The 72089-nt window shown below is 39.5% G+C and overlaps 1 protein-coding gene across 1 annotated transcript; it reads left to right on the top strand.

Moving 5' to 3' along the window:
* Window positions 1-17970: 17970 nt before the first annotated feature.
* Window positions 17971-61641, top strand: mpped2a (metallophosphoesterase domain containing 2a). Its single transcript, XM_027011169.3, has 7 exons — window positions 17971-18142; window positions 20283-20517; window positions 29505-29686; window positions 37352-37577; window positions 58071-58186; window positions 58393-58506; window positions 60413-61641. The coding sequence occupies exons 2-7, from the start codon at window positions 20390-20392 to the stop codon at window positions 60529-60531; spliced, it is 885 nt and encodes a 294-aa protein (XP_026866970.1). The 5' UTR covers window positions 17971-18142; window positions 20283-20389; the 3' UTR covers window positions 60532-61641.
* Window positions 61642-72089: the final 10448 nt, after the last annotated feature.

Here is a 72089-nt window from a genome sequence, read left to right as displayed (position 1 = left end):
TTAGTGCTGTTTAATCGTTAGTCTTGTTGGTGTTTGACTCTATACTGTGTATCAGCTGTTTTTTGTGTTTTAGACCATCAGTTACGTTCTGAGTATTGCTTATTGTTCTTCGTGTTTTGGTTCATTTTGTTCTATGTGCAATAAACATCTATTTGTGAAGTGTCATCTTATTTCTGCATCCTGCCTCACTTCCTCATATCAAATCAAACCAAATTTATTTATATAGTGTTTTTTAGAACAGCTGTTGTAACAAAGCAGCTTTACAAATGTTCAAGTCCAAGCCCTAGAGCATGAGGAAGAAACCTTCAGAGGAACCAAGACTCAAAGGGGGAGCCCATCCTCCTCTGACTGACCACAATAGTAACAATTTTAAAATAAAAATAAATTAATAATAATAAAATTTAAAAATAAGCAATTAATGTGTAGTCCAGTTTTCTAGAAGTCCTTGTCTTCTCCCGTGTCTGAAACTCATCCTGCAAGAGAATGTCCATCGAAGACAACAGAGAAGTAGTTGGCTGGGTTGGAGGTGTGGTGTGCTACAGCAGGTGATATGAGGGCAAGGTTGGAGTAACCATGGCAGCTGAGACAGGCTGAGGCTCAGTAACATCATGACATCAGAAAGAGAGAATAGATCATTAGGCATGTCCAGGTACGAGGGTGTGTAAATTAGGGAACTATAATGTGCAAAAATGGACTCCGGAAGATCTAGTTACGGCAGCACAGCTAAAAGGATAGAGCCAGAAGGAACCACAGGCATGAGGGCACCCTGGAACATCAGAACTCCACCTTTCTCAGTCAACAAACTTAAGTGACAAATGACAGGTGAAGTGACAGGATAATAACATCCCAGTTTACCATAACTGTCAATCTACGCCTTTACCTAAGATGGGAAATAGTTAATAAAATGCCTGACTGTTATTCCATAGTGTGGGAGCTTTATAGAAAAAGGCTCTGCCCACTGTGGTAATTTTCTTATTCTTGGTACTAGTGAAGAGCCTGCACTTTTTGATCTAAGCAGATGTGGTGGATCGTAATGCACTAGGAGTTCCCTAAGGTACTGTGGAGCAAGGCCATTCGTTAGAAGTATTTTATAAAGATGAAATTTTACTGGGAACCAATGTAAAGTAGCTAAGATAGGAACAATGTGATCAAATTTTCTAGTTCTAGAAAGAACTCTCACTGTCGCCTTTTGAACTAGCTGGAGCTTGTTTAGGCACAGCCAGACAGCAAGGAATTACAGTAGTCCAATCTTGAAGTGATAAATGCATGGACTAGCCTTTCTGCATAATCTGAGGAAAGTATGTTCCTAATCTTTGAAAAGTTCCTGAGGTGGAGAAAGGCAGTCTTAGAAATATTATTTACATGAGCTTCGAGTGAGAGACTGGGATCCATAATAACTCCAAGATCTTTAACTGTTAGAGAACATGTGACTGGGAGACCACTGAAGTTCATTGAGTAATTAGAGCTAGTTGGACCTCGCTGTTTTGTCAGGATTAAGTGAGAGAAAGTTCCTCAACATCCAGTGTTTGACGCCCTTTATGCATTCCTCAATAATACTAAGATGATATATGTCCTGAGACATATAAACTGAGTATCATCAGTTTAGCGGTGAAAACTAGCACAGTGTTTATGTATAGTGTCACCTAGAGGTAGCAATATATAAAGAAAAAAAGCAAAGGCCCTAGAACAGATCCATGTGAGACACCATAGCTAACCTTGTATGCTGAGAAGTCTCCATTTACAGTGGTGTGAAAAAGTGTTTGCCCCCTTACTGATATCTTTTTTTTTTTTGCATGTCTGTCACACAAACAAATTTGAATATTAGACAAAGATAACACAAGTAAACACAAAATGCAGTTTTTAAATGAAGGTTTTTATTATTAAGGGGAAAAAAATCCAAACCTACATGGCCCTGTGTGAAAAAGTGATTGCCCTCCCCCCTGTTAAAACATAAATTAACTGTGGTTTATCACATCTTTGGAAAGCTGAGTTCAATTTCTCTAGCCACACCCAGGCCTGATTACTGCCACACCTGTTCTCAATCAAGAAATCACTTAAATAGGACCTACCTAAAAGTGAAGTAGACCAAAAGATCCTCAAAAGCTAGGCATCATGCTATGAGCCAAAGAAATTCAGCAACAAATGAGATACAAAGTAATTGAGATCTATCAGTCTGGAAAAGGTTAGAAAGCCATTTCTAAAGCTTTGAAACTCCAGCGAACCACAGTGAGAGCCATTATCCACAAATGGCAAAAACATGGAACTTCTGTGATCCTTCCCAGGAGTGGCCGGCCGACCAAAATTACCCCAAGAGCGCAGCGATGACTCATCCAAGAGGTCACAAAAGACCCCACAACATCATCCAAAGAACTGCAGGCCTCATTTGCCTCAGTTAAGGCTAGTGTTCATGACTACACCATAAGAAAGAGACTGGGCAAAAATGGTCTGCATGGCAGAGTTCCAGGACAAAAACAACTGCTGAGCAAAAAGAACATAAAAACTTATCTCAGTTTTGCCAGAAGACATCTTGATGATCCACAAGACTTTTGGGAAAATACTCTGTGGACTGACAAGACAAAAGTTTTTGTAAGATGTATGTCCCATTACATCTGGCATAAAAGTAACCCAGCATTTCAGAAAAAGAACATCATACCAACAGTAAAATATGGTGGTGGTAGTGTGATGGTCTGGAGCTGTTTTACTGCTTCAGGACCTGGAAGACTTGCTGTGCTAAATGGAACCATGAATTCTGCTGTCCTGAAGGAGCATATCCGGCCATCTGTTCGTGACCTCAAGCTGAAGCGCACTTGGGTTCTGCAGCAGGACAATGATCCAAAACACACCAGTAAGTCCACCCCTGAATGGCTTAAGAAAAACAAAATGAAGACTTTGGAGTGGCCTAGTCAAAGTCCCGACCTGAATCCAATTGAGATGCTGTGGCATGACCTTAAAAATGCAGTTCATGCTGGAAAGCCCTCCAATGTGGCCGAATTACAACAATTCTGCAAAGATGAGTGGGACAAAATGCCTCCACAGTGCTGTAAAAGACTCATTGCCAGTTATTGCAAACGCTTGATTGCAGTCGTTGCTGCTAAGGGTGGCCCAACAAGTTATTAGGTTTACGGGGCAATCACTTTTTTAAACAGGGCCATGTAGGTTTGGGTTTTTTTCCCTTAACAATAAAAACCTTCATTTAAAAGCTGCATTTTGTGTTTACTTGTGTTATCTTTGTCTAATATTTAAATTAGTTTGATGATCTGAAACATTTAAGTGTGACAAACTTGCAAAAAAATAAGATATCAGGAAAGAAGCAAACACTTTTTCACACCACTGTATGTTAACGGCCTATAGTTTGACAGCTGACATGGGTCATTGTTGGATTTTTTTTTTTTTAATGATCAGATTACTCCTAATTTATTTGATTTATGAACATAGCCAATGTTCATGGAGGAGTTTATTACATTTAGTAAAGGTTCAATTACTTCAGGTAGGATTTCCTAAGAATGCGTGACTCTAGAATGGGCAGTGACTCTAGGAAGCAAGTGGAGGATTTTGAGTGTGGATAAGAGATGTATGTTCTGGCTCTTGGATAGGTGTAAAGGATTCTAAAGTCCTTTTTGGCTTGGCTACCCAATGTCATCTTAATACCCTTAACGTTATCTCTAATGTGCTTAATTTTCTCATTAAAGAAATTTATGAACTCATTACTACTGTGCTGTACAACTGCTGTTGTAATATGAGCACTGCTCATATTAGATGTGCAATTGTACTAAATAGAAATCTAGGATTATTTTTTTTAATTTTCTATTAGGGTCAAGAGATAAGCTGTTCGAGCTGTAATAAGTGCCTTTCTATACTTGAGAAGGCTCTCCTTTCACGCAAGCTGGAAGACTACAAGTTTAGTGTGGTGCCATTTTTCATTTTTCAAGTGTTTTGTTTTAAATTGCGAATTGTATAGTTCAAATTAAATGAGGGAATGGTCACCATATGTCAGTACTAAATTTACATTTACCTGACACATATCCAAAGCAACTTACAATTATGACTGAGCACGACTTGAGGGCCTTGCTCATGGGCCCAGGGAATGCCGCGTCGTTGGTCATTGTTACCGTAACGTGTCAGTGTGGTGTGTAAATGTTCAACGTTTATGTTAAATGTTATGTTCGTTCTTGTTAAATGTATACGTGTTTATTATTCCTATTTAATGCTGATCTTTTCTCGTTTGTATTTATCGTGTGTGATTCTTGTGAGTGCCGTTAGTGTTCTATGTTAAATGTTAATAAATGTACGTGCCAGACGTTGGAGTCTGTGCGTCCTGCCCCTCGCCCTGTGGCACTCAGGATAGGTGGGAGGATAGGTGGGATTCTTATTGCTGACTACATCATTTATGCTAGTAAAAATAATTTCAAATCAGGCGAAATCATAACCAGCTTTCTGGTTTATACCTAATGTGTCAGTATAAATAACTCCGATGCCGCCTCCCTGGCCAGTTAGACAAGGGCGGTGTACATAGCTGTAGCCAGAAGGATACACTTTATTTAAAGGTATGCACTCATTTGGCTTGATCCAGGTTTCTGTTAGACAAAGTACATTAAATCTATGATCTGTTAAGATTTCAATTATCATTAGCACATTAATTTACTTTAGTATTTAGTAAACCCAACTTTAGATGAAAGGTGCAGGCACTGTTCTGTTACTTTAATACTAATTAGGATACTAAGACATGTTTTCCTTTGTTTTCTGTATTTCTGCTTAGCTTGAGGAACAGACACAATGTCAATATGATGAACCTTAGGTGACATCACGTAGCGACCAGCAATCAGTTGGTTTAGCCTCCTTGTCTGCTGCCTGGCCTCCACTCTGGATTGTAATATATTAACTAGGTCTGCCATAAAACTATGGCTTATGTTACAGGCGTTGTTAGAGCAGCGCCCTCCCTGGTAGGACTGGTACCATCCCATCCTAAAAGGCCAGACTTGCCCTCGAATGTGTTCCAATTATCTATAAATGCTACATCATTTTGTGAGCACCACTTGGACATCCTGCAGTTAACCGGTTACATTATATCGCTGTGCCGCATTGGGATGGGACCAGAGCATACTACAGCATCTGACATCGCCTTCGCTAATTGACAAACCTCTTCAATATTATTTTTAATAATCTCTGACTGGCAAAGGCATATATCATTAGCACAAACGTAAATAAGCATAAGAGAATCTATTCTTGCCTAAGACCTTAAGATTACCTGCAATGTCTGGCACTCTGGCTCTTGGTATACAGCTGGTATACAGCTTCTGCTGCTGGTGTCCTCAAAGGCCTAGCTAATTCCATGTGTCACAAAATAAGAGTCCCCTATAAGCATAGCTCTTTCAACAGGCTTCTCAGTGGGTGCCTTGCTAAGTGGGACAAACCTGTTGAACACGCGAATTGTGATGTGTGGTGCTCCCATGAGTGAGCCATAGCACGGCTATTTCGCCGTAACATCACCAATTCTGCAGTCCTGGAACTGAGGGTTTGCTAATTTCGCCTAAGGCATCCAGAGCTTGTACTTGTAGTTCCTCAAAAGGTCTAACACTTTCTAAGGTCTGGATGCGCATCACTAGCACTAGAACTTTCTCTGTCAAACTAGCAATTAATCTTAATGAAGAATAGCTAAACATGTACCTAAACACACTCTGCACACTGAAGGAGAACAGAAGCAGCCATGATAGAAAAAGAAAAATGTTAACATTACTTATGTTTTAGGTAGTTCTTTGGATGCATTTTTTGATGATAAAGTAGTTTTCAATGTCTAGTGGAAGTTGCCGGTTTCTAGGTTAAATGCACTTAAGTCCAAGGACAAAATTGATAAACAGAAAGCAGTAAAGGTTAGTATACCTAAGTATGCACGAAACAGTTTCCTCACCGTCATAGTTTCTCAACTGGCCTCAGTGTTTATGGATATATTTAACATTTCTCTGAGGCACTGTGTTGTGCCACAAGGTTTTAAAGAATCAATTGTTGTCCCTATCATGCCTAAAGCTGCCAAAAGCACTTCACTGAATAATTGTATACCCACAGCACTTACTTGCAATGAAGGTATTATGCTTATTTATCTTAAGCCACATACAGTCTCAGTACTGGATTTATATCAAATCATTTATGGAGCCAATCTATCAGCATTAATCTGGCTCTTTATTTGTCATTCTTCTTGAGACAAAAAATATACTTTTTTTTCATTTAATAAATGAACTGTGTGAGAAAAGTAAGTTTTATTATAGGTTTACTCATACCTTTTATAAGTTTTATAGTTAGTACACATAAAGCTAAAAATACAAAGTCAATTTTAATCTTAAAATAGAGCATGTTTGAATCTGTGCATGCACCTTTGGAAAAGACAATCTTCCGGCTATTTTTGAACAGAGATGTTAGGAGCAGAAGGCAGCTACAAGGGACAGATGTTTGTGTTTGTTATGGAGGTGCTACTTCTAGTACTGTTTTAAGGGGAACACAAGGTGCGTTCCCCTTTTCTGCTGCCCACTGTTTAAATATTTACATTTCATGAACATTTGTCAATGTTTACATTTTTTTCTTAATGTGGAGACTTCTGCCTAAGTACTTTAGTACTTTAAGACAAGAACATTGGGTAGAGGTGGAAGTGGGTGGGTGAGATATTATTATGGAGTTGACCGAGCAGTTAAGAGGCACTGATTGTTAATGTTGCTAATTCTAAAATATAGTTTGTATCTTATATTATCTTATAATCTTATATTTTCAAATTCAAATTTAATGTAAGTACAATTTTTAAGTCATTTTGGCAAGTAAGTTGTACCTTGATATAACAACAAAATGTCTTAAAAGGTAATAGTGCAAATTGGTACCAGGATTTTTTTCAAGTAAATCCTACAAGTTATTATTATTATTTGTATTATTTTTATTATTATTATTATTATTTGGTGATAAGGAAATACAGATATGCCAGACATGTAATAAATCGCAAGGTATAGTTCGTAAATAATGCAACGGTATCCTCCCCTTCCCACTTATCACATGGTACGGCCCACCACGTGCAGTGGGAGTTTACTGTTGACTGTGTTCACTGTGACTGCCTTGTTTGTTGCCACACCCCCTTGTTAGCACACACCTGCAACTTGTTATTCGTTTCACATATGTATGTGTATAAACCCGTGTTTGGTACCACATTGTTGGTCATTGTCAGATGTATCATGTCATGTAAGTGTTGATGTCAGTGTTCTTGTACCTATTATCGTTCATCATTTAAATCACACTGCACTAGCTTTTTATGTGTACCATATTGTTTATTGTTCATGTCTTGTGTAAATAAATGTCTGTCTTCGTCAAGAGAGATCTGAGGATTTCATCACCTTCTTTGAGGAGTAAGTTGCAACAATCCACCAACACTTTTCCTCTGTTCCCACTCTACCAACCAATGTTCATTCCCCTACATCCAACTCTCTGGCTTCTTTTTCTCATCTCTCCTCAGACAAAATTCTTCAACTCCTGACTTCCAGTAATCCAACTACATGTCCACATGTACCAACTGCATTCAAAACAGCCAGGGTGGTAACAGTCCTCAAAAAAGCCACACTTGATGGCTCCAACATAACCAATTACAGACCAGTATCACTTCTCTCTGTTCTCTCAAAAGCCCTTGAATGAGCAGTTCACAATCAATTATCTCTTTTCCTCACCCAGAACCAGCTGCATGATCCCTATCAGTCTGGCTACAAACCGGCACATTCAACAGAAACAGCCCTCATAACAGTAATGAAGAAACTGGTCTTCAATCTTCTGAAGTTCTCATATGTCACTCCACTGCTACACTCCCTTCATGGGCTTCCAGTAGCTGCCTGCATCAGATTTAAAACCTTGATGCTTGCCTACAAAGCCAAAAATGGACAAGCCCCTCCATACATGATGTCAATGGTCAAAGCAAAATCCATACCTCGAGTGCTTCAAACCTCAAGCACAGCACAGCTCTGCTTGAAATGCCATGCTTCAAGTCTCATGGAAGACGAGCAGCGAGACTATTCTCTGTCCTGGCACCTAGCTGGTGGAACAAACTTCCGCTTACTGTCTGGAGTCCCTTGCAGACTTCAAACGCAGACTGAAGACCCATCTATTTGTGGAATATTTAAATGACAAACTGACCATGCTCCTATGTTGGCTAACTGAAACTGTAGTACCTAATGTACAGCAGAGTACTGTTTATTGTGGTGATGCTGACTGCTCTTTTGTTGACTAACTGAAGCTCTAGCACTTATTGCTTATTGCACTGATTGTTGTATTTTGCACTTCTAGGCATCAGCATTGATATTTGTATTTCAACAGAATTCTAATTCATTGGTATCTTGGATACTAACCTACTCTACTGGCTAGGATGTATTCTATAAGTAAATGACAAAGCACTTTTGTAAGTCGCTCTGGATAAGAGCATCTGCCAAATGCCATAAAAGTAAATGTAAGAACAGTTTTTAGCCTGTGATAAGGTTACTAATCTCTTCTGAGAATTCTACATCATTAGTCTGTCTAAGATTTCTAGCATTTGGAAGAATCACAGATGAAAATACTGTGGAATTTTCTATTATTCTCCTTTACTAAATGTTGTACAATGTGTATTGTATTGTATATCATTTTACTGTATATGTATAACCTTGTATCTTATTTCACAGGATACAATTACCACCGACATGTCATATGGCGATAAGAAGAATCAATGTCAACATGAAAAGAGAGCCAAATCTCATACAGGAAAGATACCTACCACTCCATCATTTTAGGCTACTGTTAGCATTTAAGATCACTTCAGCATCAGATATATTCTTTTTATAGGGCATGAATTGTTCCAGCTATAGCAAGATGAACTATGCTGAATTATACTAAACTCTGCTGAATTATACTGATCTATGCTGATCAATGCTGAAATACATGATTGATGCTGAATTACACTGATCGATGCTGAACTGTGCCAAACTGAAACCTCCTGTGCTTTGGATTTATTTTTTGATGCCAAGAAAATAAACCAAAGAAATCCATAGCACAGGAACCAAGAGGACTATAGAAGGATGCTTCCTTCCCCTGTAACTAGCAAATAACATAAAAATCATGGAATGGTTAAGATATAGGTTTGAGAAAATATAAACTCTGAAAATACAGCATGGTAGCACATGCTCCCCCTCCCCCACCCCATCTCTCCCCTCACTCTCTCTCTGTCTCACAAACACACATTATCCAGCCAAAGATAAGCAATTAAATAACAATACTGATTATGAGGGAGAAGAATGTCTCATAGACAAAAGGAAAGAAAAACAGTGACACAGAGACAGTATTCCATTTCCTCCTTGCACCAGACAACACACACACAGATACACACAATGTATTAATGTAATATAAATACAACTGCATTCAGTATAATGATCTTTTACCTATACACTCACCCTGATGCCAGTACATGGTCCCATAATATTGCTTTGGTTTCTTACAACACAGACTCATATACATGCAGTCCTGCTTGTGTTGCAAAAACAAACAGCTCCCAATAGTGGCTTAGAATAATGGCTTCATTTTTCCCTCCTTCTTTCGTCTCTCTGAGACGGGTCATTCTTTATGTCCTATGAATACTGCATAAAGGCAGCCGTGTGCGCGTCCTAAGGGGCTTTTCCCCATGGCATTGCATTGCAAAGCAGACTAGGCCCCATTCAAAGAGCTCCCAGCCCTTTATTTGTGTACACACACAAATACACACAAATTTAAACACTAAAGTAAAAACATAAACTCTAGCTACATAAATATTGTACTCATATGAATTAAATGGCATCACACATTTATAGCCACAGAAAGATTAAAAATGCTGTAAAAATGTTCCTGCCCTGTAGTCTGTAGCCATTTACAGCACAGAGCTGGTGGTCACAGCTTTCTCATAAGCCTGGTCAGTTTAAGTCAGATCTTGCAATGAAATCCTGTGCTAAACATGTGCTAACATTATGAGGACAAGGCTTTTGTGGAGTTATAGTTCATTCTGATGCTTCAGAATGGCCATGTACCTGGAGCAAGCCACACCGAGCTCAGTCCACTAGAGCTTATACTTGGAATACAGTTAATAAGCTTCATTTATTGAGTTTTAGTTTCAAACGTATAGAGCACTGTGCCAAAGTAAATTAGCTGGTTGTTAAAAGTCACAAATATATGGCTTCTATGCCAGTCTATGGCAGAGATGCTCACTTTGTATGAGTCCGAGGATAAGTCCCGAATGCCTGGGGTGTGAATCTGAGTCAAGTCTCAAATATTCTGGAGTCCAAGAGTCCAACTCGAGTCGCAAGTCACATGAACAACAAAAATTTATGAGGTTGCTGGTCACATAAATGAACATAAATTCTCAGTCGTAAAGACTGAAAAGAATTTTAAAATGACACTGGTTTGCAAAATAACATTAGCTAATATAGATATGGCAGTAGGACAATGGAGCATGTACAAAAGCTAGAAATTCATTACTGTTTAAAATGATGTGGAGCTGACTAGAAAAGGTATGTATTACATATTGATCTAGCTGGGTAGCATACATTTTATCCAAACAACAGGTTAACTAGCTAGATTCTTGCTGTCCATACCATTTGGTGTGTTCAGATTTTGAGAATTTTTAGAAAGGAGAACTGCCACTCTGTAATGTCTTCTGCATTTGTAAGATTCCAAAACATATGGAAAATAAATGGTAGTGAATGGAACTAAAAGGCTAAAAATGAAAAATTCAGCAAGCAGTTTTTACATCCTACTGCCCCGAACCTGTCTGCTGTAGAAAAAAAAGAAACACAGATGTTTTCTTTGTTATTTTTAGTGTAATACATCTACTTCCAAAATTAAAGGAAAACCCTGGCCAAATAGAGAGAAACTATTTTAATTTGTCGTTTTTAGCTATTTACGCCATTCATTGAGGACTTTGTCAATACTCTCTAGGGTTTTGCAGTCAATTTTTGATATAACAGGAGGAATAGGAATTTGCCAGTGCTGCATGTAAGTTCATATAACTAGAACTTCGATGTCCGTCTGACTCAATTTTTGTATCCGAAGATGCTGACTAAAGGCTGTAATCTTTAAAAAAAAATATTTTATTTGAATGGTGGTCATACTACAAGGCAGGATTTGCTGGTAAAATTAAAGTCACAAGGACACCAATGGATATTCTGGTTGTATGTGAACAGGCTTGTACAAATATTTGTATTTTAATACAACTTTTATTTGGAAAACTGTATGTTTTTTCAGACCTAGTTCAGTAATGGTAGTTAGTTATCTACTGTATATGTTTGTGCAGGTAAAACAACTTTTACTGCAATGTTACTATTAAATCTAACATATAAAATAAAAACATTGTGTGGTCATTATGAGCTTTAATGTTTGTCCATTCCAAGCATAGCTTCCAAAACTCTAAATTTAAATGTCTAAAGTTGGTTTGCCTTGATAGTGAACATGGTCTTCTCTTTTCTATATCTTTTGGTGGTCTGTAAAAATATTCTAGCAATGCAGCTTTTCATATTTTAGTTGTACTTGTGTTTCTACAGTATTCAAACAATTGCTAATACTATCAATATGTCAATGGCTGCCACTCAGTGGACATAACCACAGAGATTCTCACTATCTGTGATGCCACGTGCATACCCTCTATTGTGGTGGTAATGTAGCTCCATTAAATAAAAAATAAAACTAATAAAAGCTAAAATTGATATAATTATAATGAACTAAATTGTACTGAACTACAGTAACTGAAATAAGCAAAGTAAGTAAAAATGAAAACTAAACTTACTTTTGCGGTCACTTCAGAGCTATGATACAGACTGCATGATTGTCAGTTAACTAGTGCAGTATTTCCTAATAATCTAATTCCTTTCATCTCTCTAAAAGTTTCTGTTTCACTTCGATTCTCCACTCATGTGTTCAGAATGAGGCTTGATTGGTGGTTGAGAAAGAGCGACTTGACATATTTGGCCATAAAAAAAAAATCTGGCCCAAAGCCCCTTCCTCCAGAGCAATAAACACTTATTGCTTAACCTCCCCTTCTATCCTTCTGTGTACACATTTAAATCCTCACTGTAGTTTACTGATTGGTTAATACAGCTGGTTGAAATTTAAGTGGTTGATTACAGAGCCCAGGGCAGTTACCAAGACCTTCCTTTAATAATAGCTGTCAGGATATAAAGAGAGTTTAGCCAAAGGGTTCTTAAAATAAATTGCTTACATCAGCTTTAAGCAATGTTGTATTCATAAAACTACTAATAGAGATTAGTGGCTAGTTTAGTTTTTCTGCCCTTCAAACCTATCAATACTGCACGGTCCCTGTTTGTGATGTTTTAATAATACTATATGATGATAGGGTTTTTTGCTGTTTTATATCTATGTGAAATGTATAAAATGAGTCAATAGTCATTCATAAAATGACTGTACATACATTTATGTTTTTTGGTATGAGAATAGTCAGCTAATTACAGAGTGTGTGTTTTATGTGGCACTGTTTTCTTACATGGCCATCTTGCTATACTCCAACCATTCTAGGATATACATTTGAAGTTACAGATATCCAGCTGCACTGTATCTTTGTGTGTGTACATAATAAACTACTCATAATCATAATCTGTTTTCACAAATACATAAATAAAATATTCAGTTAATTTTTCTTAAGTAGTACTGCTGCTAAGGAGACTTGACACTGTACAGATGACATTAAAACTTTGTTAAAGGGATATTGTTTTACAAAGGATATTTAAATATACTATGAGAATTGTATTTATTTGTTTAAATGAAAGAATCATGACAAGTTAGACTTGTAGCACATTTCACATACCCAAGGTTGCTTTACAATTTAAAAGAAACATAAACCAAACAACAACAAAAAAAAAAACTAACCAGAAGTAATTAAGAGGGATTGAAAGTGTTCCGAGACAAGGTTTTAAGCAGGCCTTTGTGATTTCATAGTGAAGTCAGATCTGGGGTTACACTACGTGAAAAACCTGTGTGACGGATACATCAAATCTGTTAGATGGACAACCTTTATTATACCCCAAACCACAAACACATACTCATACACCTTAAAGCTCACTCGTTCATCTCTTTGCCTCCTCCTTGTGTTTAGAGAAAAAAAACAAACTACTATTTCTTGATCTTTCTAACATAAATCACTTATTCAGTCAGAGTTGGAGCAGGGTCGCACACCTGATTTAGTTAAACCAGAGGAGGCAGGTTCTAGGGGCACAGCTAGGAATGTGATAAATTCAAAGGTAGACAAAGTAGAGAAATCGACAGCAGAGTGAGACAGGCATGAGGAGGCACTGAGAGGTTGTATTATTAAAAAAAAACCTGTGTACTGTTGCAGTTCCCTACTCAGCAGAACACACACACACACTTTCACTGCTTTCACCCTTTTGAGCTTAATGAAAAGACTGTCTACCAGAAAAACAAAAGTCAGAGGGAGAGGTAAAGGGAGAAGATTGAGAGAAAACAATTGGGAGCAGAACAATAGTGATGAATAGTTACATTCAGTCCTTACATGCTATACATTTTATATGTGTACAAAATGTTAAAACACTCCCATGTCTCATCAACCTGTTTTGATTAACTTATTGGGAGGCATAAAATCACAATAACACAGAAACTATGCAAGTGCAGTGTCTTCCAGTAATGGATAAGAGAATTAGGCCTTTCCATAAATAACCTGATAAAATTTTTCTGAAGACTATTAAAATTTAATTCAGTAAATTCTAAACCAGATGACATTCCATATTTACACTGGCCCATTTCTCCGTATATCATGTACAATCACAAACTCTATTTCTCCTGTTTGCTGTAATTTATTTGGTATTAGAGGAGGGATTGTGCATCAGTGCTCAGCACAGCATTTCCATTTTCCAATTAGCCTTGCTAAGCTAAAAGATGGGGAGGTAAAGGATGTGTGTCTGGAGAAATGAAAGACCCTTTTTGACGTTTCCCGAATCCTTCATGGCTGCCATTAATGATTTTATTTAGTATATTAGTTTATTTACAACTCCACCTTTTTGTATTTAAGCTCTTGTTACTTATGCCATAACATTTTTCGTATATTGTACTGGTGACTATGTTACACTGAAAGCTTCTATTGAAAGGCACACAGTGTGCTCTCTCTCTCTCTCTCTCCATTTCTCTTTATTACACACACACACAAATACATTTGCAGAGCAAAACACCATGACCAAGCATCATCAAACAGCACAGCAGGAAAGAAAGTGATGAGATTTTTATACCACCCAAAAACCACACACACACAGACATTTGATCTTTAATGGTCACACTACTGCCTCGCTTAGTAGAGGTTCAGAAACAAGCAATTATAGCACAGAATCACTAAATCCCTTCAGATACTCAACCCTAAAGATAAAATAGCATTTGGGCATGCCTGTTGTTTATATGATCAACAGGAGCAAGTAAAACTGATGAAATGCTTAATTTTTACCAGTTTCTTATTTTATTAGTCATTGATTAATATTCATGAATAGCACTTACAAAGCTCTTTGTAAAAGTTTACCCTTTATTCTTTTACTGTGCCATAAGCCTTGCTAAAATTCTAATCTCCACCACTACATGACAAGCAGCAAAACTGCTTTAGATCAGTGTAAACATGTCCACATGGGGCAGTGTCTGACCTTTAACTTCTCTGCACTTTCACCTCACTTTCTCAGCCAAGGGGGAAAAGGGATGGAAGGCCAGACACAAGAAAGAATGATAAAGTGCTTGATCCGTCTTTCAAGACTCGCTTTTAGCCACAGAGAGAGGATAGTCTGAGAGGGTGCCATGCTCAACTCTGTTTAGCCTTTGGCTCCACAAGGCTAAAGATATTACCAGAGTTAAGAGGGAAGATGTGTGGGAGGAGAATATAAACAACCTTGCTGCTTTGCTGTCTTTGTTTTCTCTCACTTTCTCCTTCATTCTCTCATTAAAATATAAAGTTCAGAACATGAAAGAAGTGGGGAAAATCATGGATGAAATAAGAAACACTATGAGAAAATTATGAGAAACATTACAAAGTGAAATAGTCATTACTCACTGATGAACAATTTGAGATCTCTGCATGTAAACACACCACTCAGCAACAGAGTAAGACCCATGAAACTTAACCCATCACCTAATCCAGTACTTGGCCTAGCACATAACACATACCTAATCCAATACCAACCCAGCACATAACCCAGTCTTACCTGCTGAAGGCACTGCCAAGTAAGGAATTTAGCTGATAATCAATACAGAGCCTGTGGAAACTACATGGAAAATTAGTAATACAGAACTAAACTAGACTGCTCATTTAGATCAAAGGAGATGTGAATTTATCATATAATATTATGACTTTTTGTTCATAAAATGTCATCATACTGTACTATCTCAGTCCATGCCCTGAAACAGTGTAATTGGCATGGCCAATGATTTACCCTCTCAATAGTTTCAATTCACTTTGATGAAAGATAGAATTACTAGCAGGACTATAACTGTCACGTTAGTCCCTCCCAGCTTCCGTGTTCCACAGTTTCCCTGTCATGTGTGTTTTCGTTCCAGTCCTTAGTTTCGTTTTCTCCATCCCTCGTTTGGTTTTCCATGCCTGTCATTACTTTCACCTGTTCCTCATTTCTTGTCTTGTTAAGTTAATGTATTTAAACCCTGTCTTGTTGCCTGTGCCTTGGCTGTTCATTGTATGTTTGAATGAATGGTTATTTGAATGTTTGGATGTGTTAGAAAGCCTGTGTGTGTTAGCCCATGTGATTCTAGCCCTTTGTTTTTCCTTACCTCCATGTGTTTTTTCCTAGCCTTCGTGTTTCTTAGTCTCAGAGTTTATCCTAGCCTTTATTATAGCCTGCTTCCCTTGTTTGCCTTTGTGTGTTTTTTGGTTCATAATGTATCCCCGTAATCTCCGCATTGGCTCAATGACCCTGGACTACTCCAATGACTACGACTCTGGATTTGCCCCTAATAAATCTCGCTCTTCCCCGCACTTGCATCCACCTGCTTACCGCTCAGCGTTACAATAACAAACACAGCATTGCCAAAGCCTATATGATACCCTTCATAATTGAAGACAAAAATAACAAAAAGTAACATTATTGACAGAAAAAACATTCATTTTAGAAATTATAAAAACAATCCATTATCAAATGGCACTGCTGTAATCAGTGCTCTCTCAGATGGTGTAATGATATATTGATGGCAATAGTGGCTGTGTCCCTCTCTCAGTTTTTCATATTCTGTCATAAGAACCTGAATATGACTTTTGAGTTTGTCATAGTTTCTCTTGATCATTTAAATTTGATTTTCACGTCCACCTCTCATGTGACTACATATTCTTTTTTTGACAACCAAACCTTTTCACGTAATTCACTCACTCATGGTGATTCTCCCTCCTACAGAAAAGTAAGATATATCATCAGTGTAAAGTGTCTGTGTGTAGATATGTGCTTGTGCGAGATACATCACTAAACCTCCATTGCCCTGACTGCCAGATCTGGGTTAAGTGAATATCACCCACTGCACTCCACACACCAGAGCCCTCTCTTGAGCTTTCTTTTTCTTTTTTGGGGGGAGGGGGGGTTCTTTTCTATTTTCATGGGAAGTCGTTTTAGTCCTTTTATAGAAGGTCATAAAATATATAGTGGATTTTTTAGCCTTTTGCATAACATTTACATTTTCTATTGTATAGCTGTGATGAGGGAGAAGTGTGAATAAAACATTCATAGCAGAAGCCATTTCTCCCGTGACATTTGGAGCAGTATCTATCATCATGCTTCTCTCTCTTTCTCTCCGTCTCTCTTTCAAACATAGCCAGGGGAGCAAATGATGGCACGTTGTTAAAATGTGGCCTCCACAAATAAAATTTTAGCTGTTTCTACATTCATGCCTGTTGGCTAGTCGATGAAGATAACAGAAAAGTCAAATGGAAATTATGCTTGTGTGTGTGTGTGTGTGTGTGTGTGTGTGTGTGTGTGTGTGTGTGTGCACGTGAGGGGACCATATAAACATACCACAGACTCTTTCACATATTTTCTTAAGTGTCAGATGTCTAATTACAATATTGCAGTGTTTCAATAAGTCAGAAAGTAAATGTGCAAAACACTTGATAAAACAGTTTTGGTGTGACAAATTTTGACTTCAGTGTAACTTGTTTAGGGGAAAATAAATAAGATATGCACTGTGTTACCTGATGTCTATTACTAAGGTATTACCACCACGCCAAAAAACTAATTGATGAAATGTATTTATTTTGCCCAATAACCAATTTTTTATCAGGCATTTAAATGCTAACCCATGCCAACACTGCCACTTAAAAATTAATTTTCTTGTCACAGTAAGCTTAAAAAAGGAACCTCACATACAGTGCAAACGACCTGACTTTACGCCTGTATGTTTAAATTACAGGTACAGTAAATAAAATATGACAACTGTCTCACAGACATAAAGACATGGGTCATATGTCTACTCGCGCGAGCGTACACACACACACACAGAGAGAGAGAGAGAGAGAGAGAGAGAGAGAGAGAGAGAGAGAGAGAGAGAGAGAGAGAGAGAGAGAGAGAGAGAGAGAGAGAGAGAGAGAGAGAGAGAGAGAGAGAGAGAGACTTGGCGAAGGGCACAAATTCTAGCCGAACAACAAAGGGCAGTGGCAAATAATTCCGCCTGTCGGAAAGGAAAAGTACACTCCACGTGCGGACGCCTCCGCTGCACGCGGGCTATCATGGCACCGGCGGCTTCTTTTTACGGGTCGCGTTCAGACGGGGAGGGGTGAGCGCACTCTCACGCACACTCTCCGCCATGCTTGTACGAGGAGGCTATGCTCTCGCTAATGCTCTCTGACCCCCGTGGCAGTTCCTTCTCCCTACACTGCGGTTGAAACTCCCCCTCTGCCAGATCGAGGCTTGCCTGCACTCCCTCTCTCCCCCCCCCCCCCCCCACCCCCCCACCAACCCCTTCACCGTTTCTGCCCGTCTCGCCAGAGCCACAGCTAGCCGAAGGTCTCGCAGGGTCGAGGGTCCTGCCCCGCTCGCTCCGTGTTCCACGCCTCGGCTACTGAGATCTACGCTCGCTTGCTTTGTGGTCCAGCATCGTTATCAGTGAAGAGCGTGACCCCGGACTTATCCGCGGAAAGGTATTCACCTTTTGTTGTAGATTTTTAAATTCACTAAGGAAAAAAAAAAAAGACACAAAAGCCGCGGGTTAGAGGTCCCTTGCCATTTGTCAGGGGGGATCAAGATTACAGCAGTTTCTTGCCGCTGAATGAACCTCTTTACGGTGTTCTACTTGGTACCAAACCACAAGAGTTCAATGTTTCATTCAAATATTGTGCATTTCTATATCGGCAGCGGCGCTGAAAGCGACGCGGTTATCTGGTAGTACGCGGTGTCACAGGTTCAATTTCATGCCTTTTCCTTTCTATGAGGCAAGTAATTTGACCGAAAGAATATTATATACTTGTAATATATGTGCTCCAGACTTAATTAATCGAATTTTCTCCCTTTCGAACCATTGAAGAGTTGAGAGCAAAAGGCTCAGGAAAGCAATGGTTTGTCTGTAGCTAAACCGTGCGTTTTAAATGCAGTGGCAGGTTCTAGCCAGCTAAGCTAGTTGCTAGCTAGCTAAGGTAAGGTAAACGATGGGTTTTGCAGAATACGCTACGCAAAGTAAGTGGGGTGAACATTTGTTTTATTACAGCTAGTTTTACGTGTCCGAGTGCGCCTACCAAGTTTATTGCAATCAAAGTTAGTTTATTGTTTTATATACACATCAAGCATGCATGCCTCATGTGTATAGTTTAAATATATTTATACTCTTTGGATATTTTGGTACTGAATTTGTTTTCAGAGGCCTGGGCAGAGAGGAAGGGATTTGTATAACTAACAAAGCTAGCATAGCGTAATTGATAGATTTTTATGCCTCACAGGGAAAGCACGAGATCTGTTCGTAAGGTAAAATTATAGAACAGTAATGAAACACTTAAAAAGTTACAGTGTCCCCCCACGGCCGACAACGTCCAGCTGTTGGAAACATTATTATTTATGTGTAAATACTTTGGATTTAACTAGTTTGGTTACTCACCTCCGAATCGTTCCGAAAGTGAACCAGTAGATCTGCAGTTGGTGTTGCATGAGTGACGGCATGTCTTGTATAAATGCTCGAGGCTGAGATGTCAACCCCGTACTGGCTACTGACAAGACCAACCTCGAGGATCCGCTGTCGGAACAGCGGTCTGAGAGTGACGGGGCAGAAGTCCCGGTTAGTTGCCCTCCAGGACTGCATGAGTGTGAACGATTTGCTGGTAACTCGTTTTGCTGTCCACTCGGTTTACATTTTTATCTGCTTTTCCACAGGAGCCTCCGCATTTTATGCATGATTGTATCGTATAACTTTGATAAGAACCAGTTTCGTGCATGCATGGTGCCACAAATATGTGATTTTTTCATTGTTTGAAACGTGTTTGTTTCATTTTCAACAGAGCGTTCAATAAACTGTAACTGAACGTTTGGCTGCTTAGTGAAGCTTAGACTTTTCATACTGTTGATTTGTGCTGCAAGTTTTTACTGATAAACTGTATTGACTCTAATTATATTTATTATATGTATTTCTATTTATATGTAGTTAATTATATATTTGTAAAGTACTTGAATTTGCATTTGTAGCATCGTTTTTTAAAAAGTAAATGGTTTGTACTTGGAAATCATTTAGATATTTCAGTATAAAATAAAACATAAGCAACTTGTACAAAAGATCTTTCTTATGTGAAAGCAATGATAATACAGTAAAATCAGTTAAAGATTTAAATGAGGCAAATGGGCTCTGATTCATCAGCAAAATAAGTAGATACATCAATGCATAAATGTCAGATTTTACATAAATAACTGAGATAATAAGATAATTAAAGTTTGGTTTTCCAAAGTGACAGAATTGGCATTGCTTTGTGAGGGGAAAGATGTTTACTTTATGATATAATGATTTTTTAAAAATATGACTTTCTTTTTATGATGAATGATCAGACATTAGTACTTAGCTTGTGGACAACACTTTAATTTATTAGGGAACCAATTTAATTTTTTTTCTAGGTTTAACGGATCTTATGGTTGTTTACATAGTCAGTATGAATGTACAGTTATTTTAAAATGTAAATGTATTCTGTTTTTTAATTTTATTTTTGTTTTGGAAAATTTCAAATATGTTGATATAACCAGCTTTCATTCATTTACTAATTTGATCCCATAGAGCTCATACGCTTTATTTTCCATTCTTTGTTCCAGGTACTGGTTGCAGGTTGCAGGTTCTGGTCAGTGACTTTGCAGGATGCTAGTTGTGTGGGCCACTCCAGCGTGCTGGTGAAGCTTCTCGTGTGTGACTGGGAGGAAAGATGGCCCACAGAATGCCGGCGCAGGGAAAAGTGACCATCTCGGTGGATGAGTACAGCTCTAACCCAACACAGGCCTTCACACACTACAACATCAACCAGAGCCGCTTCCAGCCACCCCATGTGCACATGTGAGTAACCTGCTGTGCATTTGTATGATGCTTCTATGCTGATTTATTGCAAGGACAAATGAGTAATGTGTTGTCTTTAAACTATTTATACAATACATTTTTTGAGTGCCTTGTAGTTGTACTGTTGTCTCAGTGCATTTTTAAAAAATTTCTTTGAACATCATGTTCCAAACTTGTATTTGCATATCCTTTTTACTCAGTGGTGATTTCCTGCTTGTAAGGCCTTTGCTGTGTTTAGATGTGTCTCTGCTGTTTGGCTTAGCACTTCACATAGATGCTCCAACATCAGTGCAGGACTTATGTTATTTACTGCATTATCATCTTCATAAACCACAGCCTGTCCCAAAATGAACATTATTTACTCAGACAGGTTTGTTGAAGGGAGCTTCTGGATCTGGACACTTTTAGATATAGTCTTAACAAGCTCTAGATAGGAAAGTGTGATTTATGCTGCTTTGCTGATGTATAAATATTGCATGTTGTTCTGTGTAGGCCTTTAGCTTCATCACTGCTTGACAAGAGAACATGGTGTTTATTTTAACATGCTGTTTTTTTGTTGTTGTTTTTTTAAGAAAAAAAGCTCCTTCTTTTTCTTCAAATGAACAGCATGTTCAAATGTTCAAATCACACTGTAAGACCTAGTGTGTCTTTTGAATGTGGCTTATCACAAGATTATTCCATTTAATCTACTCTGTGTAGTTGTTTATGGTTTGGGAGAGGAGTGTCTCATCACAGTGGATTTTCAGAACAGACACCTTTCAATGTCTATGTGTTCGCTTCATGGCTTTATTAGCCTGTAGAATTCACCCATGAACCATGACTGCTCTTGCATAAGAGAGCCAGATTGTATTACAGCAGCTTTTCTAATGTCTCCCAGTCTTTTTTCTACTGCTGTCTTTGTCTTTTTTTTCACACTGAAGCTCCCACTTACTACTGTAGTAACACGCACTAAATAAACATGGTAATTTGAGCTAATCTCATTATTTCCAATTGTGTATACATTTAGGATAACAGACGAATGTCACGTGTCCTCCCTCACCCCCTTACCCATTTCCTCTTTAGTTCTGTGAGTAACAGCAGACATTCTCTTCTGCTTCATGATTCCCCTTTTCTGGATGGTTATAGAATACTATGAGAGGACTGCCATGTTTAGATTTGGGAGATAACGATCTGATTGGCTGTGGGTTGGTGCTCTGTCAGGTGCATTTTCACATTATCACAAGTATGTGGCCTTCATTAAGGAGAGGGAAATGGGGAAGAAATGGAAGCACACAGGCCCCTTTCTGAAGCAATGGCAGTTTTAAAGTGCATCATGGAGATTTGTGATACTGTTGACTTGGGTATCATATCTAGGCACTGGCGTGGTCCCGCTCTTGTTCTGACTAAACTGATCCAGAGGCGATCTCATTCTGTGTATCGAGCACGTTCGTACTTGTTTAGAAGTCCCCCTTTTTTGTTTCTTTTTTATTTTTGTATTTGCCGAGCTAAAGTAGCAGAAAATATTGGCACGTGTGGTAGTGCTCACTACTAGTGATCATCAGGCATCCGATGTGCTAGGTTCAAATGGCATACCGTGTGAAAGCAAGAAGCATAGGCACTGATTCACCTCACTTCTTGTTTGACCTGATGGAGCAGACATAGACCAACATAGATAAGAGACTGTTTTCTTGACAATTGCTTGGTCTTTGTCCATCACAACTAGAGAGGTGTATGCATATAATTAGCATAGAATATGTTCTGTTTCTGAAATGTATGTGTGGAAAGATTCTTGTATCCTAACATGGAAAGATGAATTAATTCTTATTTGTTTAATTGCTTTACTATCTATAAAGACGTCTCCCTAAAGAAGCATTGAACTCCTTTAAGAGCTTAAGGTTCCTCTGCCTGTTTTATGTGTGTGTGTGTGCGTGTGTGTGTGTGTGTGTGTGTGTGTGTGTGTGAGTCTGTGAGTGTGTGTGTGTGTGTGTGTGTGTGTGTGTATGTGTGTGTTTTCTGATGCCTTTGAAATGAGAGAACCCTCGATTACACCCTCACAGTGAGTCAAGGTCATTTAGGTCAAGTGGCAGTTGATGTTGGGCAGGTCTAGGACATGTTTGATGTTGGTGGAGAAGCTGACCTGCCCCCACACCCCTGCATGGTGCTTGCTGTGATCAGGGTGATGTCAGCCCAGGATGCCAGTGGTGCAAAGCAATCTGCCCCTGACCAGTGAGTAGAGACTAGATATAAATGGACCTATTAGTCAAACACCTAACTGAGAAAGGCTAATAGTTAAAAAAAGAAAAGCTTTTAGAGCTCAGTAAGTATAATGCACGTGGGTTCATGCTGTCATTCACTACCCTGTTTTAATTCTTGAGTACCCTGTTTCTTTAAGGATAACCTGGAATTTTGGGCAGTCTGGTTTTGCATTTTCATTTAAATAAGCTGTTACATAGTTGATCTACAAAGACTCACATAGCCTCAGCCTTCCAGCTGCCTCACCAATTAAATCAGCTCTGAGGTGAAAAAGAACTCCGCTGAACTTTCTGCAGTGATTCACAGTCAGGTTATAAAGATTGGTCAATAAAAATTTAAAACAAGTCTCATGTGTTACTGCTTGCACTATACATTAGAATTGTAAAACTGTGTGTGTGCAAGTGTGCCCACAAGTGGGTATATACGTAGGTGCTGCAGGTCTTCTCCAAGGCATGTGTTAATGATAGCAGTATCAGATTAAGCAATTTAGGAGTGAAATTTAAGGGTGATTCTCGGATGAAGCAATTAGCTACAGTTTGGTGTGTTTGTCTGCTTAATTCTATGTGCCCTCTCTCCTCCCGCTCTCTCTTCTGTGCATGAATTTTTTGTGCTCTGAAGTTTATTGAATTAGTGCTGACATCTGAGGGGCTGCAGATAAGATATCTCTTCTTCTCTTTCCTTTGTCATCCCTCTATCCCCGTTTTATATCCTTCTTCTCTTATTTTCTTCTCTCTCAAAATTGGTGTATGTGTGTACCCATGTTTGTGTGTGTGTATATGTTTGCGTGTGCTTGTGTGTGTGTGTGTGTGTGTGTGTGTGTGAGAGAGAGAGAGAGAGAGAGAGAGAGAGAGAGAGATGTTGATGTTTCACCTCCAAGAGCAGGAGTTAAGCAGCATGAGCGGAAAGGCCAGTAAATATTTGTTACCTTGACGATTATCATTTTAATTTGTTTTTTACCCCCGGCATGGAGATTTTTTTTTTGCCCCTGCTTGTCCTACACATGCACGCACAAATGCATGCATAGCCCTGAGAGAGGATGATAAGATGGGAAAGTGCATTTCCTGTTGCAGATCACTGACGTGGTGATGCTCTCCCCATCAAAGGCTTGGCTGTAGGACTCTTTTCATAGCTCTGTGCCCCACATCTCCAAAACATGGCCTTCTGAAATATTAATATAGAGAACACTCTGTATAACCTCGCCCTCCCTGAAAAAAAATCCATACTTCAGAAAACGGCAGCATCCATAGAGAAGGTGAAAATTAGCACAGATGTGAGCTGATAAATCACAAAAACCAGGACACCTTTTGGCCTTTAAAAATCCTGCTTTTTACTTCTAAATATGATAGGTTATAGTAAAGCTGCCATCCCTATTCCTAATTCGCTTATTCACAATCAAGCAAATCATGCAATTTCACATGCGTTAACAAGTGTCAAGACTAAGCCTTTTCAACTTTTCCTGTTGGTTAGCAATCAGGGGAATGCTCTTTGACCTTCTGGGTCAAAGGCCCAGCTCTAAATTATTAGGCCATTGAAGGGTGAATCATTAAGTCATAATGAGTGTTGCAGAGGAAGGAGGCTTCAAGATAATTACTCCCCTGTCTTGCTGGGCAGCAGGTGGCTTGTGGGTATGCAGCACTTTGACTGACAGCTCCTCCTAGTCAATCTGATGAGGTGGGCATGGTGGTTGACCTCAGCAGGTTGAAGGAGAAATGGGCTTTAAACAGCATGTAGTGCCATTTTAGCTGTTTGAGTCCTTGAAAGCAGTGGACTCATAAATTATCTGTCTGTTTGCTGTCATTTCTTCAAAAATAATTGGGGACATAGGAATGGTTTTCCCTTTTGATTGTCAAAATGAAGGCAATTAAATAAAAATAATTAAAGTGTTGCTGATTTCTCTGAGGTTCAAATTTCTGCAGTTTCCATAATGAAACATCAGACATGTTTAGTTGTTCATCTGTAAAGTGAAGTGTTATTTTGAATAATTAAATAGAAAAGTGAATATCATGGTATTTGATTGTTATATATTTTCAGTAGGGGACTGAATATTATATAAGGTATATGATAAATTTGATTATTTTTTCTTCTTCTGCTGTATGGTTTACCAGATTTTCACTTGTTGGATGATTTGGTTAATAAATGTCCTACAAGGTTTTATGATTCTCTGTGTATATGTGGCATAAATTACCGTGGGGAGGTTTTAAAAAACAGCTCTGTTTGCATGTAATCCAAGTGTAGTCTGTTTTTTGTCTCAGGCTGTCATCTTTGAACTAGTTGATTGTGTGCGTATTGTCTGTTTCTAGAAACAGCCTGAGAAAACACAAGCTATGCAAATCAAAGATCTTTCATGTAGGTGCCCTTTCCACTCTGTATTCTTTTCCAGCTTTGTCTGTATGGCACATGTAATCAATAAAGGCTTTATTGAATATCCAAAGTCTAAACTCCATTGTGCAGAAATTCTGCCCTGCACAGGGGACACGGGCTATATTAAGGCATTCGTGTCATTCACATTTACATTCAGTTGTAGTGTGTGCAGATGAGAATATCTGAGATTAAGACCTATTTCTATTTAAGGCTGATTGTTGTCCTTTTGCTGTGAGCTTAGTGTTCATAGTGTGCTTTGGAAACAAAACAAAAGCTGTATCCTGTGCCAAAGAGGCTGTAAAGTCGGATAAGACTGCCTATCTGTCTTAAATCTCCGTTTCTCTTCCTGTCACTTGTCAGGTGATAAGATAAAACAGTAATATGAGACTACTTAATTTCAGATGTTTGAATCTGACTTTCAGGTATTGAGTAAAAATTCCAGATTGAATCAGAACTCTAGGTAATGGGTTGAGATTTCAGTTTTAACTTTTGCTAAATGTAGAATATAAAACAATGTATCATATAATGTAATGTAATTTAATTGTCATCAAAAATTAAAATGATTCCTAGAAGAGTTCACCCATATCATAATGTTTGAACAGTATGTTTGCAAATAAATGCACGTTATAATAAACCTTATGCGCCTTATCATTATAATTAAAGGATATGTAGTTGTTTATGTTAACACTGATACAGTATGCCTTTGGGAGGTGATGTAATTTTAACAAATATTAGGGTCTGATATAATATTTACACAAGTAAATATTAGTAATTAATATTATTGCTAGGCGTGGACGATATAAGAAAATATTTCCATCTTATTTTTTTGTACATTTTAAACAGGAATCAGCGTATCATGGTATATACTTTTTTACTGAATTGCAATCTAAAAATGATTACTAAACATCCCTTTTCACTTAAATTTAAGGGATGCGCCTTTTTCTCTCTCAAGCTCCTGGGGTTCACTGTGTGTCATGTGGGGCTGAGCAGTAGCCACTAAGCTGGCTTTGTTTTATCACTGGCCAGCTGAGCATGAAGCAGCTGCAGGGTGCACTGTGCTTCGGAGTTGCCTTTGGTGTGGTAGAAATGATATTATACAAACCACCCACCACTAATACCAATATGCAACTTCAGCTATAAGATCTTAATATTATTAATCTGTACCTGTACATGCTCTGAGGCAAGTATAATAGTAAAATGGACAATCTATAATGCAGTTCAATATACCAGTAACTGATATCTGATTCTACGAAAGGAGATTTCTGTTTTTGGAGTTGTGTAGCTGATTTTTAAAAATGTTTTCAGTACCAAATTATTTTAGTTTTTGGTAAAGGCATCAGGCTGGTGAAATGGAACATAACACATGATTATGAAAAAGATTACAAAAGCACATAAAATGCATCCTAACTTAACCATAGTAACATACACAACAACAACAGACCTTTTAGCTGATGTGAAATGTCAATAGAAATGTAGAAATAAACAACAAAAATGAGCAGGAATGTTGGGAAGATGCCATACAGTGGAGCTTCACTTCTTCCTTTGCAAAAGGCCCAGTCCTTCTTTGACAAACTGAAAATCTGGTACACAATTCCAAATCTCATTTAAAGTTATTCTATAAACTATAATAAAATAACCACAGATAAGCATCATTCAATAAAGGACTTTTTTAAATAAAGGGAAACTCTTCAAAGTCAGGAGTGATTTTCACACAGTATAGGTGACAGTCATTCTATAGCAGTGTAGCACAAAAGAATGAAGACTTTCCTGTTGGAAATTGTACCAGTTGTACCAAATTTATTAACTAGCTGGTCAATATGCTTTATATTAATGGTGGCATTTAATTGTGGACAAAATATTGTCTCTGTTCATTTTTACAAGTGATACTAAATTAGGTTTTAGACATATGTAGAATTTGTTACAAATGTTGCCTTCATGTGGTCTAACAATATTCGCTAACTTATATCATGGAGCTGTGTTAGCTCTGACAATAATACATTTTCACATGACCCATGTGAGCCACACAGTCGAGGAGGAGGCAGGGTGTGAGAGAGAAAGGAGATCGGCGCTGTCACTGCCTCTATAACTAGATCTACCGAGTCCTTTAAAGCAGATCTGAGCACCAAGGACCGAATTTAATCAGAGAGACAGAGAAAGAAAGAGTATTTGAGAGAAAGAATGTGTACGTGTGTATAAGTGTGTCTGCATGTTTGCGTGTGTGCCTACATTCACTTGCTGTTATTTGCTGCATTCAATCAATAATAAACAAATTTTTTGCTTTTTATTCTGCCCATCTCTGTTCTGGGAGAGTGGATTTTCTGTCGCTGTGGTTAATTTCAGATCTTACTTGGAACACAAAGACACATTCACACACACACACACAAACGCACACGTACAAATAAAAAAATTGGTCATTGAAAATGTCTGTTCCATAAAAAGTACTATTCTTTTCTTTTTCTTTCTTTCTTTCCTCATCTCTACTTTAGTTTCTCATCCCTGTACTTCAAATGTCCCTTTGCTCTTTTCACATTATTCTTGCTCCCTGTTTTTTATCTGCTCACACTGTTTATCATCCTCTGATTTTCTTGTGCTGTTTTTAGAGGTTTTCTTTGTATATGCAACTGATTCCTGCTTCTTTCCCTTTAATGGCACATCTGAGAGAGAGAGAGAGAGAGAGAGAGAGCGTGTACATGTGCATGTGGTGCGCGTGTGCATGTGGTGTGTGTGCGTGTGTGTGTGTGTGTGTGCGTGCGTGCGTGCGTGTGTGTGCTCGCATACAAGGCTATGTGTTTTCACCCTGCTCCTCTCCTAAAGGGCCTTTATATTTTTAGTCAGACAGGCGCTGTAAGTGTTAATTAGAGCGAAGGGTTTTCTTGGGGACTGACAGCCCCCTTTAGTAATGAAATAATAGTGAAGGCAGAAAGTGCTGCTTATTGCATGTTGCTGACTTCAATTACCACCATGTCTTTTTCCCAGACATGAAGAGACTCCCCTCCCCATTTTTTCCCTGCAAACAGTATTTGGAAAAATAAATGAAAAGATGTCCAGTTGAAAATTGTTCTAAATAGACAAAATCTCTACTTTTCTTCAGAGGCTACAGAAGCCTTTAGCTCCTCTTCTTCTTCTTGTTCTTCTTTGTGTAAAAATGGCTTTCAGTGCAAATAATTACACACATTTCAGACCCTGTTTTTATAATCAGTGCAAATGTGAAAATAAGATGCAAAATCATTACGTTGGTGCATGTGGGTGTGGCAGTTTTAACATATAACAGACATTAGTATTTTTGTTATGGTCTGTGCAGGCTGTAATCTGGTGAATAGTGGCGCAATCATAAAAATGGCTTGTCTACAATGACTATATTATCAACAGGTGTGGGTAGGCGTGTTGCTACATCATTCAGTCAAACCAAAGTCTTCATTTGCTTTAAAACCAGAAACATTTTCTTAATTGTAGGGCCACAACAGCGACGGAAACACCCTGTGTATGGTCACCTTTGTAAAAAATGGACACAGATACTCCTACAGATGATGAAAAAATAGAATTTTTTCCCACCTATAGATAGTATAGGTAGTAAAATATATGATTAGATTTCACAATGGCAGTGCTAGAAATAACTGGCTGGCTGACATAACTCACAGCAAATGTGTTTTTAGTATGTTTGTGGGTGTTCATTCTCATGTATGAGCACTCTAGAACAGAGTTTGTGTATTGGCTAGCTGTCTCTATGATGGCAATGAATTCAGTGAGTCTGGATATAGTTTTATTAGACCTTTTATTGATTCCAAAAATATGTTATGTGATGTTCCATGCTAAAGGCTCACCAGCTGTCTGATTCACAATTGGCACCCACAATTTACTTATTTTATTATTTGTTACGTCATCATCATTGAATCATTGTCAAGTGTTTAGTTTCTCATTGCGTTAAATATCCTATTTATATTAAAATGGTGTGACATAATGTACATCCAGAGTGTGAGAAATAGGACCAAACTTTTGAGGTTTCGCTTAAAGTCAAGAAAATTCAATTTCAGACTTGGGTCTGCTCTAAGAGTGGGTCATGGGAGGTGGTAATGTAAGATCAATTTTGGAGCAAAGTGGGTTTGAAAATAGCATTGCACTGGCAGATTTCAAATGTCACACCTCCAGGTGTGCCACTCTACCCACACTAGTGCAGGCACATTCATATCTGACCATGAACACAGCAACCTGATGCATTCATCCCAGAGAAACTGGTAGTTTTGCTTAAACTTCAGATGTACACATCCTACCTCCTATGTAGAGGAAATACTGCTGTAATAGATGCAATAATTGTGCATCATTATTACATTTCATGTTATGCCACTTTAAGAATTTCTCCTCCCTCACCCCTTTGTCTCTTTTACTTTAATTTCCAGGGTAGACCCCATTCCGTATGACACTCCCAAGCCCAGTGGTCACACGCGCTTCGTGTGCGTGTCGGATACACATTCTCGGACAGATGGTATCCAGATGCCGTATGGGGACGTGCTGTTACACACAGGGGACTTCACGGAGCTCGGCCTGCCCTCCGAGGTCAAGAAGTTTAACGACTGGTTAGGTAAAGATCTGCGATTAAGTCTCATTTGACTTCTAGGCAGTGTATGTCAGACCCTATTACGCACACACGCATCCACCCCTCACCCCCATCCCACAACACTGTTCTTGCTGGCATGTGGAAAATTCTTGGGTTCCAGAGTCTCAGAGCCAACCTGTCAAATGTGTCTTCCTTCCTCCCTCAGTTATACTGCTGAAGCACAGCTTAAATAACATATCATAATGAAAATGTTTGAACTTTTTTCCATAGGCCTCCTATTGTAAATTGATACTGCAATGATAAGACTATTTATCTGTTTATTTACCATTCTGATTTAAACACAAAAATAAACACTGACATCCTTTTCATAAAAGGGGAGTACTAAAAGAAAGTAGTTAAAGGATTCCAGACACACAAGGTGGTTTAGAAAAACTTTTACATCAGCTTGGCTCCTTTCCCAAACGGTATGAAAGTGCCAAGTGTTTGTTCCTCACCTGCCAGGCACCTCATCGTCAAACTCAAGAGAAACGGCAAGTTTAAGTTTTGTATTAAAATCAATGGTTTCTACAAAATCACATTGCTAACTAGTTATTGGTCCTTGAATGGAAAACCTCCTCAGGAGTAAGCCAACCTTTAAAGAATGAAAGTGTTTTTTTTCCTTGCCTTTTTCTTTATTCTGTGATAAAACCATTTTGTCATTTGGTCTTAATGTCTTTAGCAGGAAACACATGCTGGTTTCAATTTTGTCTTAATTAGCTTTCACCATCTTTCTATCTTTTTTTCCCCCAGGTCTCAATTATTTAGCGCAGTCTTATAAAAGTAGCTTTAAAGGGTGAATTTTTGGTACATGCTCTATTTTTCCCAAATTATGTAACATTCTGGTTTATTTTTTCCCATTTTGTGAGTCTCTTTGAAAATGATCTTTTATTCTTTTCTTTGTTCTCCTCACCAGTAATCAATCATATGTATTGTCACGTGAAATAAAGCAGAAGTCTTTTATTGCATTAAATAAGTTTCAGTCAAAATTTCAGACTGAATTTATTTCCAGCTTGCCGTCCAAACAGATGAAATCACATTTTTAGTCCAAGGTATCTCAAATGTCAAAATTTCCTCAGCAGAGGAATCCTATCTCCTCACGGCACCTATCAGTGTGCTGCTTCCGCAAAGGCGTCTGGCTGTCTTCACCACGCTGGCCCCTGCACCTGTCATTCTCTGGCAATGCCAGACAGTTCTGCAGTGGGTGCTGCTTACAGTCGAGCTGAGAGCTTAACAGTTAGCCACTTTTAACAATATTTCGGTAGCCATCTTACATTTCTCTTTGGTCCTTCGTGTCCTGATTTTTGCTGTGCTTCGTCTCTTCTCCTCCCTTTAGCAGCATTTTCATCTATTGTGTTTCCCCTGCTCCCTCACTCTCTTCTGCTCACATTTTGATGGCCTGTCAATGCAGGGTTTTGTGGGGGCGTGTCAGAAAGACAGAGTGTCTCGTCTTTAATGGTGCACACAATCTTTCTGAGATTAAAACATCAATCCTGGCTAGCATAGCGCTAGCGTAGCAATGGGCTAATTTATCTCTTTAGAGGGCTCTGATGCGTGACGTGCAGTCATTAGTACTGGAGCTAGTGTAAACATCACACTGTAATATCATCATACATATTCTCTGTCTCGCTTTTACACACAGAAACACAGACCAAACTCTTCTATCCAGCTGCTGACAGAAGACCTTTGTTTGTTTATTTGGTTTTTACAATCATTCTTTTAAACTGTTGTTGTAATACTTAATACAAATACCTTTTTTTAATAAAATAATTTTTCATTTAATAATTTGTAGTATGAAGACCTCACCCTTATCCTGTCAGACTTGGTAGGAACCGACTGCAGCATTTGCCCTTCTCACTAAGCGTCTCATAAAGCAAGCAGCCTTCTGCTCAGTATAATAGAGCAAAGGGTAAAACAATCAGAGCTCAGACTCCAGCATTTTTACCAATAGCACTCTACTGTAGTACACACTGTCGCCTGAGTTATTAATACAATTTTTACATTTGGACTTCGCTGCATCTTTATGTAAATTATGCCACTGGTTTGGCAGCCATAAGATAATATTCTGCTGAGGGGAACTATATTTAACACTAACATGAAGGCAGTCTGTGGAAAAGATAAAATAAAGAAAAAAAAGTGAAGTGTCTAACATATTTCCTTGTGTGCAACATATATCTTTGTATAAGATAGATATATGTGTCTAACTTTTTTGCAGGCATAAAATCTCTCTCTCTCTCTCTCTCTCTCTCTTCTCTCTCTCTCTCTCTCTCTCTCTCTCTCTCTCTCTCTCTCTCTCTCTCTCTCTCTCTATATATATATATATATATATGTATGTATGTATGTGTGTGTGTGTGTGTGTGTGTGTGTGTGTAGTTTGTATGTGCATATATGCTCACCAATCACTTTACTGAATCATTTATAGCCCATCTGTTCTCATGCACAATTTATAACCATCCCCCAGTCTTTCATTAATGGTCAGTTTCTGACCACAGAACTGCTGTGCTTGGTAAACTTATACCAACTCATCACTCACTGCTCAGAGTGAAGAATGGGCCACCCAGTCAGCAGCAGTTCGTACCAGAACAGACATGACTGTTGTAGAGAGCTGAATCTGGAAATCTGCACTCTGATGAATGTAGGAGTTTCACACATAGGTAACAGCCACTGCCCATTTCAGCTTTTACACCAAATTCATTTTCATGCATTTATTGTGCATAATGACTTCTTTTGCTCTATAACAGTACGGTACCAATGCAGAAGTGAGAGCTCTCTCTCTCTCGCTCTCTCTCTCTCTCTCTCTCTCTCTCTCTCTCTCTCTCTCACACACACACACACACACACACACACATACACACACACAGTCACATACATGTGCATGCTCACACAAACAGTAATTTAGGGCTATGCTGGAGTATGGGGTCCAGGGAACATGCTTTAGGTAGCTGACACCTGGCAGTACTGCAAATCATTCTAGTGGCACCATCCTTCCCCCCATTCCAGTCTAGTGAGAAAGTGGATGCCTTCCGCAAAGCTGGACTCCTGTATCATGTGGAGGTGGGGTGCATGTAAGGAGTTGGAGAGGGCGATCCTTCTCTCTTTCTGTCTATCAGTTCCCTTCCACACATGCACATACCTTTTCATTTTTGGTTTTTTCCAGCATGTAACACTGTCAGTGTCTGAAGGTGTGTGTGGGGGTGGGGGATGGGGGGTACTGTTTCCTGTGTAATGCTCTGTATTTCACATAAGAGGTGTGTGTGTGTGTGTGTGTGTGTGTGTGTGTGTCAGCCAAATTCACATTTTTATTGCCTATTTCATTTTGTAATCTGGCTTCCAGTGGTATGAAGAAATGTAAGACTATTGGAATAAAATAATTTAGTTTGTTTCAAAGTAGAGATGACACAATACCAGTTTTTCTGGTGCAGAACCAATACTAATATCTTGCATTTGAATGTAATTTGAATTAGTTGTTTGGGAGAATTGTTTTGTGTGAGATGTATTATATATGCTACTTTCCAGATACCATACATGGATATGACAGATAAAAAGAAATAGAATGATTAAAAACTTGTTTATAACACTAAAGGATTCAATTTTTCCATCCATTGCCTTACAGTCAGTGTTTCTTAGTGAGCTGATATCATCACCTGCTTGGTTCTCAGCTTTACTGTATTCACCCTCAGCACACACATCTACCATAATGGTACTCATTACTGAGGTTTACCTGCAACTCATTGCAACCCACTTCACCATTATTCTCCCTCTCTCTTTGTCTCTCTCTCTCTCTCTCTCTCTCTCTCTCTCTCTCTCTCTCTCTCTCTCTCTCTCTCTCTCTCTGGTCAATACGGCTGCCTCACTCACTCACTACTGAAATTCACACTATAGTTCATCTGCATTTTTCTTTTACTGAATACAACTCTAATTCCACATCAACTTAATAATAACCTTATAACTATTATTATGAATTTCATTGGTAAATCGCCGTTCTGGCAAACGCACTAAATAAGAAGATAGAATTAGACTACCAGTACTATGAGTCTCTCTTCACTCGAGCTCTGCTTAAACCAATAGAAATGTAATCTGATAATGTTTACAATATGGCAATTATTTCTAGACAAACAAAATATATGAAATCTAAATCTTAATTCAAAATATTAAGTCTACCTTCTTAAATCCCAGCAGGCGAAAGAAAAGTAGCGTTTTGTCCACTTTTTTTTCCATGCGGCTTGAATTTACTAAAGCCATGGAGTAATTGCTAACTTCCTGAATTTTGAGAAGACGAGTACTTTATTAGTTTGGTTATTATTTCTCATCTCTGGCTCTGGTTCTGACAGGTTTCCGCTGCCATGAATTTCATTTGCTTCATGGTCAAACTTTAAACGTCATCGTTTTTTAATGAACGGATTGAGAAAACAATACCGTTGGTCGCGGATACGACATTGAACAGTGCTAAAACGCTATTTTGTCTCATTTAAATGCTCTCACTAGAAGATAGGTAGCCTATTCCCTACACTGCGTGGATCGCAATGGAAATTACAAGTGTGTGAGTGCATGGATATTTGCATTTAAACATAATAGTTTTTAATCGTTAATGTGAAGAAAAGGCTACTTAAACTCTTAACTTCATAAACTGTGATCAAACTAACCCAGCTTTCATTTGACCAAGCCTAGTTATCATGTGGCTTGCTAAATCTAACCTGGCTGTTATCACATACGTTTCGCTGCTGTGCTATTTTCAGGCTGGATATGTGCTGGTATCGGACCGGTTTTTTCACCAATATGTGATCCAGCATTTGGCTGATATCGGACTCGGGCCGTGACATACGTGATATTGGATTAGTGCCCTCTCCATTTCACAGCGAGATCACTATTTTCTGCCTTTTGGTTTCGTACAAATGTAGATAGCAAACTGTGTTGACTGTAAATGGTTGTGAAGTGAATAGAAATTGAGCTTTTTCTTTTCACTGCCAAAGCGAGGTGATCAGCTGCTGTTCAGCTGGGGGGTTTTACATGTGTGACATGCATATTTCCAAGGTTGTGCCTCCATCCGATAATAAATGCGTGCATATAATTCCTTTGTTGGGGAAAATTCACTGTGCAGGTCTGAACACCAAATGTGATTCTCCTTCCTCAGCCTTCTCTTTTCTTTTGCACTTTTCTTTTGTCTTCATCTCTGGCTTTTTTCTTTTCCTACTAGGTTTTCTTTTCCAATCACAACTTGCGTGCTTTAGTCTAAATTAGAGTTTCTTTTCTGTTGGTCTTGGGAATCAAATACTGTGTTGTCAATAGAATGGATGGTGAATGGGTGGTTAAAAATCATTGCAGGAGAAATTGTGAGCTGTAGCCTCTCTTTTTTCTATATCTTTTGGCTTCTGTGAAGCTTAAACCAATGTGTTTTATTTAATAACTTCTGTCCTGTTTAATATGCAGGATAGAAGTTCCAATTTCACTGATGAAACTGCTAATGTTCACTTTTTTTAAACATGTTTTTGTGATGATTCTAAAATTCTAAATGGGGAGAAAAATAAGCTTTTAATTATTTTGTACTTTTAAAGCAGTCCAACTACTAGACCTGTGTGCTTTTGTACTGGGTATTTTCTAAATTTCAGCTGGCATTTTATCATCTCCATCCAAAACATCAAGGTATGCTGTTATCACTACTGATGATGCAATTACTTTCTGAAGAAATAAAAAATTGTGGTAGGTTGTAATAAATAAGACACAACTATCAAACTCTTTCTTATGCCTGTAGTTCTTTGGTGATCTATACTCATGGTGAACTTCTGTCTTCACTAATTTGAATTTAATTATCCAGTGTTGTGCTATAACAAGATCCTGTCATATGTAATTAAAATAATAGGTTTTTCTTAAAAAAAACACTTCCAGAGTTTTCAATAAACTACTAAGCACAATGATTTCATATGTTAAAGCTCTTAAAGAGTGACCAGTTCAAACTGCAGCTTACATGAATCAGAAAGTTCTGTAGCACATAGCTTTCCACTACATAGGCCTATGTTAAAGTTTCATAGCTGCCGACTGGTTTTGAAAACTGCATTTTGATGGCAATAAAATGTGGAAATTGTGGCCTGGCTGGCAGGAGCAGGTGCCGGTGGGCTATGATTGTGTTATGGGTCCTCAGCTTGCTCCAGCAGCTGGCAGGCAGCAGATCCAGTAGGGATACAGACTCAGTCTGGAGACACAAAAAAAATGGAAGATAAATGCAGGAGGGCCCGTGTGTGATTGTGTGTGGACTACAGAATGTCTGTGCTTCATTATTGGGTTACACTGAGAGGTATGTCTCTTACTAACTCAGTGATACAGAGAATACAGGATCTGTGCTGGCCCCAGTGTGAGGAAATTAAACTGCTGAAATCTGTTTTCATATAAAATCCTTATTATTTGTTAGAATAATATTTGCACCTTTCTGCCTCCTGGTTTCTTGCATTTTTAAAGCATTCATTTCTCCATGTGAAGATATAATATAGATTTAAATACTGATAAAATACAAATGAACAAAACATTCATCTTTAACAAAACACAGATAAACATATATTGTCTAAATGAAACTGAAACATTTTGTAAAAATAAAGGATAGGCACAAGGAGGCCCTCATCATTCTGAGAGCATTCAGACCAACCTCAGACATTTGCATGGCCTCTCATGCTGGAGTAAATACAATGTGATTCAATTTGGGTCATTTCACAATCAGAAAATATTTACAGTACTTGGTAGATAAACAGGTCTTATCCAGATGGATTTGGGCCTGGGAATTGAATGCATAACTTTGTGTACCAGATGAGCCACACAAGCATGTGCTTATGCATTTGTGTGTAGCAGGTACAATCCCTGAGTTAGAAGTTCCCCTTTTAGCCTCATCCAAATATACCCTGACCCAAATATAGCCCGAGTAAAAATGTAGTGGGACAAAAAGGAAGGCCAGAGAAATGGGAATCTGACTTCAATTGATGTTTGCTGCTGTCCAATCCAGCCGGTGGGCTTTAGCTCTGGTTGCTCTAGAAGACAGTGAACAGATGCTGGGAGGACAAACCAAGCTTTTCTCCCACGGTCATAGTGGTCATAGTGCCCTCTCATATCACGAGTTCTTTTCTACCTTTCACATAGTTCAGCACATTTTTCTCTTTGTATAATGGCAAGAGCATAAAAGACTAGCAAAAGGACTGCACAGTAAACTATAAACTGCAAGTTTGAAGGTTTTGTGTGTGTGTGTGTGTGTGTGTGTGTGTGTGTGTGTGTGTGATTGCAGTTTAGAGTGGAAAGGATAAATAATTCTTCAAGGTTATGCTCTTGCATTTTCCACCAACAGTTATTGTCAGTGCATGAATTTTTCTGTTATAGGCACAGATTTCGATTTATGATTATTCCACAGTACATCAACATACCAACTGTTAGTTGTTTAAAACTGTATTTTAAACTGTTTTTAAATTTTCAAAGGTCTTTCAGAGTTTATCCCTCTTATGCATGGCCATCTGGTCTTAATGGTCAGTGGTAGAACCTAATATAAACTATGCTTATCATGTGTGCAAATGATTATTATACTTTCAGAGCTGCCCTGCATTGATTTCATAGTGGATGACAAGCTAGATAGAGCTCTTAATGCTCACTTGGAAAAATGCATCTCTTTGGCTGTGTACGCAGGGACTCTGCCATATGAGATTAAGGTGGTCATCGCCGGGAACCATGAGCTCACCTTCGATAAGGACTTCATGGCTGAGCTCGTGAAACAGGATTACTACCGCTTCCCCTCAGTCTCCAAGCTCAAACCTGAGGATTTTGACAATGTGCAGTCTCTCCTCACGAACTGTATTTACCTGCAAGACACAGATGTCACAGTCAAAGGTTTTCGAATATATGGGACGCCATGGTGAGTTCACTTTTGATTGGTCTTTTTACGTAAATTTCCTTGAGTTAGGATTACCCATTGTTCATTTGTCTGATTCTAACTGTGATTTAATAAAGTACAATAACACAATAATAAGGCAGACTTAACTTTTTGCTTTTATTGTTGTTATTATCTTTACATTGATCACAAATGGATTCTTCCCCCCTCATTTGCCCACTCACTTAATTTCATTCAGAGCTGTGAGTTGGTGATCAGCAGGGTTTCCAATTAGAAATGTGCACCCACAGACATCTACACAGTACTTGCTGTCTTCATGAGTGCTCAAGCACCTTGTTTGTGTGTATGTGTATGTGTGACTGTGACAATGGTCCCCTGTACTGGTACCGTGCTCAGATTTCAGCTTCATACTAGCAGGTTAAGTGATATGTGTGTTGTCTGTGTACTGCTGGCACAAGGAGCTGGCATAGACCAGGGCTTTTGTAGTTAAGGGAATATCTTTGCTTCTATTCTGCTGGGGAAACCCATTCCTCTGCTCCTTAACTTACCATTTTTTCCATGTAGTTTAAAATAGAATTAAAAAATACATCCTCCATCCATGAAGAGTCAAACCAAGACAGAATTTGTATTTCCTGACATTTTCTGTTTATCCTTTTCCTGTCCTTAGTTACTAGCTTACTCTTGTTTTTTTGGGGGTGAATCTTAAAATAACTATTTAGATCATGGTGTTGACCTGTTGCGGGTTATAATTAGCTATGGAGATGGACTAGATCAGTCAGAGATAGCTGGAGAAGGCCTTTCTCAGACGCTGAGGAAGGAGACCAGTGATGGGGCCTCAAGGAAGGAAGCCCCCTGTGACTGTTTAGTGTGAAAGCTGCTAAATGTGTGTTGTGACAGCTTGAAGTCCGCAGGGAGACTGCAGGAGCAATGATAACCCAGAGCACACACACACACACACACACACACACACACACACACACAGATGGCCCCCGGACTGGTCAGTCTGTCCAGCAGTATGAGGTCTCACTTAGACAGCCTGGGTAGCCAAGTGTGTATGGTGTGTGTAGTGATCCTGCGCTCAAGATTCTCTATAACCACCTCTTATGGGACATCTTAATAATATCAAAGTCAGTGTTTTATTGGCCATAGAAGAAATGGAAACAAATGCTTTTCACTTAAACTTTGGGATACCACAGTTCTGCTCTGTGGTGCATGATCTGCTTAACTGGACAGAATGATTTTCTTGTGTTTGCCATTTAATGTATAGATCTAATAATTGTATCATTGAATACAAATGACATTCCATGCAATAGGCAAAAATGGGAAAATATTGATGATGTTTACTGCATCTTATTCCTTAACAGACAAGCAGTCATTTTCATGTACTTTATTTATGGATTTATGATAATTGTCCATTTACATTTTCATGCTTGGGTGAGTACGAGAGAAAAAGGGAGACAGAGAGAGAGAGGTGGTGATGATGATGATGGTGTGAACAGCAGATGCACTGCCCCGCTGACCCTGGTAATTATTATGTGATTATTTTACACACATTGTGAGCCACTCCTGTGGAAACATACTGCACATCATCTGGCAGGTTGAACCAGATGATTGGCAGTGAATATCCAAACCATAATCACATGAGACATGTCAAAGTTATGTGTGTGAGGGCTAAAATATTTGTGTTGCTGAAAATAATCGTTGATGTGGCAGAAACTTGGATGTGTCCAGAAAAGTTGCCAAATGCTATGTAAAATTAACTTTTACCTATGTGGATTTAGCTAAAGAAGACTATTTATCTCATAATAACTAGCAGTTATTAATTCAAAACAGATAAACAGCAACACAGTTGGCTTACATTAATAAGGTAAGTAGCTGCCAAGGTTGCACAGTTGGCAGTTAATAATAAAAACATGGGTCATGCTTGTTGTCTTCTTGATGACTGGAATTCCTTTTATTCTAATTAGGAAACAGAATTTAACAGCCATGAGCACCTTTTGCAGTCTGGTCACATCAATAGTAATAGCAAAATAAAGTTGCACTAGAATTAGGCCCCTAATTTCATGTTTTGTCTCTGTTTAAAAGAAAATAATTAGTTTAGCATTTCTGCCATATTTTTTTATATGACCTGCTACTTCCTAGACCCTCAGTTACCAATACTTTAAGCTGACTAAAGCTGGGCTTGCACTGTGATTTCAATGGACTTTTAAGACATGTCAGCCTGTACAAGATGATGACTGTAAAATCTTGGCAGAATTCTATGTCTGACTGGGTGATATTGTCTGTTTTTAAAGTCAGACTGTATGATAAAAAAAACTCTAATGATAGATGGATGATTAAAGGAAATTACTACATTCGGCATATATTGTAATTTGACCTATTGCAGCAAAATCAGGCCGACTGTTGCCCAGTGTGAGTTGCAGGAGGTGCAGGTTGTGTCAGGAGGGAGGGCTGTGAGGGGAGGTGAAGGCTGTGTCAGGAGGGAGGGCTGTGAGGGGAGGTGAAGGCTGTGTCAGGAGGGAGGGCTGTGAGGGGAGGTGAAGGCTGTGTCAGGAGGGAGGGCTGTGAGGGGAGGTGCAGGTTGTGTCAGGAGGGAGGGCTGTGAGGGGAGGTGCAGGTTGTGTCAGGAGGGAGGGCTGTGAGGGGAGGTGAAGGTTGTGTCAGGAGGGAGGGCTGTGAGGGGAGGTGAAGGCTGTGTCAGGAGGGAGGGCTGTGAGGGGAGGTGCAGGTTGTGTCAGGAGGGAGGGCTGTGAGGGGAGGTGAAGGCTATGTCAGGAGGGAGGGCTGTGAGGGGAGGTGCAGGAGGTGTCCAGTTTTTCTAGAACATCCTGCTGTCTTTGTCAAAGGCCCAAGAGCAGACCTTGACCTGACCCTGGAGTGCCTTTGTCAAGGGGAACTCACACACACACATACACATAGCACACATACAAACACAGTGCAAGACACTTTTGAACTTGAAAAAAGTATGACAAGAATAAGGCTGAATGATGAATGTCAGCTTTATTCTGCTTAATTGTAACTATTGCTGATTCTAGATCTACTGCTTCTTAAATAAGTGAAATATGCAAGACCAGTGTTAGTAAATTAAGGATGAGAATTTTCAGTTGGGTTTCAGCAGACCCTCAGCTAGCCGTTTCAGGCTGGCTGACCTGTGGTACTGGAGGTCAGTGGGTTGAGGGGGTATCTGGCGGTGTTGTGGAATGAGTGAATGCTACAGAGGATTGTGGTACACGGGTTTTAGGGGCAGAGAAAACTTGTGTGGCTTTTAAAAGCACATGATTGCTCTAATCTCCCCAAGGCCGGCCCACTCTTTATGTCCCTATGGTTCAGTCATCATGTGACATGCTGAGTGGGGTGACCTGCCCTTCTCTCCCAGGCTGTCAGTGTGGGCTTGGTGACTGGGGTGGAGGTTGTGCGGGGGTGGAGGTGGGAGAAGCTGCAAGTTTCAGATCGATGGGAGATCAGCTTCATCTCATAACTCGGTGCATAACCAGAACATAAATCTTATTGGTGGAAATTCCTATAAGGTCTGAACGATAGGGTAAATACTCACATGCTCATGTTTATTCATGACTGTGAATGTGAGGGCTGTAAGAGCGTGTGTGTGTGTACTGGGTAAATATTTCTCCATGGCTCTAATGGACTACAGGCGCCAGGCTCTCCTCCCGCTTGTGTTGGCCCACTACCCTCTGCCTACGTCCACACACACACACACACACACACACACACACACACACACACACACACACACTTTGTGAATAATTCCCAACTGCTCATAGTGTTTCTTTCCCTAATGGCTCTTAGGAGCAGGATTGGAGTCTGGAAGTAAGACCAATCTGCAGTTTTAGTTTCTCTGTCTTCATCAGAAGTAGTATATCAAATAATGAATATTAAGTGTGAACAAGATTTATGTTAGATGCAGCAATGAAACCGATTCAGTTTTGACTTTCTGCTGGAACACCGTGAGATTAGAGATAGAGGCACCAGGTCAAGGACTGACATCACTACACAAACACTAGTCCTCTGTACCAGAGCTACAGGCTTGAGTATGTAGGGTCATAATGCAGATGACTAATACAGTGGCGTTTAAGCAACCATAGTCTATACAGACTTTATGGAGCCTACAGTGTATGTGTACGTATAAAGTCCAGAAGCAGAATAGATTCCCTAGAATAAGTCACATGCTTGACTGAGTGGGTTTTAAATGACACAGTTATCATCGCCTTTGCTCTGTAGAGTGTGATGGGATGCAGAGCTACCCTCCAAAAAACTCCAATCTTCCCCTACCACCATCCCCCATTATTTACTCATCAGGCAGTTCTTCTTCCCAAAGGTTACTCCCCATCGCATTCTCTCCATCAGTCAAAGGTTGATGAAATGGCAACTACTGCTACACACACACACACACACACACACACACACACAGACACACACACACACACACACACACACACAGACACACACACACACACAGAGCCATAACATTGTAACTTTATTAATCTGCTGGAATGTGTGCTGAGAAGAGTGGTAGAAAAATAGCCGTGGTTTAAGAGAACAGTGAGCTGCTTCTCATAATTTTTGCATGTTTCTGAGATTAAATAAAGGATGTGGTTGGTCTTGCATAATTTGAAAGTCGCTCTGGATAAGAGCGTCTGATAAATGCCATAAATGTAAATGTAATTTGTGTTCAGGTTGCCAGTTTTTGATAGTAATTTTATAATTTCCTCGACCACTTGGTTGTTTTGAATATTGTGTGGTAACCCGTATGATGGAAGAATAAACTAAGTCTCTTTCCTGAAGGCTGCTGCTGCTATTGTGTAGTTGACTAAGAGCATTGGACAATGCTGAGGTTTGAAAGATGCCATTTTATTCATAGCTACTTATTGGTGTTTGTTCCTCTTTCTATTTTATTTTAACATTTTAGTATTATTTATTACTTTGAATGAGAAACCTGCTTTTCTTTGTTGGAGCCTCCTGGTAAATAAGCTCTAGCAACTTTCTCCTCTCTCTTCTCTCACTCTTTTGATTTTCTGTTCTTTTATTCCTTAATAAACAAATGCTGTGGAGTCTCTGATTCCCCCCAAAGAGAAATGCAACAGAAGCCCAGTGCCCCCAAGGCCACAAAGAGCAGCTCTGTAGTGTAAGTAGTAGTAGGGAGGAGGGCTAGAGCAGTGGGGGTTTCAGGGGGAGGGGTGTTGCTTGAGGATTGGCATCTCTCTCCAATCCAGCCGCTACCTGTTCTTCTGGGTGATTGCAGGATAACCTTTGACCTGGAGGAATGGAGGCTTGTCAGCATTAATTAGTGGCCAGTATATATGTATGCTTCTCAGAGCCACAGCCTTAACCAGCAGACAGACACACAGGGCCAGGCCTGGGGGAGGGGTCAGGAAACGCAGGGAAGGGGAGGACAGTTTCAGGGCTGATGAGTGGCTGGAACGCCTTTCACCTCTACATGCATTCTTTTTTTTCCTGCATCATAGGTCACTCTGTAAGCTGCTGTCTTGCTTCTTTGTTAACTGTTGGGATCGAACAGCACATCTGAGCAAGAGAGGCTGAGCTGTAACGAGCATCAGAGCTGCCGCATAAACCTACTCAGCAGTGAAATGAGGCCTGAACCAGCAAACACAAAGGCCCACTTCCCTCCATCTCTTATAGGCCCACAATACCAGTTTCTGTTTTCACAAGAAATAGAGGTGCTTCTGGCCCCTGTTTAGGTGACTGCAATGCTGTGTTTAGGTCACTGATACTGGAGGTCATCCATTGTTGTTGATGAGAACCTCGACATGACTGATCATTCAGGTTGGCTGACTATGCATCCAAAGATGACTGCTCAGGCCAAAGATGACTGCTCAATTCGGGTGCAGAATGTTCAAGCATGTATTGGGCAAATATGTGGAAAAGCAGCCGCTGGCTCTGGGCTTTCATACATGGCGATTTGCCTGTGCTGCAGCAGCTCTCTTTGTTTTGTGTGCTTGACAGTGATTGCGCACGAGCCTGTGCCAGGTGGAACAGTTCTGCAGCAGTGTTTCCCATATCATCGCCATAATGTCAAGCAACTTCAGGTAGACTTTCAGTGCGTCTTTGTAGTGTTTCCTTCGTTCAGTGCATGAGCTTATACAGCAGAAAGTTCCCCATGAAGGAGTTGCTTGGGCATGGGTTTGTCTGGCATACAAATGATGTGACCTGTCCACTGGGTCTGTGCTCTCATCAGGTGTGTGTAGACTGAAAGTAGATTCACTCTGGCTGTTACTGTTGCACCAGCTCACACCATGTTGTTCAATAACTCCTTGCCAGGCTATAGAGTTGCACCACTCTTGCATTAAAGTTACCGAGTAGGATCAACTTATCTGCATTGCTCACTATTGATAGCAGCCTGGCAATTAAGGCTGCTGTTCTCTCTGGTTTAGTCAATGTAGGGATGTCCATAAGTGTACACCCGTTGCAGGTACCAAGGTCACCTTGCCTGCCGGTTTCTTCTTTCGACCGCCAACATAGGATCCCCTGCAGCCATGGTAAGCTGGCCAGTGTCTGATCTGCCAGAATCTGTCTTCACATGCTGGGATAGACATCTCTTTAACTCACAGAGGGTAACTCACCCATCCGCTACCCTCACCTGGTTTAGCCGACCTGTCAAAGCTGTTACCCAGGATGTGGCCACTGGCATATACAAACAGCTACGGGAAGTTACAGGTGAGAGCTGACTGCCAGGGGAGGACCAAGGGGATGGACAAAACTGCCCTGATAAAGGATGCGACATGTTTGCCCACCAGAGGTACAACCCCTCCCTGACAATCCACACTCTTCACTCATACTGTGTTTAGTATTCTTTGTCACTGACACACACACACACACACTTTCTCATGCTCGTCTGCATAATTACAGGCTTATCTGTTTTCACTGCATATCAAGTAAGCATGTCAATTAGCTCAGTGGTAACAGTACTTGACTAGTAATCAGAAGGTTGCCAGTTTAAGCCCCACCATTGCCAGGTTGCCACTGTTGGGCCCCTCTGCAAGGCCCTTAACCCTTGTTTGTGTTCAGTCAGAATTTTAAGTCACTTAAAACGTCAGGGAAATGTGAATTGGGTTTTGAAACCTGTATTGAATCTCTGTCTCTCTTTCCCACTGTGCATGAGAATGTTTGTGTGATTAGTATCAGTGGACTTAACACTCAGCACTGCAGTCATCCAGTTGGGGACCAGAAGCGGTAGCATCTGGACTTGATGCCAATAAGCCTTTGCTGCTCTCCCTGTATTGGTGGAGTTCTGTGTGCTAAAGGGTTCTGTGGCAGGCTTGGCCAGCATCTTTGGAGACAAATAAAAGCCAACATGCCCATTTCCTTTGGCATTCTTAAATCAACATGGACAGTCCAGGTTGTTTAGATTGATATTTTGATAGGTCAGAATTATACACTTTCCGCAATGTAAGGTTCAATGTTTGTACTAGACTGAAAAGACCTTTTCTAGCAAGCGTTTTGATCGCACACAGGTGGTCAGGAGAGACCATGGGATATTTTCTGTGTGTGGCAGTTGCTTTAGTGCTGTGTTTGTGCAAACAAAAAAGTCCAGATCACCTTCAGGACAGACACCAGGGGCAGAGGAGGGCTGCTGTTATACCCACTGGGGTTCAGCCAAACACAGGAGCAGTCCACAATTAACTGCACAGAACAATATGTATATAAACAGGTTGTCTATGTATGAATCGCATACACTGTGCTCAGGGAAAACCATGCTGTGTGTTCTTTGGAATGGGCATCACTGCAGTCAGAACAGATGTCTATATGCTCTAATAAAGATCAGGACTGATTGGAAATCCTTCTCCCAGGCACTGCTTCAGAATTATTGCAGTTCCCGCATTGGCTATAAAGTGAAACCTTGTTGAGAAGTTGTCCTCAAAGGAACTGATGTTGTAACACTAACTTTAAAACATTCAAACGATCTGATGTTGTAACAATCTCTTTAAGACAATATTCAAATGATCTGATGTTGCAATGCTCTCTTTAAGACAATATTAAAACTATCTGATGTTGTAACATTCTCTTTAAAACAATATTCAAACATTGCTCATTCATCTTAAGTTTGACAGATAGGCCCAACTGATGGCAGTGCTTCTGAATTAGTGCTGGGCGATCTCAAAACAGGATTGTGATAAAATATATGTTGATAATGTTAATAAACTTTTGACATTTTGACAGGATAGATGTAACAGCCTATCACACGGCAAAAATAAAAACAATAACTGCCAGTCAGTCAGTTTTGGCTTGCACGTCAAAGTACACACTTATTTTCTACAGCAAAGCATTGTTTTAGCTACTAGCACTGAAGAAAGAAATGAATGGAACCAATGAGTGGCACGTTGGTGACAAAAAAAGTTACCATGACATCAGTTATATGGACATGGTTTGGATATTGGAAAAGAGATGAAACATATAAAATCTATAAAATATGTCGGTGGATGGTGCAAACCAAGACCAACACAATAAACATCTTTTTTATAGGGAAACACAACAAACCTCTGTGTTAGTTCATCTACGTATTAGCAGCGCTGTACCAAAACAACAATGACTCATGTCCTCTTGCGTGGCTGTTACCCAATATGAAAAGCAATTAAAAAGAGAAAGGATATAACAAGCACATTTTCAGTGATATAACAAGGGCACATGTAGCGTAATGACTGATTTGCAGTGTTTACATTTTGTACTTTTTACACAAATTTCTATCTAAACCATTTGAGAGATGTAAAACCAGTGCATAATTAATATTACTTTATTTTTTAAATAAAGTTTAAGAAAGATAAAGCATGTTTGCACTGTGTTTACATTATATTATTCTATTTTTGCAAGTAAAGTATATACTATATTGAACCCTCCATTTTCCTTAGGCTTCAGTCATTAGCAGGATGCTCTTCAAGATGGCAGCGTTATCAAATTATATAAAAATATTATGATCATATTTTTACCATATTGCATAGCCATATTCTCAATGTGTGTCATTTGTTGTGATATGTTTGTGTCATTGACAAATCTGATTCTTGAAGAAGTGTAGACACACTTTAAATCGCAGCATATAGACGAAAAATTGATTTTACCTGGGTTCTTGTTCAATCTGCTTTAATGAGTTTACTCAACACTCCTCATCCATTTGTGTAATACATCCTGACCCACTGCCAACACCTGTTCACACAACGTACACTATTAAGGCTAAACAACATTTCTTTTCCATCTTTTGTTCTCTTACTCTATTCTTCCACTCCATTTCCCACTGAGCACAGCTTTGCTCCACTGCTCAGAATATTGAGGTGCTAGAGATGGCGAAATCTGCCAGGATTTCTTGCTCTGTCACTGCCTTTCATAAACCAGTAGATTTTAATCTCCATTCATGCGCACATCCACGTCTTTAGCTGCCTGAGTGGAAGATTCTGTCTCTCTCTCCCTGACTTTCTGCTTCTTGGACTCTTTCAGAACAATATCACAGTCCTGTGTCCAAAAAGAAAAACAGGATTCTGTGGCCTTTATTCTACTGTAGCCATCTCTCCACTTGTGTCAGCCTTTCACTTAAGTTTGACCCCATACTTTCGTGGAGTTCTGCATTTCATATTTTTTCCCCATGTTTTTGTTGTGGGTTTTTGAATGTTTCGAGTCTGGAGGGTAACTGTCATTTGGCAAGTGAAAGCGGAGCAATGCCATGGAAGTAATTGCTGCAATGTATGAGCTCAGCCTCATCATCCTCATTTGATCTGTAGAGTTCATGGTAGAAGACTAAAGTACAGGGTTTCTATTGGATCTTCTCCAAGCTTTACAACAATATAGTTCTCATTAATAACAAAAAGAGGGGGCAGAACTTGAACACTCAAGTCTCTCTTTTGAGACTTAACCTCAGAGCTGTGGCATGTTCTCCACATTTACCATGCTGTAAAGACAACCTGTTGCTGAGGTACCTTTATGCTTCAGCATTAGAATTCACATGTTCAGCCTTATAATTCAGCACCATAATCCACGTGTGCATCTTTATAATTCAGCATTATAATCCACATGTTCAGCCTTAGAATTCATATTCTCAGTCTTATAGTTAAGAAGTTTCTGAGCTAGTCTTCTAGTTTAGACCATTTCCTCTGGTTTAACCTATGGAACACACAACTTCTAATTCATCATAACAGAATTTGTGATTTTCCATGATTGATGTATCAATATTCTGAGTGACATTGTCTCTCTTGAAAGAACTGATATTCTTTCATGACAATTATTCAGACACCTTCAGTGTCCACTGCAACATTTGCCCCCACTGGCTAGGAAATTGGAAGAAAAACATGATCAGATACATGCCTTAAGTGGACAGTACAGAGTTAAATGCCAGAGCTTGTAACTTTTTTTTTTTTCTGTCGCTATGAAGACGTGTCAAACAAGAACATCTCATTTTTACAAATTTGTTCACCTTTTTCACCTTTTGATTTCTGATGTGGATTTAATTTTATAAACACTGACATTCCTGATTTTGACAAGAACATCTCTGTTGGAGGAACACTGGAAAGCGATGTGTCCATGCTCATTTGCTCCTGTATGTGGTATGCATCCGGTGCTGATGGCAGCCTTTTACCCTTCTGGGAGATATGGAGTGTTGCAGTGTGCAAACATGGAGTTCCTCCCATTATTATGGCAACACCACTTCACTGGGATGTGTTTGTTGGACTTGTAGATGCTTACAGTCCTTCATCCCAGCAGCGACACACTGTGCTACTTCTGAACAGATTCCAAAAGTAGCTGTTCCAGGAACTGTCTATTCTTCTTTGTGAAGAGTTATGGTAATATCAGCATGGTTGATATTTTACAGTGATGTGTGCAATTAGGCTTGATCTGTAGTTTTCAAACTGCAAACCTCTTCATTCTTGCTCCTAATAAATTTGTAGTGTAATATAAATAAATACAGTAATGACATACAAGTTAAAACATGTGCAAGCGGTGAGAGGGGTTGGAGTTGTAAGTTTGAGCAAAGTTGTGAGAAGTAAAAGAGTGATGAGAGTGATGAGTGGTGACAGGAGTCAGAATGAGTGAGAGTGACGAGAGTGATGAGTGGTGACAGTGTTAAAAGTGATGTGAGTGGTGAGAGTGTGGAATAGTGACAGGAATCAGAATGATGAGTGGTGACAGCGGTTGGGGTGATGAGACTAGTCAGAGTGATGCGATGGTCCTTCACATGAGTGGTCAGAGTGATGCAAGCAAACAGAGTGAATGCGAGTGGTCAAAGTGATGCAAGCAAACAGAGTGATGCAAGCGGTCAGAGTGATATAAGTGGTTTTAGGTTTGCTATGGTCAGAGTGTTGCGAGCAGACAGAATGATGTGAACAGTGAGAGTGATCACTAAGGCATTCTGCTGCTATGTTGCAGTCAAACGTCACTAAGCTGAGTTAATATTTAATGTACATGTCTGACACCTTTACTGAGTGGAACTCAGAATCTTCTAGGCAGAATTTCTACTCCTTTGTTTGTGTGTGTGTGTGTGTGTGTGTGTGTGTGTGTGTGTGTGTGTGTGTGTGTGTGTGATAGAGAGAGACCCACATGCAATGGTGTGTCCTGTTCTCAGTGAATATTTTACACACACAGCATGCCCTTTGATGCCCGCTTTAATCCTCTATGCCTCTAAGCAGATGGAACTCTCAAGGGAGGTGTGTGTTTGTGTGTCTGCGTGTGCACGTGCATGTCTTCATGCATGTGTGTGTGTAAGGTGGTTTTAATGATCTGTGTTTCTCTGTAAAGACTGCGGTCAGGTCATATTCACTAGAGGTTTTTTTAATGAAGCAAATCATGCACACACAAACTTTGACTCTCCCTTTCTCACTCACACACATATACACAATGACTCTCTCCTTTTCTCTCACATACATACACATTTTGTGCATAGCATAATAAACTCAAATCTTAAAATCTTAAATTAAATTATGTTTTTATAAGTTGGCAAATGTTTATATATTTTAGATACATAAAGGTTATATTTATATTTACACATACTAGTATATATATATATGTGTGTGTGTGTGTGTGTGTATGTGTGTGTAGTGTGTATGTGTATATATATATATATGTATATATATATATATATATATATATATATATACACACTATGTAAATTTTTTTTTGACAAGCAAGAAACAGACATTGTAGTTACCACACACCTCATCTCAGTCAATAAGCACAGGATACATGGTGCAAAATAAAGTGGTTCTGTGTGTGTAAAAGGACTCAGTATAGTATATAGAGCATAACTACAGATGATCAGTATCTGGTAATCTTGCATGGATTTTGTAACCTGTTTGAGGTCCCTGAAGGCAAGAGGCTAGAAACAGCCCACCATCACAAAGTATATGATGCCAATATCTCCTGCAGTGGGACTCTTGAAGAGAATCGGAACGTGCTTTTATCTTTTTAAACTTCAGGAAAGGAAATTGATGTCCTGCATCTCTGCTTTAGAATGGGTGGCTTCCTGATACAGAGCAAATATGACATACTTGCAAACTAACTGCTCCTGTAGCTCTCCTGGTAGAGCAGATCAGGAAAGGTGCTCTCAAGATGTCATTAATGAATGCTATATCATAGGAAATGCATATATGTCATAAATATATGTTTATATATACAAATATACAGTATATGTCGCTCTGGATATGAGCGTATGCTCAGCACTGATAATTTAAATATATATAAATCTATAAAACCTTCCACTGGGGATGAATAAAGTATTTCTTATTCTTAAAAAATAAATACATAATTCTTGTCTCACCCTTTCATTGGAGGTGTTTCATTCTTGAGGTGTTGTGCAGTAGTTTTGCTGTTCCTAGGATTGTGCTTGTCTAGTCTGAGATTAATGATGTAGTTCCTGGGATCTATTGGAACCACTCCTCCAACTTAGAGGTCACAGCCTCAAGTACCCCTGTCACCACATAGACAACCTTGGTGTTAACCTTACACACTCTTTCTGTTTCAACTGCCAGTCCCTGTATTTCCCAACTCCTCATATTCCTTCTTTTGGATTTCCCAAATTTGTTTCCACCATTTGGGTACTGCCACATCTATTATCACCATGGCTGTTGTTAGACCTGTTTTAGGGGGCCTATGGGGGGGGCATTATCTCCCATTAAATGTTTTTTAGCCCCAAATAAGCATGCATTGTTAGTTTAAATCATAAATAGTTCTCATTGATTCTATCTTATTCAACTGTCCAATAGAGGCTCCAAATTCACAATACACTGAGATAAAGGGCACTAGGACCTGGGAGAGGAGCTGCTGCCATTCAACAGGCCTGAAACCTGAGCCACAATTTGAGTCTGAAGGATTTAATGTTTGGGCAATATGTGACACCATTACCTTTCACTCTGCACTGCTTTGCTAAAATCTCAATCAGTTTGTGTCACACTGTGTGTGAGACAGAATGTTACTGAAGATTGTAAGGTTGTAACAAAAATACATAATTTGGATGTCTGTTACAATTGTCTAAAATAAAATCTCATTGACATGCTAGTGAAAATACCATTAAGATAGCAGAGGAACCCTGATACCTGATAAACATGTAACATTAGTAATGTAACATTAGCTAAAATGTCAACCAGTTTGTGTTGTGCTGTGTGAGACAGAATGTCTGTGTCAGAGAACGTTCCTGAAGACAAGGTAACTTCAAAATATAAGTAAAGAAAATACATAATCTGAATGTCTATTACAATTGTCCAATATGAAGTTTACAACCCTGATGATTGATGAACAAACCCTAAGGTAACATTACTTAAAAAGGGAAATAAAAAATGACTTTTGCATTACACAATGCAACATTTAGGACAGTTGTTAATGGATGGTATTGTTTCATTTTTGCAATTCTCCTGTGTGGCTTAGCCCCCCCCCCATTCATATATTCCTGTTGATTACCACTGCTGTTGTCTGCATCTTTTCCACCATTACTATGTCTGGTTGATTTGCAACTACTTGTTTATCTGGTTGGATAAAGAAGTCCCACAGGATCTTAGATTTGTTGTAACCACTCTCTGCAGTTCTTCTTGTTTAGACTTCCTCCTATTTGAGGTCTGCAGCTTATATGCCTTGGATATGTTCCTGTATATGATCCCTACCACTTGGTTGTGTTTGTCAGTGTATGCTATCTCTGCCAGCATCTTGCATCCTGTTGCTAGGTGCTGGATTGTCTGCACCATGGGTCTATCTCCCATCCTTCCACCGACCTAGTGTTTAGTTCTTGAGATTTTGTTGTCTGTGTTGTCCTTCAGTCCTGCCTTTTCCAGTCATTGTTAAGAATGTGTTTTGTCAGCTATGTTTGTTATCTGTTGGTGATACATTCCATGGAGACGCTTATGGCACCTCATCTGCTTCCATGGTGACCACATCCTACATCTGACTGAGGCACTCCCTCATCACCTCATCCCTCATAGCATTGGGGGCTATTGCTTTGATGTGTTCTTGGATGTTTTGTGTCTCACCCTGATCAATAGTTATTACACTTTCTTGACCCCTTTCCCCATCCTCCTGGATGGCATCTTGACGTCGGTAGCTTCCAGTTCTTCTCTTGGCCAGCTTATTGTGCCTTCTGGGTATCAGATAACTGACAGGGCATACATATTTATGGCTTTGATATGATTGTTCCCACTCAGCTGATCCTTGAGCACCTGCCTTACCCTATGAAGGTACTTGCATGTTGCTGTCCTTCTCATTTCTGCCTTGTGGTTCACATATAAGTGGAGAATCCTTGGGTATTTGTAGCTGTACTCTAGGTCTGTTACACACCCCTATGGAAGTTCCATTCTCACTGTTCCTTTTTTTCTAATAAAAGTCCCTCCTCCGGGTGGGCTTCAAGCTCAGGTCCTCTATATATAAACACAAATAGGGTTGTCCATCACAATAATAACATACAGTCATCCAGTGTGTAAATATTTTACTATAACATGCTTACAGCTATAACCTGATTAGACTTGGAGCACTGTATTGTTTAAACCTTTACTATATGTAAACATACAATAAAATAGACAATTCTTCATGTATACATATTGGCATGTGAAGGGGGAGAACTGAGTTCTCAATGTGTCTACAAGGAACTGAGTTCGCGAGTAAATGTTTGCATGCCATGTGGTTAGCACAATCATAATTACCTTGAAATCAGTGTGTGGTTCTACAGTGGTGATTAACCTGTTTTGCTTTCAGTAGTTGTGGTTTACAGTATTGAAAAGTGGGCAGCTGTAGGCTTTGCTCCATGCTGAGTGAGGCCTGCAGGAGTGTGTTTGCACTGTCCCCCTGCAGAGGTACACAGGCGCTACCCCACTTAACTGCTCTCTTCACCCCACTGCCCTCAAAAGGCCTTCGCTACTCACAGTGCAGCCCGGGGTATTAGAGTCGTCCCGCTCCGACAGAGACGAACTGCCCTATTACCCTCGCTGCCCCTCTCACAGACGAACTGCCCCATTACCCCTGCTCCCCTCTCTAGCAGGAGCCAGGGCCTTGGCCCACAGTCTGTTTATCAGGGTCATGCTGTGGCTGTCATTCCGGCGGCAGCGGCTGTGGGGTGTTAATAAAGTGGGGAAGAGTGTTTGGGAGTGAGGGGGAGTGTGTGGATATATATACACAGTGCTAGCCATCAGGCAGACATGCTCCCTAGGGCCAAATAAAAGTCCTATTAACATCCTCCCCCTCATTGGCTCTGACAGCTTGATCAATTAGGCCCCTCTTTAGGTGACCCCTCTACTGCTGTGACAGCAAGGTGAGGGAGCCAAATGAATGGAGCAGTCAGAGTTCTGCACCTCCCGGGATTTTTACTAGAGCTGCTTCTGCTCTCTCCCTCTCTCATTCCCTCTCTCTCTCCCACTCTCATTCCCTCTCTCTCTCCCTCTCTCTCTCCCTCTCTCATTCCCTCTCTTCCTCTCTCTGTCTCATTTTCTCTCCTTCTTTCTCCTTTACCCCCACCCCCAACCCCACATTGTCCTACAAAGGGCAGCTGTACAGCACCCCAGATATCTATCACCCTAAGGTTTCACAGAAAGGTCTGAGCTTATCATGTTGCTCTTTGCATGACTGAGTGAAAGGTATTTTTCAGATTTGGAGATGCATATGTGATGGAACTTGCCATTGGAATCCCTGATTTGCATCATCTCTCTTAAAAAAAGGCTTTGTCCTGTACTCTGGTGTGTGGTGCCATCACAAAACTCTCATATCACACAGTCTAAATATTTGTCTGTAATCCATAGTGACCGCCATTCACAGTTCACAGAATGTGTGAATGTGTTTCCTTTTCCTGCGCTACAGCAAACTGATTTTATATATAAAGGTTGTTTGGTAATTGCAGTGTCAGACCAGTACAGCTGATCTATGCATAGGAGAGTGTGTAGGTGTAATTCTTTGTGGTAGTGTAATTGGAGGCCAACTGTTTTCCAATGTGATTTTTTTTATGGGGGCAAAGCCTCTGTGTATGCTGGAACAGTATGAATGAGTAAAGCAGCATGATCCTTGTGTAGAGAGCTGTGCGCTCTCTCCCAGACTCCCTCACTCTCTGCTCTGCTGGGAACAGTAGAAGGCCTGTGCCCTGTGAAGTGTTGAGTGCAAGGTCTCCGTGCTTGACAGCTGGAGCTAATGACCCCTCCTACCCCCACCTACTACCACCACCTCACAACATCCCCCTTCGAGTGCACTGTTGGCTTCAATCAGATTTAAGCCTAAAACTGGCTGGGTATTACAAAACTGAGCTGTTTACAAAATGGCATGAATTGTACTTTGAGGAGTTCCTCATTGAAGAGTTAGGAGGACACATTAGCCCTGCCAACTCCTCATAGGAGCAAATAAGGGCATGCAGGAATCCCATACCATCTGTTAGGATTTATTTACAAAGTTGATATATATCCTCAATATTAACTAAAGTAGTTGGACTAAAACATTTGCATAGCTCCTGTAGTATTAATTTTCCAAATGAAAAATGAACTGCCAGATCTTTACAAATAAAACATGCCCAGGTTAAGATGATGTGAAATATTGATTCAGAAAAGGCACTTTAATTGCTGAATTAATTGCTGTGCTGAGTTAATGTGATTCCCCTTTAGTGTGTTAACTGATCATGTCATATCCTCTGTGTTCGACTCGCTGGCCTCTTCCTCCCTAATGATGAAGCTTCCCTACATCATTATGGAAATGGAGAAGGAGAAGGATGTGCACAGAGGGATGCTGGGATACTAAGCTGGGGGAAATAAGCAAAGGGCTAATTGAATATTGACATTCTACACACAAGCCTAAATCTGTTTTGGTGGAACTTGCAACTCATAGGCATAATCTCACTGCTGCTTCTAACAGACAACCAGTTTTGTTAGAAAATATTGATGGCTTTTTGTTAGGAAATATTGATGACTTTGCCTTTTTTCAGATATATTGTTCTGTTCAGTTTGGTTATGTACTTCTGCTCCAAGTTGTTTTGGCTCATAGAGAGTTTAGGGTACTCCTGCAACAGGGCTTGGCTGATTTAGTAATGTTATTCAGTATGCAGTGACTGATTTAGGTAATGTTATTCAGTGTGCAGTGACTTAAAGGTGGATAGTCTAAAGGGAATGGACTTTTGCATTAGCTCTGCTTCACTGAGATTTTCCTCAAAACACAGACTCGCTTCTGTCTCCCTGCATTTCTGATCCATCTCTGTTCGGCTCAGATCTGTCTCCATGAGTCTCTATGACATTGTCCAGATGGCAATACAGCTATCTAATCTGGCTGGCTGGGTCAGTCAGTTTGCGTTCGCTCTTAACCAGCCCCCTCACACGCACACACACACACACACACACACACACACACACACACACACACACACACACACACACATACATACATATGCACACTCTGCATTACTGCAGTACAGGATAATAAGACCTATGTGAACAGGGTGTAGAGGAAACAAGCCTTCCTTTATATGACAGGGATATCATTAATCTTTGTGAAGGTTAACAAATGTGCTCGTGAGAAAGGTATATTTCATACCAACAATGAAGCGATTGTGCAGACCTACTCTCCCAGAATGCCCTACCCCTACAGAGCAGTCAACACTGCCCAGCACTTCACTCCTCTCCAGCTTGACTTAAGAAAACTGTGAAAAAAAAGGACAAAACTTATTCTCTGAGCAACACCCCATGGATGATTTAAAACGTGGCCATTGCCTTCATGCTGAACATTTAAAATCTTCTCACCTTTTAACAATTAAAGCTGTAGGCATTCATTTTTGAAATCTTTTTTGTGAAATGTCTGAAAATTTTTGAAAAACTTTGTCAGAAATGGTTGCAACAGATCCAAAAGTGTGACATACCTGCTCTGCTGCACACAGCCCTATTCAGTGGCTATTTGCAATGTAGAATCTGTTCAGGGTCTCTCTCGCTCTCTCTCTCTCTCTCTCTCTCTCTCTCTCAGGTTCCTTTACTCCCTTCTTCTGTAATTTAGCAAGTCTAAATCTGTTTAATTCTCCTGCACTATTTTGGGTGCTCACAAATTTAATCTTTGGAGGTTTTGTATTTCTTCCTACCTCTCGTGCTTTTTCCCCCACCTTCCACACTGGATCGAAGATGGGTGAGGGTGGGCGGGGGTCCGCTTTCTTTGTGCTGGAGCTTTACCTCCTCCCACTGCCTGCTGCTCCATACTCACTGGTTGGTGTTGTTGCTGTAGCGATCCCTCACTGCAACAATCGTTATTGATGTTTCCCCAAGCCCCTTACCCCCACCCCAACTGTCAATTTCAGCACAAAAACATCATAGATAAGTGACTCAAAAATAGCGCCCACAACACCATGTTCTATCTCCTGTCTGCTTCTCTCTCTCTCTCTCTCCTCTCTCTCCTCTCTCTGTAATTTAACTTTCCTCTGAATATCTTCACTATAATATGCTTTCTGGGAGACATTGTAAATTTTAACAGGGAGCAAGATTTTCTATGCACTGACCATTGATCCCCATTCTCTGTATCACTGTCCTTTGTGTATCACAAGGCCTTTGGCTTGGTGAAGGGGAGTGTGTGTGTGTGTGTGTGTGTGTGTGTGTGTGTGTGTGTGTGTGTGTGTGTGTACAGTGCTTCCAAGTAGTATTCAACCCCCTGCAAATTTTGCAGGTTTACACATTTGGAGTTAACTTAGCATTGTGTAATTTGGACTGGAGATGGGCCTGGACATGTGAAATGCACTGCAGCAAAAAAGAATCGTTATTTCTCTTTTTTTTGTTTGTTTGTTTGTTTTTTAATTTTGCAAAGTTTACCAGAGGGTCAATTATTATCCAACCCATCAAACCACCAGAATTCTGTTTGGTTCCCTCAAGTATTAAGAAGTAATTGAGGTATTAAGAACAATGAGCTTCACATGCTTGGATTAAGTTTCAGTTTTTCCTGCCTTTTCTGACTATAAAAGCCTCTCCCCAAACAAGTGAACAGCACTCATATATGATCAACATAGGAAAGACTAAGGAGCATTCCAAGGCCATCACAGACAAATTGTAGAGGGTCACAAGGTTGGCAAGGGGTACAAAACCCTTTCAATAAATACCATAAGTAACATGCTCCACTGCAATGGTCTCTGTTCCAGGCAAGTCCGTAAGGTACCTTTACTTTCAAAGTCATGTCAAGGCCTGTATAAAGTTTGCTCATGATCACTTGGAGGACTCTGAGGCAGACTGGTTCATGGTTCTCTGGTCTGATGAGACCAAGATCGAGGTATATGATGCCGACTACACCCAGGGCGTTTGGTGAGAGGATGGCACTGCATACGACCCCAAAAATACCATTCCTACAGTCAAGCATGGTGGTGGCAACATCATGCTGTGAGGCTGCTTCTCAGCCAAGGGGCCCAGCCATCTGGTCCGCATCCATGGGAAGATGGATAGCACAGCCTACCTGGAGATTTTGGCCAAAAACCTCCACTCCTCCATCATGGATCTTAAGATGGGTCGTCATTTCATCTTCCATTAGGACAACGACCCCAAGCACACGGCCAAGAAAACCAAGGGCTGGTTTAAGAGGGAAAAGATCAAGGTGTTGCAGTGGCCTAGTCAGTCTCCTGACCTTAACCCAATTGAAAACCTCAGGAAGGAGCTCAAGATCAAAGATCAAAGTCCACAAGAGATACCCAAAGAACCTAGACAACTTGGAGAAGATCTGCATGGAGGAGTGGGCCAAGATTACTGCAGAGACCTATGCTGGCCTGATCAAGTCTTATAAAAAAGGATTAATAGCTGTAATTGCAAACAAGGGTTATTCCACAAAATATTAAATTTAGGGGTTGAATGATAATTGACCCTAATTTTTATGTTTAAAATGTATTATAATTTAATTGAGCAACTTGTACTTTTTGTTTGTAATATTTAGGCATCTGTTAATAATTGCTACTCTTGTACAAAGTTTGAAGACTCTAAATTATTTGCAACTTGTTGAATTTGCAAAATCTGCAGGGGGTTGAATACTACTTGAATTTAGCATTTGCATTGGTGATGCTAACCTGCAGTTTTTTACTGCGGTGTGTGTGTGTGTGTTTCTTCCCCTCAGGACCCCGTGGTTTAATGGCTGGGGTTTTAACCTACCCCGGGGCCAGTCCCTGCTTGATAAGTGGAACCTGATCCCAGAGGGTGTTGATATTCTCATGACCCATGGACCTCCTCTTGGTGGGTACAATTAACCAATCCTAATGGTCCTTTTTACAATTATTCATATATTCACACATACATTAATGTCTTTCTGTAAAGGTCAGAGCATGTCAATTAAACCTGTTTGTGATTTCTACTGTATTAGCATTCCATCAGTCTGTTAAAATATCACAGATTTTTTTTTCTTAAAATGTGTGTGCGTGTGTGTGTGTGTGTGTGTGTAGGCTTTCGTGACTGGGTGCCTAAGGAGCTGCAGCGTGTTGGCTGTGTGGAGCTGTTGAACACAGTGCAGCGGCGGGTGCGACCAAAATTGCACACCTTCGGGGGAATACATGAGGGTGAGGATTAAAGAGATCACACACACACACATACACGTGCACACACTTACACATGCACACACATACTCGCACACCTTGCCAAATATAAATGACTGCAAAAGTTTTGTAGTAACTGCTTTCTGTTTTTGAGATGTTGATTGCACCAACCTACACAATGACATCCCCATGCCCACACCTGTATGGCACACCTCTTCATATATACAGCCAACATCAATATTGTTCTGGTGCATTTCCGAAACAGATTTTCGGAAATCTGTTTTTAGATCTGTTTCATTCAGACAAAGATACCAAAAAAGGGAGAGTGACATACACACACCTGAGCCATCTCCCCAAAGAAGCAGTGGAGCCATAACAACCTTGGAACATTTAAAATAAAGCCTACATGCCTTGACTGTAGCATTGTAAACACTAAGTGCCTGTTCTGTGCAGGATGATCCAGAACAATGATGTAGTACACACAGCAATGTAGCAGGACCATTAAGCACTGTAACAATGATACATTATCCGTAAAATACTAAATGAGCAAAGTAGTTCTTTCTAGTAGTTCTTTCAAGATTGTGTCAGAACTCGTGACTGGTCCAGTCGCACACTCTCAAGTTTTTTAAGATGTTCAAGATAAACTGCATTACTGTAGTCCGTTTGGACAGGATTACATTTACATGGGGTGCTAATTACTTCTTTTACAGGTTCTCCCCTGTGATTGTATTTCCGCCAGGATTGGCCATGTCAGTGTTTTATCTACTGTTTTCCACCTAACTCAGTGCTCGGCTGATAATTTTAGTGCTGCCTGGATATCCGCCTGTGATTTACCAGGCAAATGTCACCTTGCATTAGAAAAAGGAAACTAAGATCAATGAGAGAAGCAAGATCCTACAGGCTTATTAAAGGGATGATTATAATCGCAGCAACAGGTATAGCTCATTATCATTAAGTCATTACAGGTATAGCTCACTATCATTAAGTCATTACAGGTGTAGCTCATTATCATTAAATCATTAGAGGTATAGATCATTATCATTAAGTCATTGCAGGTATAGATCATCATTAAATCATTACAGGTATAGATCATTATCATTAAGTCATTACAGGTATACATCATTATCATTAAGTTTTTACTAGTATAGATCATCACAGGTATAGATCATTATCATTAAGCTCATTACAGGTATAGATCAGTACAGGTATAAATCATTAAGATCATTACAGGTATAGATCATTACAGGTATAGATCATTATCATTAATTTTAATGCCATCTGGATGCATGAGTTTCATCACTGAGGAGACATGTAAAATGTTTCTTTACAAATGTTAATGATAAACTAATCTAATCTGAATAGGGTTTATGTGAGAGAATGTAAAATGTGAGGGAATGTAAAACAGATTAATTGCAGAATAAAATAACTACCACTCTAACTTGGACAATAGTCCTAAGGTGTAAGAAGGCAGATGTATGAATAGGTTAATTGAAATTCAAGTCCAGAGTAACACAGAAGTCCCTCATAAGTTTCGAAAAACAGATTTTCACATAAATGCTTTAAAATTTCATGTTTTGTAGACTTGTTGCAACAAGGAACATCTCTGTTTTCTCTTAATTTATTTCAGATGAATGGTTAGATTTTTTTAATGGAGGTCTAACTAATTCATTTTTTAAAAACCTATAAATGTTTGTAATGAAAAATGTGTCACACTTGCACTGTAACTGGCTGCTGGGTCAAATGATGAGCTTTAAAATGTTTAAATTGACAGTTTTCAATTATTTTCTTTAGTCCTTGCAAATGGCCATAGAGGTACAGGCCTAAGGCTGGGAAACCTTTCCATGCTGTTTCATTTCTGGGAGTATCATGAAAATTTGCTCTGTAGAGTTTGTGTGTTGTGTTAATGGTGTCCCCTTCTCTTTTCCCATAGGCTATGGCATTATGACAGACGGGTACACTACATTCATTAATGCTTCTACCTGCACCGTCAGCTTTCAGCCAACTAACCCTCCTATCGTGTTTGACCTCCCAAACCCCTCCAGCTCTTGAACATCTTGAAACCATCTCATTGCCCTCCTTTTCCCCTTAATATTACTTTAAAATAATTATGTTAAGTGTTTCTTTGTAAATTGTTCAGTGGAACTTGAACTTAGTGGGTGGAAAGGGTTGGGTGGGGTCAAGGTAAACAATTTCTTTAAAAAAAAGAAGAAATCTGTAAGATAACATTTGTGAATTTGTAAAAATTCTCTTTTTTTGCCATTGTCATAATTCCTTGATATTGGATGCCATTGTTCATTCTTTATATTATATTCAGGACAATTAAGCTTTCTTTTGGCTGACAGGGAAACTGCCTTAAACTAGCTTTAACCTCCCCAGCTAGGACCCCTCCTTTCTGCTAGCAAAGAGAAAGCCTCGTATTTATTATGTGTCAATTTGAAATGTTTCTTTTGCATTCAGAGAACACTTTTTACTTTTGTACAAAAGCAGGGAAGACTCTGATTAAACTTTATTCAGAAAGCTCTGGATGCCCCTTCGCCTGCGTATAAATTGGTAAATGTCTTAAAATAAGAATATAGGTATATGTATGTGTATGCTGTAAAATCTCTAAAGGTTTGTTCTAAACATCTTATCAGAAGAGAATATCGCTTTGCTTGTAAAGGATAATGTGCACAATGCACACTTGTTGGTTTCTAATGACTTTTTTAATGTTCTTTGAATGTTACCCACCTCATGGCAAATTTGCCGTACCATGTGTAAAAATCAGTATGCTAATTCAAAGGTATATTTTAATGTACAATCTAAAAGATTGTTTTCCTCATTTGCTTAAATAAGGTTTAGTTGTCCTTTAATGTATTATTGATTATGATAGTTTAGTTTTTATTTTAATTTTGTTTTGGGTTTTGGAAGGTTGGTGTGTTAGTTTTGTTTTGGTTTTTTGTTGTTGTTTTTTTGCACTGTGTGTAAATGCAATTTTGCTAGCACAAAAAAATTTGCCAATAGTTGTTTCAGCTCTGTCACTGTAAATGCCCCTTGGCCTTTTTATGGTCCTTAGTCTTGCTCCTGGGAAGGGTTACATCTTCTGTTCTTCTCCGCCTTTTATTGTGATATATTTAGCTGCCTTTATATGCAAATAAAATTGCAAAGTTTTTACTTAATATATTTAATGTTTTATGTTGTTATGTTTTGTGATTTTTTTGTTGTTGTTGTTTTTGGTTTCCACGGTAGTAAAACGTAGTGGGTTTTAATATTCACATGTACTATGCAAGAATCTTCTCAAGTACAGGAATCCTCTGAAAAGATTTACTCCATGCACATGGAAAAAAAAAGCAGGTCATGTGTAGAGTCACCCAGTCTAGTTTATCTCTGTAATCCCATTTGTATTCATGGAGAGCAGGAGAGCAGGAAACACAGATAAATATACATCAGTTAAGGATGAGAGGAAGGAAGCCAGCCAGCTCGGGGCTCCCAGACCAAACCAGGCCTCGTTTGTGCTCTAAAGCTAATGCCATCCCTCCGTGGCCAAAAATGGACACCTGTGAATTTGCTTCCACTCTAGCGCACACAAAAATGGCCCTCTACCTGCCTTCCACCAGGATCATATGAAGGGCACCAAATCAGTTAATACTTCCCCTAAACCAGACCATATGATATCACCATAAACTAGCTCACGAGCATAATCCAAGCTAATCACATTAACCTAACCCTGTGAATCAGCGCAGGTGCTCATAGCTGCTTTAGCTCTCCGCACTGAGTTAAGATGTGTTTGGGGCCTCTTGGATCTGATCTTTGAATCTGTCACCAAAACAGAAATTGTCAGAAATGCCAATTAATTTCACAAGTCTGTGTCTCTATACTATACAGATGGGTGTGGCAACAAACAACCACAAACATGGGATTTCGGAAATATTTATGAGGGAAACCAGTATAATAAAGACCTTGTGCTCTCAAGGATTTGCACAAAACACACATGTTCAGACCTATCATTACTCTCATTCAAAGCAGTTTCCCATCTACATATAACCTTCTAGCCACCACACACATTAATACATTTACAGCTTCTCTGTCCTTTAGTGAAATGACAGTGAGGATGCTGCCACAGAGATGCAGCTAGTCTGTGGACTCGTCCATCATTCAGGAGCAATAGCACAGGCCTACAGACATGAAAGCTGACACACACACACACACACACACACACACACACACAGCACAGCACAGTGACACCAGGAACAAAAATTAGGAATTCATGTATTCATCAGCAGCAGTGCCAAGTCTCTTAATGTCAACCCCCACCCCCAACCTTACGCACAAAAGCACACGCTCACATGTCTCCCTTCCTCCTCTCTCTCCCAGCCATGTAAGTGTGTGTGTTGTAAGTGCTGCATGTGTGTGTGTGCTATGCATGTGTAAGTGGAGTGGGAGTGTTAGATGGGGAGAGTATATTAATTACTCTGTCCTCCAGCAGGGGGTCTGGCAGTAATAGGTGTTGCTGACAGCAGGGACTATTAGCCTACCATGCCCCGACAGCTGCTATCGATATTGGAAATTTGTCAACTTAGCCTTCGTGCCACCATGATGGATGGGGTGTAACTCTCTTGAAGGCTAATGCCCTCTGTCATTATGTGAGAAAGTGTGTGTGTGTGTGTGTGTGTGTGTATTTTGATAAATCATAGACATAAACATAACATCTGAACTTTCATACCTTTTATACCAGTGAATAAAAGGTTTCTTTTTTAAAATCGAATTATTTAGTTGATGCACTTCATACAAGTGCACATAGCCATTATTTGTTTTGTTTTCAATATCACAAACTTCATATATCACAAACTGGATAAAACTATTTTATGCTAAAGTAGACTAATCTTTATTTGTGTAAGTGGTGAGCTTGGACATGAGGATGGGTGTGTTTTTTTATGATTAAAGATTTAGGTGGGCATATCTGTGTGTGTGTCTGAGAGTGAGACAGGGAGAGAGAGAAAGCCTGCTCCGCAAGGCTTTTCCTAGTGCCAGCAGCCCAGTATGGAGTGTTTACATTGTCCTAATTGAGGCCAGCTGGGCTGGTATTGTAGTCTTGATTTTACCCCCAAAGTAATGAACCAAAAGCAGCACCAGAAAGAACGTGTTTCTGTTCCTTTCCATGTTATCATCTCACACCTTTACAAATGTACAAATATTTATTAGCAATATTATTTTATTGTTTCTGTTAAGATTACAAAATTAGCAAAAACAAATTCAGCTGGGCAGAAATAGTCCAGAAAAAGCAAGTGCTGGAAGCTAAAATGTACAGAAATATCATGTAGTTATGGATGTATAATGCAGAATAAAAGGTAGTATTCTTCATTTTCCAGACTGACTTTCCCATTGTGCTAAAATTAGCAGATAATGTCTGCTACCTATCCCAGACTCTTGCAAATGTGGTAGAGCAGCAAAAAGGCACTAGACCATAAGATGGACCCGTGCAGCAACATTAAGGGTAGGATAATAGATTCTGGAATATTTCATAGCACTGTGATTTTTGAATTGGCTTTGCTGAGAGTGCTACTAATAATTTTACCATACTCTCTCCAGTCCCATAAACTGTACTGCTCACAGCACAATCAAGGTGAGTTCCAAACCTCAGCTGAGAGGTTTCTGTTTACGGTCAAAAGCTGATCCTGAATCTAGACTCAACATGTGAGATTCTTTTTGAATGCTGACCATTACTGGCTTTAAAACAGAAAACATGCCACTGTGTGTTAGTGGGTGGATTATGGATGTTCCCTGCACAATAGAACAGCAAAGCCAATAACTGATTATGGGTGAAAGCGCTTTTAAAATCTTCACCTTTTACCTGGGTTTATCACCTGCATTTACAAGGTCCTAAGTTATTCTCATTGTGTTGCTTCCTCCAGCAAGCTGTAGTTTAACCATTCACAGTTTTGTTTGGTCATGTAAACACACTCCCTCCTTTTCTGCACTGACATTACCGCTGCAGTGTTCCAGTAACGACATGGCCTGGTTCAGAGCTCTGGAGCTGCTGACTGGCTCAATCTGCTTCTGCAGGCCTGATGTGGGAGCCTGCAGGTCACTCAGAGCAGGATGAAAATATATAGCAGTGATCTCTCTGAATTCACACTTACAAACTCAATAAATGCGCAGCTGCTCATGATTTGTTTCCAAACTCAGCTTTCTTTAGTCATTTTCTGCTTATTTGACTGCTTCCCTCTGCCATGCACCAAGTCTTCATTTTCTCTTCTTCATCTATCTTTGTATCCCTTCTCTTTCTGCTTCTCCTCCTCAGAGTGACCACCTAGCTTCACAGCAGAGAAAGCCCCTGAAAGGCTCTATTTATTTGCTTTTTTTTTGTGATGATTACACTGTTAATTTGATTGAAACCTACTGGACTATATGTCACTCATAAACATGTGAAACATACATATAATGACTGGATTTAGGCGGGTACGATTAACATGTTGATTGTTCAAAGTAAAAACCAAATAAGCAGTAAAGGTCCTTAGCTTTCCCAGTTTCCGCTAATTAACCTCAGCTCTCCACTTCTCATTCTATCTTTTCACAAATAACCTGACTTGCTGTAAACTTTTGTATGTCTCGCAATGATTGGTGATTGGAAAATTAATGAAGCGCAATTAAGAGGGACTGCAATCAGACGCATTTGATGACTCATATAGTTTATCTCAATATGGCTGCAATCACATTCAGGCAGCATTCATTTCTTTCTTTAACCAACCACAACAATAGAGCAATCTATTTGAATTAGAAATTGATTAGGAACCGGTGTTAAATAAAATTAATTTGTGATAAAAATGAAAGTGATAATTATGAGTTGCCACTGAAGGTAGCAATCTAATTTTAATTTGTATAGCTTGGGTGCCTCTTCAACTGGCTTCCACTTCCCTTCAAACAGAATTTTAAAAATCTTGATCATCTTAGAATCAAACTAATTTCTAGTTGAACTGAAAGTCTTTAATAAATACTCTGACTTTGAAAGCATGTAAACTATTGTGGAATATGACTACCAGGTGGTTTAAATAAAAAAAAAATTAAAAAAACCCCAGTGTTATATAATAATGCCAATATTCATGAAACTATAAAGCACTGAATAAATTAATTTTCAGATCCGTTTTGTTTCTGTCCTGGCATTACCATGGTTGACAACCATTTCTTAGTTAGAGCTGTGGTTGGAGATCAGTTGAAGGAACTCTGAAATTTAAAAAAAAAGAAAATAACATAGGAACAAACCACAATATGAAGTATGCATATATATATATATATATATATATATATATATATATATATATATATATATATATATATATATATATATATATATATATATATATATATATATATATATATATATGCAGAGATGGTTCAGTATTGGGGAAAGGTCTGTTAAATTCAGAATGGCTGGTAGCAGATTAGTGTCTAGTTTTTCTTCAGTGAACAACTTTTCACCAATACAGTTTTAAAAGACACATCAATGTGTTTTTAGATTTCTCGCTTAAGTTCATACGTTCTTGCAGTACTATCACAGGATTTGTTCCTGTCACTAATGTAGCTGCCTTTTGAAGCAAAGAAGAAAAATCAGCCCACTTCTACATGGTATGCCTTTTAATGTAATGTTTCAGTTATTCTGTAACCATTTCCTCACAGTTCACATTTTTAATATTCACACAGTTCAAAGCACTAATGTGCCTATAAAGTCTCTTCCATATGCACATTCTTTGCATAGTCACCTAGCTTTGGACTTGCTGACTTTCCCACACACGTGTTCTTTGCAGTGTAGCCTGACTGTGGGCTTCTGAGTCATAGCAGTTGGTCATTCATGTCAGTCTGAACACACAAATGTAAGAGTGCATGCTGATGCCTTAATGTGTGCTTAGTATGTGGTGCCTGCGCATGCCAGGCTTGCCTTCAGTTCCTGTCATTTCCATTCCTGTGATTAGCTGCTGCCTACAGCACACAAAGATTAAGCCACTACATACAAATGACATGTCATCTCTGCCAACATTGCAGCTGACAACTTTGCGATGGCGCTGCTGTAACAGCCAAGTCTAAGTAAAGCTAAGTAGTGTCAGGGAAGTGAATGTCCTCTGATGTCACTGGAATTGGACCTTAAGACATTTTTTCTTGAGTTCATATGCTGAGGCAAGTATAGTTTTTCATACTGTAGATTTAAAAAGCATTTGTACTCTGCACCAAAATTTGGTGGCCAAAATATAATTCATTGTTTTATATAATAACAAATAATTAGTTTTACTCTTTCATGTAATCTCCAGATCTGGTGGAGAAATTTTGTGAACAGTATTCAGGAGTTTGTCTGGTAAAGGTCAGTGATTCTTGATAAACAGACATGCCACTGTAATTCATCACCAAACTGTTATGCTGGAGATTGAAACAAAATGAAACACATACATGTAAAACTGGAACACTGTGAAGGTACAAGACAGTTCATTTATATTCTGCCATTGTTACAAACGAATATTATCCTAGTTATTCATAGGTTATGATAAAATGTTATATGGAGTATATCATACATAAATGTGTCCCTTTAGCTGCAGTCATTTGTAGCATAAATCTTCAAACAGTAGGCAAACTGAGGGTGAATCTGTCAAAATTAACAACTTGTGAAATATGTACATTTAATTAACCTTGGCACTAGCATTGTCTTCAAGAAATACAGTTATAATTTTTAATTATCTAGGTACGTTGCATGTATGTTGCGAGGTTGCATCATAAATTACAGACTCAATCCAGAGGTGGATAAATTATTAATACAATTTGTTTGATTTTTCCAAATCCTGTCATGTTTAAAAGTAATTTTAGAATGTGTTTGACAGGCACTACTGCAGCCATGACAGCAGCCTGAATTACAGGTCTTCATTGCAAAGTAACTTTTAAGAATAGCTAAAATATCCATGAAGTGCCTTATGCAGAGTAGACAAATAGGTTCGTTGTATTTCTTTCTTTACATTCGTGCAAAGTAACTGAATCTTGTGTTACAAACTGATGTAAATAGTCTTTTATTTTAAGGTTGTTACACATCATACTACAACATACACGGAGGAATAACCATTTGTTTATGTGCAAAGTTTAAATGACCAATTACTAATTGTAATTTAGATCACTAAAGGTATGACACATTTGTGAGCAATTTAATGCAGCGCCAGGTATTAAAAATAAAGACGCTTTTGATGCTATCGCCACACTGCATTCGACAGGAAGAGTTGGGCCAATAAAAAAAAACGATAGAAAAGGAGCCATCGAGAGTCATCATTGGTTGTTCCGCCCCATGGAAACAGCTCCAGGACGCAGCCAGAACATATTGTTTAAATCCAGGCCACATTTGTTAATGGTCTATTTTTTAATTCCAGGAGCAAACAACAAAACAAATAATGCGTTCTTATACATTAATTAATTAATTATACATTAATCCCTAATCTAAATGTGTAATGATGAGCGGTAAGGAGGCGGACGCATGTGCGGAGAAGAGCGAGATTAATTAGGGGCAAATCCAGAGTCTGCGTCATTGTAATAGTCTAGGGTCAAATTACCAACTAAGAGAGTCCGAGAATACATGTTAAACACAAACACACGGCAACAGAAAGGCGAAGCAGGTTATAACAAACAGGCTAGGAGAAACGAAAACTAAAATTAACACACGGCTGGGAAACACGATAGCGACTACCATTAACAAACGCGACTTACAATGAACAGCCACAACACCTAACTAACACGTCTTAAATGCATGATGTAATGGACACTAAATAAGACGCAGGTACAAGTCATAAGGGCCGGAGAAAACAAAACTAAGGAACAGAACCACAATGAGGAAGTAAAGCAGATGAGTTCATCATTAGCCGTAATCATGATCAATAGTTCAATAGATTGATTGTCCATGAAGATAAGCAGTGGATTCAGAGTTGAGAAGCCTGACGGCCTAGTAATTTGGGAAGCCATGCTCCTATATTCTCTGCTAGATGGTAAAAAGGGGAGCAGCCTGCTTGCCTGGGTGACTGTGGTCCATTATTATGCTGTGTGCCTTCCACAGACACCATTGTTAGAAGATATCCTGAATGGCCAGGAGTCTGTTGCCAGTGATGTGCTGTGCCACTGCCACCATTCTCTGTAGTGATCTGCAACTCTGTAGTGAGCAGAGGAGCTCCTGTACCAGAACATGATGCAACCTGTCAGTAAGAGCTCAATGGTGCACCTGTAGAAGTTCATGTTCATGCCAAACCTCCACTCATGAGCTTTCTTGACCATGGTGTCCATGAAACATCCCCAGTGATGTGCACAACTGACCAAGGAACTTGAATATGCTGACCAACCAGCTGTCAACCTCAGCATCACCAATGTAGATGGGGTGGTGTTGGCCCCCCTGTTGCCTCCTGTGGTCCACAATCAACTCTTTAGTTTTACTAAAGAGAGATTGAGGGATAGGCATTGTCCACAATGGTTGTGTCATTATTTTCGTTCATTCATTCAGCTGACACTTTTATCCAAACTTATAATTATGATGGAGTACAACTTGAGCAACTGGTTCAGCCAATTCAGTAGCAACAGTGGAGCTTGACCCAGCAACCGTCCAGTTAAAAGTCAAGTACCTTAACCACTGAGCTACCACTACATTAGCAAACTTGGATATTGGATATTAGATATTAGATGTTAGATCTGTGTTTGGCAGCATGGTTGTAAGCGAACAAGGAGTAAAGGAGGGGACTGAGCACACAACCCTGATGTGTGCCCATGTTGAGGATCAACATGGAGGAGGCATAGCTGCCGATTCTCACCACCTGAGGCCTACTCATCAAAAAGTCAAATATCCAGCTGCAAATGGAAATGATCGTACTGAATGCTGAACTGTAATCAGTTAAGAGCATTCACATATATGTACTCCCTTTGACCAGGTATGTAAGTGCAGTCTGTGACCCACATTATATAATTTGTGGAACTGTTTGGTCTCCATGCAAAGTGAAAAGGGTATATAGGTTGTCAGAAAGAGAGGAGCAGATGTGGGATTTGACTAGTTGTGCAAAGTATGTCATAATGACCATTTGACTGACAGATTGATAGTTGTTTAAACAGGAGACTACTAATTTCTTTGGGATAGGAATGATGATGAATAAATTGAAGAGGTATGGGACCACAGATTGACTCAAGGAGAGGTTGAAGATGTTAGTGAACACCTCTGTCAGTTAATCATGCCCTGAGATCAGTGACTAGGATACCATCCAGCCCCAGAGCTTTGTAGGGGTCGACCCTTTTGAAGGACTCAATTGGGTTGGATTATAGACAACACACAACACAGAATAATCTAGGAAGATCATCATTTAAGATTACCTTTATGCTGAGAGAACTTTTGCAAATAAAGAAAGAGCAAATCAGCCTCAAAATCAGACAGATTTTCTTGTAATCTGGTCCAGGCATTACCTGCATCTTGTATAATCATGTATAATCTTATCTTTCTGGCTTTTCACTTTTTGTTTTCATTCTGTGCTTTAGTTTTTGAATGTTCATTTTTGAATGTTCCCTCTGCATTGTTTTTTTTAACTGGATTGAGTCTGTGTTATATTTCATGTTGCATCTCATCCCTCACAATCACATCTCATCCCTTTTGGACTGCCTATTTGTATTTCTGACCTGGTTATTTGATCTCTGATTTTTTGTACTTTCTGTTACATAAGACTTTTCCTATATGACATATTCCAGCAGAATTGCAGGAGCTACATGCTACAATTGCCAAACACGGCACCATACTTGATAATCACAACATTCAGGTGCAGCAGGTAATCACTGCACTGCAGGAAATTGTGGTGGCTTTCCAACAGGCAAAATAGACTCCATATGAATGCACATCACTTAAGTTGTACCTTCTGCCAACTATGAGGGTTCATCCGGTAAATGCAAGGGTTTCCTCGTGGTGCATCATTAATTGCTCCTCACTAGTAAGGTCTTTGACTTGGTGATGGCCATTTAGCACCAATCTCCATTGTTTTCATCTCTAGCTCAGTAAATCCAAGTTGAGAAACAATATTCTCCCTAACATTGAGTGCCATAGAGGCACAGTTCCTGTTAAGATCAGGTGATCAAACAGTTTGCATATGTTTTCAGCCCTTATAGATTCAGGTGTGGTTGAAAATTTCATCGAAGGGGAAACTGCTGCCGAAATTCTTGTTCTTCTCCTTTAGGATTCTCCAGTCCTCACTTTGTATGGTATAGACAACAAAATCCATGAAAAGGACAAGTTCAACAATGCTCAAAATGTTTAACTGAATCCTGCATTGAGTCCCATCTCCTTTCTGATCAAGCCCCTGAAAGGTCCTGTGGTCAGGCATGGCTCAGCCAAGACAGTGCTTCTTTCTTCTGGAAACTGGATGAGCTCACCACATGGAAGCCCCAATGCTTTTGTGATAATATGCCCTTGTGCTGTTTTATTACTTCCCCTGAAATCCCTGAAACTAACTCCTCATCTGACATTCTCTTCAAGATCTGGCTGAGGTGTTTAATAAGGCCAAAGTCCCCACATAGGACTAATGACTGGGCATATCCTCATTCTTGTCCTGAGCCTTTTGTGGAAAAGGATGGTGATCTCAGACCTTGTATTGACTATCATGGCCATCATGAGATTACCATGAAGTATCACTATTCTCTTCCCCTCATAACCTTAGCAGGAAAGAGTGGAACACATCATTCGTCACTTCCACTGGCCAAATCTCTAGCCATGAGCTATGGATTGGTCATTGTACCGGATTTCTAATCGTTCATTTGTTGTTGTGTCCTCCTCAGTTGTCATTGCTTTTATTGATGTCATGCTTATCTTCACTTCATATGCTCTCTCAAAATATGCAAAGATGTGCATCTAAAGTCGTGGCCAAAAGTTTTGAGGCTGACACAAATTTTGGTTTTCACAGTTTACTGCCTCAGTTTTTTTTTTAAAGATCCTTTTGTCATATGTTTAGATGGTATAGTGAAATACAATTATAAGCATTTCATAAGTTTTTAAAAACATTTTGTTGACAAATACATCCAGTTTAAGCAAAGATTTACAGTGTTGACCATTTTTTAAAACTTCTGCAATTGGCCTTTGCATGCTGGAAATCATCTTCTGGGCAAAATCTTGACTGATGGCAGCCCATTCTTGCCTAATCAGTAATTAGAGTTGATCACAGTTTCTGTATTTTTGTTTGTCCACCCTCTTTTTGAGGATTGACGACAGATTCTCAAAGAGATTGAGATCTGTGGAGTCTCCTGGCCTTGGACCCAAAATTTCAATGTGTTGTTCACTGAGCCACTTGGTTATCACTTTTGCCTTGTGACATGGTGCTCTGTCATGCTGGAAAAAACAATGTTCATCAGCAAATTGCTCCTGGATTGTTGGGAGAAGTTGTTCTTGATACCATGATACCTTGATGTTTTGATACCATTCCTTATTTATGGTAGTGTTCTTAGGCAAAATTTTGAGCAAACGCACCTCCTATCCTAGATGGCATCAGAAAGTCAATGTTGACCATGAATGTAGACCTCATTCTCAGTTCTGGCATGTTCAAATGGTCCACCAAAGGACCCATGGCTGCACCTTTACAGAAGGAAGTCCTTATACCCCTGTT

The sequence above is a fragment of the Electrophorus electricus genome, chromosome 3, assembly GCF_041902795.1.
Source record: "Electrophorus electricus isolate QZ-2024a chromosome 3, ASM4190279v1, whole genome shotgun sequence".
NCBI lineage: Eukaryota > Metazoa > Chordata > Actinopteri > Gymnotiformes > Gymnotidae > Electrophorus > Electrophorus electricus.
The sequence above is the reverse complement of the archived record's forward strand: the minus strand, read 5'-3'. Positions and strand labels throughout refer to the sequence as shown.

What these genes read in the sequence shown, in the direction of transcription:
- mpped2a (XM_027011169.3), top strand. Translation starts at nt 20,390, where the DNA reads ATGGCCCACAGAATGCCGGCGCAGGGAAAAGTGACCATCTCGGTGGAT. An exon ending in GAAGTTTAACGACTGGTTAG is followed by an intron (nt 29,687 to 37,351) that starts GTAAAGATCTGC and finishes CTGTGTACGCAG; the next exon opens with GGACTCTGCCATATGAGATT. An exon ending in GACCCATGGACCTCCTCTTG is followed by an intron (nt 58,187 to 58,392) that starts GTGGGTACAATT and finishes GTGTGTGTGTAG; the next exon opens with GCTTTCGTGACTGGGTGCCT.